At 34.8% G+C, this 72,089-nt stretch overlaps 2 protein-coding genes across 7 annotated transcripts; one reads left to right on the top strand and one right to left on the bottom strand.

Moving 5' to 3' along the window:
* Window positions 1–16,603: 16,603 nt before the first annotated feature.
* LOC126693261 (glucan endo-1,3-beta-glucosidase, basic isoform-like) lies at window positions 16,604–19,548 on the top strand. Its single transcript, XM_050389178.1, has 2 exons — window positions 16,604–16,771; window positions 18,351–19,548. The coding sequence occupies exons 1-2, from the start codon at window positions 16,678–16,680 to the stop codon at window positions 19,295–19,297; spliced, it is 1,041 nt and encodes a 346-aa protein (XP_050245135.1). The 5' UTR covers window positions 16,604–16,677; the 3' UTR covers window positions 19,298–19,548.
* A 9,678-nt stretch (window positions 19,549–29,226) lies between these two features.
* LOC126693262 (mediator of RNA polymerase II transcription subunit 15a-like) lies at window positions 29,227–44,918 on the bottom strand. 6 transcript variants are annotated; one of them, XM_050389183.1, is made up of 12 exons: window positions 44,755–44,918; window positions 44,474–44,593; window positions 43,450–43,561; window positions 41,095–41,179; window positions 37,230–37,997; window positions 35,596–35,657; window positions 32,704–32,778; window positions 31,575–32,555; window positions 30,990–31,310; window positions 30,186–30,371; window positions 30,015–30,103; window positions 29,227–29,691 (listed from the first exon to the last, which is right to left on the bottom strand). In XM_050389183.1, exons 2-12 carry the CDS (start codon window positions 44,587–44,589, stop codon window positions 29,478–29,480), a joined length of 3,009 nt encoding a protein of 1,002 aa, XP_050245140.1. In that variant the 5' UTR covers window positions 44,590–44,593; window positions 44,755–44,918; the 3' UTR covers window positions 29,227–29,477. The 6 variants fall into 6 exon arrangements, with proteins under 6 accessions (XP_050245140.1, XP_050245136.1, XP_050245138.1 ...); XM_050389179.1 differs by having other exon boundaries at window positions 35,596–35,666; XM_050389181.1 differs by having other exon boundaries at window positions 35,596–35,666; window positions 44,474–44,643.
* Window positions 44,919–72,089: the final 27,171 nt, after the last annotated feature.

The raw sequence follows: 72,089 nt of genomic DNA on the forward strand, positions 1-72,089 counted from the left end.
TAAGCCGAGGTGGAATATCTATTTGTAATTCTTAGGTTGCAACAGTACCCTTTGAAGGCCTTGCTATCAAATTGAAGTCTATTGTCTGAGATGAGTGTATGAGGGATCCCAAACCGAGTGACAATGTTTTTCCAAACAAATCTCTTGGCATCCACGTCCCTGATATTTGCTAGTGGTTCAACTTCAACCCACTTGGTGAAGTAATCCGTCCGACTAATAAATATCTCTTATTCCCTGCTGCCTTAGGGAAAGGTCGAATAATGTCCATGCCCCATTGAGCAAAAGGACAAGGATTGAACAGAGGATTGAGGACCCCTCCTGGTTAATGAATATTTGGGGCAAATTTTTGGCATTGGTCACACTTCTTCACATATTTTTGAGCCTCCTTCTGCATGTTCGACCACCAATGTCCCTACACTTGTCTGCTGACCGAGAGATGAATCGATTTAAGATGACAGTTATTCCTGTTAACTTCTGGACTTCTTTGGGATTCCGAGGTGGTTACAAGCTGTTAATTGCCTTAATTTGGTCAGGATTGACTTCAATTTCATGGTGGGTAACCATGTATCCCAAGAACTTCCTCGATCCGACACCAAAAGAGCATTTAGAAGAATTAAGTCGCAGCTTGTGCCTCCTAAAAATCTCAAAGATATCCCTAAGGTCATTAACATGCTCGGATTCTGACTTACTCTTGACTACCATGTCGTCTATATAAATCTCGAAGTTTTTTTCCTAGTTGTGGCTCGAACATCCTGGTCATCATCCTCTAGTAAATAGCCCTCGCATTCTTTAAACCAAAAAGCATCATTTTATAGTGGTAATTTCCAGTGGGTTATGACAAAAGCTGTCTTTTCTTGGTCACTCAAAGCTAGTGGTATTTGGTGGTACCCCTGGAAGGCATCTAAAAAACTCATCCGAGAATGCCCTACAGTTGCGTCTGATAGCTGATTAATCCGAGGCATGGGGAAGGGGTCCTTTGGACAGGCCCTGTTCAAGTTTGTGAAATCCATGGATACTCGCCATTTTCCACTTTTCTTCTTTACTACCACCTTATTGGCCAACCATTCAGGGTAGAATACTTCCTTAATAGCCCCATCTTGCTTAAGTTTGTTCACCTCCTCCTTGACAACATTAGAATGTTCTTTAGATGAGCGCCGAGGTGATTGCTTCTTAAGGAGGATAGCTGGGTTGACGTTCAAATGATGGCAGATGAAGTCTGGATCCACTCTAGGAGCTTCGTATGCATTCAATGCAAACACGTCAAGGTTCCTTCTAAGAAACTCTATCAGCTTTCCCTTCTCTTGAGGAGGTAGCTGAGTTCCGACTTAAAAAAACTTCTCTGAATCATCACCTACCGCAATTTTTTCTAAGTCCTCACATTTCACCCTCTCGAATGTCTCTTCCATGAGTAACATCGGAGTCTTTGACTACTATAAACTCCTCTCAACAGAGGCCGAGGTCTCCATTCATGGCTAATGCGTTATTACAGCGATCAAGTATTGCTTCGCCACAGACTGGCTCCCAACCAGCTCCCCAATTCGGTCCCTAAACAGATATTTTACTTTCAAATGCAGTGTGGAGGAAACGGTCCCCAGGGTGTGAAGCCAGGGTCTTGCCACAATGGCCATGTAGGGGGAATAGGCATCCACTACAATGAAATTTACCTCCACCACCTCTGATCCTGCTTGTACTGGAAGTTGAATCTAGCCCTTAGGAATAACAACTTTCCCATCGAAGCTTTCCAAAGGCGAATCATAAGATGTCAGGTCCTTAGGCTTCAAGCCCAGCCCATTGTATAAATCGGGGTACATAATTTCTGTCCCACTGCCTTGATCCACAATCACCCTCTTAACATCATATCCCCCTCTCCTAAGGGTGACTACTAGGGCATCAACATGCGGCTATATAATTCCCACCTTGTCCTCTTTAGAGAAACTCATCACTAGCTGGTTCTCCACTCTAGCCCTTTTCGGTTTAGTTTTGAGTCTTTAGCAGGTAGCTGAGCTACAGAGATTACCCTAGAGGGGTGAAAGCTGGTTTTCCCCGGGGTCATAAAGATGACATTAATCGTGCCCAAAGAGGACCTTGAAGAAGCGTTCCCCTAAGCCCTCAACCCGGCTTGGTCTTCTTGCACATTGGGTCGATACAAAAACGGTTGTAGCCTCCCATCTCTGACCAATTGCTTCAAATGGTTCCACAGTGTTCTACAGTCCTCGGTGGTGTGTCCTCGTTCCTAATGGTACTGGCAATAAAGACTTTGGTTGCAACTCATGGAGTTTCCTCCCATTTTGTTTGGTCATTTGAAGTACGGCTCATTCTTGATTTTCTCCAAGACTTGATGTACTAGTTCTCGAAACACCGTATTAATCATCTGAGGAGCCGTAGGCCCAGATTGCCTAGCAAAATCCCTTCAGGGTCTGTTATTATTGTAGCAGTCCGACTTGAAATCCCTCTTCTCCTGAGTGATAACCTTACCATTCCCCTTGCCTTGTTGTTGGTTTTCCTCGACTTGCTTATACTTATCAATCCGGTCCATGAGCTGACGTACACTAGTAGCAAGTTTCCCAGTCAAAGACTTCCTTCAGCCATGCTCGGCAGGCAAGCCGACCTTGAAAGTTCTTATGGCCACATTGTCAAAGTCACTGCCTATCTCATTGAACATCTCCCAATATCTGTCTGAGTACATTTTCAAGGACTCCCCTTCTCGTATGGCCATAGACAGTAAGGAGTCTAAAGGCCGAGGAACCCTGCTACATGTAATGAAGCGAGATCCAAAGGCTTGAGTGAGTTCCTTAAAGGAATCAATGGAGCTTGCTCCCAAGCCATCAAATCACCTCATTGTCACAGGCCCCAAACTGGAGGGGAATACTTTACACATTAGAGTCTCGTTCTTGGAGTGTACTGCCATCCTCTAGTTAAACTGACTCACATTTTCCACAGGTCTGTTTGACCATTATACATGGTGAATGTGGGATGCGTGAACTGCAGAGGAAGTCTCACTCCCTCAATTCTACGCATGAAAGGTGATCTAGAAATTTGGTTGAGCGCTCTACTCATCGCATCATTTCCCAAGCCTTTGGAAGATGAATTCCTATTTCTGCACTCATGGTGGTAGTCCTCAACATACGAGAAAGACTCACTAGGAGGTGTTCTTGATCTGCGTCTATAACTACCATCCTCTTCATTATCTAAAAAAAAGTCAAAATTAGAGGGAGTTCACTTTCGTTGTTCGTGGTGTAGCTTCCTTTTCAACTGGTCAATCTCTAGTTGCAGAGCTCTGGTATCCTCTTCATGGGAAAGGTGGCTCTCATTTTAGGACTAGCTCCTGCTAGTATGGATGGTATGCACACTAACCTTCCGATCCCTTCTTCGTTCAAGGTTGATGAAATGATCTTCACGTTGGGATCTCATGGATTCTGCCTGGTTTAGACCTAAACTTACCATAGTTGAACGTTCGACTCACTAAAACACAAGAATTTTCCATAGACAGCACCAATCGTAAGGGCGCAGTTTGGGTCCCTTGCCTAAGTGGTGGATGAACTTAGGCCCAAAAAGCCCAATATAATGAATATTTAGAGAGTGGGTTAGAAAAACTAGGTTTTAATGAGTTGGACAATAAGTAAGTGGATTCAGGTGATAAGAAAATGAAGATAGACAAATTTAGACTTAAAAAAATCGTCCTCGGCACAATCTGAGGAGATTAGTCCTTATATATTGATTCTTAAATTTGGTTACAAGTTCAGTTCTTGATTGCTACATTGTTTCTCTCTCTAATTCTCGATCCCTTCTCCATGGAGGGTTTCTTACCTTATATGGTTCTCTTTAGATGATCTTGGCCCTCCACTTATTGATCATCTAAGCCACCACTTGAGTGCTTATCCCATTGGACACCCTCATAGGCCCTCTGTAAGTTAGGACGACCAAGGCAGCACTGTTCAGGGATCTTCTCCACATAAATGCAGCCAGAAAGTTAGCTCAAAGCATTCAATGTGGCGGTAGTAGCTTTTTCTTAGATATTTCTTAGCTCCCATTTTGTCCGTACATTCACAGTGCATATCCTTATCAACAGAACTCCCTAGAACGTCACTCTGGATAATAAAACTCATTTTCTGACCCCTCCTTTGTTTAACTGAGAAAATACTCCTCCTCGACCTACCTCTCTCTGACTTTACAGCCATAGCTTGCTCATGAAGCTCAAAGTCTTACTCCTTCCTCACTGTTGATCTATTCTCAAACCACTATGCCTCCTCGGACAAGGCCTAAGGCCCAATATGTATTTGGGCTTACGTCCCCATAGGTAAGGAAGGTAATTTTTTCCAACACACACCTTCCCCCTTTTCTCTCCAATTTTCTCCCATTTTGGGAATATTGAATTTTGGTGAGCTCATTAAGAAAACAGTCGAACCCCACCACTTTTCTCTCCCCCTCCCCCTCACAACCAAATAGCCTTCCCACTCATTTTCTCACCTATTTTTCACTCTCTTTTTTCCATCTTTTCCAAAATCCACCCAACTAAACATAACGCCAGCGTCTTGCGTTTGGATACAGCTTATAATGCCAACGTCTTGCGTCTGGCCTTTTTTTTTTTTTTTTTTTTTTTTTTTTTTTTGTGTGTGTGTGTTAAGAAGCGCATTCTGTGGCTGTCCAATGGGTCTCGTGCACTACAGTGTTTTCAGTTTTCAGCAAAATAAGCAGTATTCAAACGGACCCTAAGTCTCGTATTATTGAGAGTGATGTACGTTTTTTTTATTATTACATGGAGAAATCTCATGGGATGGCCCCAAGATGCTTGCAAGAGATTTTGAACTTAAGATCTCATGGATATCATAAGGCTTTAGGAACTATTAAGTCAATCCTTTGAAGATAGATAGATATTAAATTACACAATATATGAAACAAAAAGTAAATTCCATCTAATGGCTTAATAAAGAATATATAAACAAAATTAGAAGAAGAAGCCTTTAATAAGGGGAGTTAAATAGAATTCATTAGGTATTATTTTCAATCTCACCTCTACACATTATTAAAAACTAGTAAGTTGCCTGTGCGATGCACGGATAATGTTATAATATTGGGTAAACTACAAATTTAGTCCCTAACATTTTTGTTGTTTTTCAATTTAATCCTTAATGTTTCAAATGTGTCAATTTAGTCCCTAACTTTTTGATATTGTGTCAATTTAGTCCCTAACTTTTTGATATTGTGTCAAATTAGTCCCAATCATTAAGTGATGGATGAAAAATATTGATGTGGCTAACGACCAAAATAAAAAATAATTTTTATGTCAACTTAGATGCCACGTGTACTACTGACATGGATTAAACTTAAAAATTAAAAATAAAACCTAGCTTAATGAAGACACCAAATCGATCAAGTAAAGAAAAGATTATAATTAGGTACAAGTAAGCTTTTTGGATCTGGAACTAGAATCAACATTATTGCTGTTGAAGCACCTGCCCTGCCTCATAAATCATAACTGATTTTATATTACCCGGCCAAAATTGGCCATTAACCCCAATTTCCCAACTATATAGTTAGTAGGCACTGTTTCGAAATTATATTTTTTATTAACATCTTGAGTTTCTAAAACTTGATTTAGGAGTTATAAATTGAGTCTCAAAGACTCGATTTTAGTGTTCTGATCACATCTGATTTGGCTTATTTTCCATATGGCGTCCACTTGAAAATCGAGTCTTTAAGACTCGATTTATAAGCCAATTTTGTTTTTTTGTTTTTTTTTTTTTTTTTTTTTTTTTTTTTTTTGTGTCTAAGTCTATACACACCATTCCTAGGAATACCCAAAACAAAAAAAAAAAAAAATTTAAGAAATCACCACCAACCATTCCTTCTCTCACCCACCATTCCATCTCTCCCAAAACCCATCGGTGCCGCCCATCAGCGACACTACCCACAGATCGATGCCACCCACCAACGACGCCACCCACAAACTCCACACCTCCTCCTTCCTCTCATCTCTCTCACAAAATCCATCGGGATCTAGATGCTGAGCAGGGGCTTGGGTTTTGGGTGGCTACTCTGATCTTACTGGTGACTGTTCTGACCTTGCCGCTACTAGATTTGCTAGGTTGTTGGATTTTTATATTAGATTCTTTGTTCGTGGGTTTTCTTTTCAGGTTTTTGATCTAGTTTTGTGGGTAATTTTGCCTTTCTAATATGGATTTTTGGGTTGTCGGTGGTTGGTGGTTTTTTGAATCTTTGGTGGTGGCTGGTGGTGGTTTTGATGGCTGTCTTTTGAATGGTTGGTGGTGATTTCTTAAATTTATTTTTGGGTATTTCTTGGAGTGGCGTGTACAGAATTAGACCTAAATTTCTTTTGGCTTATAAATCGAGTCTTAGAGACTCGATTTCCAAGTGGACGCCACATGGAAAATACACCAAATCAGATGTGATCAGAACACTGAAATCGAGTCTTTGAGACTCAATTTATAACCCCTAAATCAAGTTTTAGAAACTCGAGATGTTAGTAAAAAATATAGTTTCGAAACAGTGCCTACTAATTATATTGTTTGGCAAACAGGGTTAATTCCCAATTTTGGCCATATTACCCCTTCTAAGTTTGTCTCCATTAACATCCCTTATCACAATGAAAGAACCACTAGCTTGGAGATATACTATTCATCGTCGTTGTGCTTTGTTGTCACAATCACCTTATCAACAAGAAGGTAAACTAAGTAAAACCCAGCACCGAATTGACCAAATCATCCTAACATCCACTTTAGCTTGTAAGGTGAATTCATTCATCCTAGACCTTGCAAAACCAAATTGTTCACCAATTCCATAACCAAATAATAATAATCCCAAAATTTTCCTCACGTGCAAGAGGTAAACATTATCTAGTTTTGTTTTTAATCAGTGAAGTGCTTGATTTAAATTCCAAGAGATCGGAGCTCTCAAGTCTGAAATCTCAATGGAGCCAAATCCAGCAAGTGTGGCCAAATCCAACCCCATCCAACCTAAACCCGATGAAACCAGTCTTGAATTCCTCCAATTCTGCTAGAAAATCCGGCGGCTCATGACCATATCACTAGAAGACGCGAGCTGCTTCACGGTGACTCAAGCCATATAGCTCCTCCACTCGCTCCAACGAAGGACCTCACTCTGGCGATGACTACAAACCATATGTCCCCTTCCCCATCGGCAATTTAACCTTAGCAACAAATACCCCCCACATAGATTTTGGGATCGTGATTCTTTAGGATTTTATCATAATTTGCCGTCTTCCTTAAGCTGGGTTTTGTTTGTTTGTTTGTTTGTTTTTTTTTTTTTTTTTTTTTTTTTTTTTTTTTTTTTTTTTAAGTTTAATCCATGTTAGAAGTGCACATGGTATCTGAGTTGATATACAAATTATTTTTTTATTTTAGCCGTTAGCGACATCAACATTTTTCATCCATCACTTAACGGTTAGGACTAATTTGATACAATACCAAAATGTTAGGGACTAAATTGACACTTTTGAAATGTTAAGGACTAAATGGAAATACATCGAAAAGGTCAAGGACTAAATCCGTAGTTTACCCTATAATGTTTTATGTAATATAGTTTTAGAAAATGTAGTACATATATTATAGTATAGTTGTTATATAATTTTGTTAATAATGAATTCATCATAAGAAGCAACAATTACAAATTGCATGGCCAAACCACATAAACTATCATATCTTTGCTCTCTCTTTTTCCCTCCCATTATCACAAAATAAGAAAAGAACAAAGTTGCCAATAACTACAACTCTATTCAAAATCTTTTTATTGGAAATGAATTTTGACAAATCTACCATTATTTTATATTTTCTTCTTATATCTTCCATACTTATAAAATTTTCAAAAGAACAAAGAACAATAGTTATCTCATCAATCAAATGTTAAAATTTCAAATTTTTGCAATTTAAAATTATACATAAAAAATTAATTTATGGATTAAATAGTAAATAATATCCGATTGATATGAAATTTGACATGTATTTTAAGAACATAAATATCATGCAATCAATCAGTTAGATATTCAAAATATGTACTTATGTTAACTTTTTTAGTAAGAGTTGTAGTTATTATCTATAACCAAGTTTGCAACTAATCTTTGTTTGGAATATCTTTGAATACACAAGTTCATATTTAGGAAGAGGCTAGAATATAATAACCGAATTAGTCCCATCAATTTTTGGAGGTGGCTCCCTTCTTCCCCTAGTCACCGCATGAATTTGCGGTTGTCACCTATTGACCTATTGAGCACACCGAGTCCAGCAGCCAGAAGTCAAGGTTTACTAATCTTGATAAAATCAGCTACATCGCACGCCTCTAAGGAAAGAGGTCATGTTGTTTGGAGTTTGGACACAAACAACTATTGAAATCTCGATTTTCCACATTACAGTACATTAAGGATTACTAACTTCCAATGCTCTTTACAGATAAGATACGGACCTCTTTTTCTGATATTTTGGGTCACGAGCATTCTCAATGGTGATTGTTACTTGTCAGTATTAGCACCATTTGTTTTGAAATGTCAATGAGAAAATTTGGCAGGTCTAGAGTCTAGTCCCATGCGGGTTGGTCTCCACTTCTTAGCCACCTCCTTCAATTCTGTAGCACATATTCAATGTCTTTATTTTTTAATTATATATTTTGTGCACATTGAAATGCCTCATCATTTTGCCTTACAGATAAGGACCTCTTTTTCTGATATTTTAGGTCACTAGCATTCTCTTTGGTGATTGTCACTTGTCAGTATTAGCATAATTTGTTTTGAAATGTCAATGAGAAAATTTGGTCTCCACTTCTTAGCCACCTCCTTCAATTCTGTAGCACATATTCAATGTCTTTATTTTTTAATTATATATTTTGTGCACATTGAAATGCCTCATCATTTTGCCTTACAGATAAGGACCTCTTTTTCTGATATTTTAGGTCACTAGCATTCTCTTTGGTGATTGTCACTTGTCAGTATTAGCATAATTTGTTTTGAAATGTCAATGAGAAAATTTGGCAGGTCTAGAGTCTCGTCTCATGTGGGTTGGTCTCCACTTCTTAGCCACCTCCTTCAATTCTGTGCTGCCTCATGGAAATACTTTTCCATTGTATTTTACAATATTAACAACTTGGGCCAGGAATTTGTAGTTGAACTGATTAGCACATTTTGATATTTTTAACGGAAATATATAGAGTTCAAATCGCTTCACTCTCAACTATTGAATTATCCCAAAAAAAAAAAAAAAAAACTTAGGTAATCTGAATCCTATGCAATTACCAAATTGCAAGCAACGACACCAGAAGTAAATTTGTAAACACCAGTATAGGACTTTTTGTGCGCTTGGTTAGTTTATTGGTTTAAAAGCGTTACAAATATTGACTTTATTCCAAATTGCAAGCAATGACACCATAAGTAACTTTGTAAACACCATTGGTGTAGGATTTTATGTGCGTTTGGACAGTTTATTTGCTTAGAAATGTGACAAATATTGACTTTATTCCAAATTGCAAGCAATGACACCATAAATAACTTTGTAAATGCACAAGGTGTAGGATTCTATGTGCATTTGGTCAGATTATTTGTAATTAGTTTATTTGCTTAAATGTGTGACAAAAAATCGATTTTAAACAAGAAATAAAGTAATCAATTTTTATCTCACATTTTAGAAAAATAAGTTGACAATAAATAAGCTAGTGAAATGCACTACTCCAACTTATTTACTTAAAGGTGAGAAAAAAATGTTTCATCAAATAACAACTTATATTATTGTTTAAAGTTATTTTTTGACACACCTTTAAGAAAATAAGATAACCAAGTGCGATGATGCATCAAATAATTTTCACACCCTTTATGGTCATTTCACTTCTACTTTTCCATGATTTTATTCAAATTTCTAGAAGTGTATCTTACTATTGAGAGTGATGTACGTTTCAATGTATTTTTTTCTACCAAAAACAAAAAAAAGGAAGAAGATATTTTTATTGTTACAAAATTACTAAAATTTAGTCTATTGACTTTTACTTCAATTGTCAAATGACAAATGAGCCCTTCTAGTTTAATTTTTGCCAATTTAATCACATACATTTTCAAAATGAGTCAATAAAGCCTAGTCCTATGATCTATCCAAATATGTTAGTAAATTAAGTTGTGGGGTGTGAGGAGGCAACATTCAGGGTTCAAATCTCCAAGTAGGAGCTTCACACGATTATATACATTTAAATTATATTAGAGTAGAATTTTTATTTTGTACCAAAAAAAAAATCTATTAAATTAGGAATCTCATAAATGCTTTCAACTAGATTTTTAATTTAAAAAAAAATGTTTGAATGATATCATCTATTAATTACAAATTTGGACAAAATGATCATATTGACTAATTTCCAATTTACAATTCTTGGTCATTGGATATTGAATTTCAGTGGTAGACTTATCAAATACAAGAAAAAGGAAATTTGAATTTTCTTCATATATGAAGACTAAAAAGTATTCACAACAAATAAAATTGTATTCAACAAAATCCTGCTAACCATCACAAAACCAAAATGTTCTTTGTCAGATTTCTCCAATCCCACTTGCCAAATACCACCATAGGAAAGATTTTGTGTAGCAACATTAGACAGCTCATCCCCAAATTCCCTTACAAACTTTTCAATAATCTTTTGCAGCCACCAAATTAAGTTACTAAATGATATCAACGAAACAACAAACTTAGGGACTAAATTGACAAAAATTAAACTTTAGAGAGTAATTTAACAATTGAAGTATTAGTTAAAGGAACTAAATTATATTTAACCATTATATAACTAATTGTACAATTGAAGTAAAAGTCAAGGAACTAAATTAAATTTTAACCATTATACTGCTAAGGACTTCAAGAGCCCGTAGCCAGAACTCCCATCGAACTTGATATAAGTGTAGAAGAAAAATCTACACGTCAAATTGACATTTAATACTCTAACCTTCGACCACTCCTTCTGCATTAAATCCACCATACAACCTTGGGACAAGCACCTTACAAATCCTTCCTTTTAATCAACTGGAGGGGAAGTGGACACCAACCCTAAAAAAATAATAGTAATAAATAAATAAACTTATATATACACCCCATTGCTTAAGGAAGAGGGAGGCATGTTCATCACCACTATTCAACTCATGTCCTTATTAAAAGTATAATAATCCCAAGCTGGCTCAAAGGAGATTGAGGCAATTGCCTAAGACCCCCAAATGAAAGAAGGTCCCCTCTATTAAGGCCTTTTTGCTTAGAAACCAAAAAAAAAAGAAAAAGATTTGTCTCAAAAAATTTAATCAATAAAATTCAAAATTAATATTAGTTTTATGGACAAGTAAATTAATGAAATCCAAAGTTCGGTACTTAATCATAATTTTGTCAAGAGAGAGACTAACGGGGTGTTTAGTTCGTGTTTTTAAACAACAATTTTCAGCTTTTAAACAACATTACACGTATTTTTATACACTTTTTCACTCATACATATTTCCACATATGTTTTTAAATAACAATTTTCAGTTTTTAAACACATTCACCAAACGGACCCTAAATATCTCTAAAATTAAATAAATAAACTTTCTATTTATCTTCATTCTTGAAGGAATCTACCCATCTTCTCTGCTTACCTTGCTGCTCTCCATCTTAATTATCATTTTAGCATTTTTTTTTTTTTTTAGTTACTCATAAATCTGTTGTATGTTAATCGCTCTCTTTTCAACTTCATTTCAAGTTGACTTTTATTTACTCTGCTCTTTTTTATCTTCTTCTTCATGTTTTATTTTATCCTTGCAAAGTTTTATCCCTTTTGTTGTTCTTGGTAGTGAATGGAAGAGTAACTTTATCTCTATATTTTTATTATTATTTATTGCTGAGTATGAGGTCCTCTAAAACTCATTGGCTTAATGTTATCTACTCAATGCTTATCCTAATCAGAAGTGGCTCCAAAAAGTTTCTTCAGGGTGGTCATTAAAAATACTTAATTTTAAAAAGTTTATTAATAATAAAACTTGAATATATTAACACCACAAAATAAAAATATATTCAAATACATAAAGTTTTAAAATTTTCTTTTACAAGTTTTCATATTTTAAAATTGTTGTGTGATATGATAGTTTCACTATTAATATTATCAACTACATCTTTTTCAATATACACAATTAAGAAATTATTAATCTATTTATCTCCTATTCAATTACTAACATATTGCCTAAATAATACTAATGTAAACAAAATACATTATCTTTTTGAAAAAATATATCACATAAATCCAACAAATTTGGCTAAAGACTAAAGTAAATACTAACAGACTAGCTATTTGAAAAGTGTGCATATTTTTATATTAAAAAAAAATAGCAATTTTAAAATATGCCAATCGAAACACAATTTAAAAAAACACAATTAAACGTTTGATTTGAGATTTTAGGCTAATTTGTTTGTTTGAGTAATTTTTTAGAAGTGTTATGTTCACAGCATTTTTGCAACACTTTCACAACAAAAACTAGGTTGTAAGTTTTACTGGTTCTAATTTGAAGTTACCACTGAAATTATTTTCTATTCATTAATAACAACCTGTTATTTAGGATTTGTTACAAAAATATCGTGAAAATGTTGGGAACATAGCATTTCTTGCAATTTTTTTTTCAACATTCAACGAACAAAAATTTTGGAGATGTTGAATTTTATTTTTAATGGGCTCAATTGTTATTAAGGGTGTTCAAGTGTTTTTTTTAGGGTGGTCAAGTTTTTTTTTTTTTTGTTTTTTCTAGAGTGGTCAAAAGACCCATATTAATTTAAAAGTCAAAATTTTTTAAGTTATATTTTAAATAATAAAAAAAAAATCAGGATGGTCCTGTGACCACCCTGATTAACACTTGGCACCGCCAATGATCCTAATCTATCAATATTTTTTATTTAGATTTAGGTTTTCTCTTTTTCACACATGTTACGTGTATAGAAGCCTCTCTCTCTCTCTCTCTCTCTCTCTCTCTCTCTCTCTCTCTCTCTCTCTCTCTCTCTCTCTCTCTCTCTCTCTATATATATATATATATATATATAAGTTAGTCTTGGCTTCCTCACGCGTATTGTACAACTAGCTTTCTAAGTTTTTCTCTTTTACACGTGTTACTTGTGTACTAATCTTTAAAGAAAAATTAGTAAGTTGCCCGTGTGATACACAGATAATTTTGTGATATTTTACGTAAGAAGGTTTTGAATGATATTGTACATATTATATAAAGAAAAAGTAAACTACATTGGAGTAAAGAAACATATACATTTTGAGATATTAAAAATTAGTTTAATAGCTTCACTGGATATTTGTAGCCTTCTTAAGGTAAGATTATTTTTATTTTATTTTTAAATCATGAAACCAAAAATAAATACAAAAGAGTAACAAGACCAAGAAAATCAACTAATTTGTGTGGTGTTCACATATTTCATACCATGAAATGAAAGTATACTCAACTCTCTAGCTATCTTCCACTTATCGATAGTGCGACATTAAGACATGGTGTGCGCAAGTGTGTATACATGTGTCTTACAGATGATTTAAAATTAAATTATGGTAGAATATGACTTTACATTGTGCACCAAATATTCTTTCTACTTATATACCCAAAACAAAAACTATCCAACCAAATTACTTAAACCTAAATCATATTTAAACCCCTAATTTAAAAAGAAAAAGGAAAAAAAAATTACCCATAGGGGTTTCAGTATCTTGATGGTGGTGGGAGGCCAGTATAACAAAGGTAGTGACCCTTCAGATTCCTCTTTCTCTCTCTTTAAAATGTTTTGTTAATCTTAAGTCTTTTATTTTGGTAATATATAGTGAAATAGTGACCAATCCACAACATTTTTGTGTTTCTCTATCTCTTTCAAGGGTTTTATCTTGTTAGTTATTACTATTAGTCCTTACTTATTTTATTTTATTATTATTATTATTTTTTTTAAATACTAAAACAATGGGTATGCTTTTTTTTTTTTTTTTTTTTTTTACAAGATAGAATTCTACTCTAGCCTAATCTAAGTGTAAATGTGTGTGAAACTCATTTTTGGAAACTTGAATCCCAGCCCTTACCCCCCACACTCCACAAGCATAAGTTCTTGTGGAGTGATCATTATACTAAGGGTGTACAAACAGTGGGTATGTTAAAAGACATGAAAAATAGAGAAAGATGTGGTGTAAGCTTAGACAATTAATGAGATAACAGTAAAATAAGTTAATGTGAACTTTTGGGTAATAGTAAAAAACACTTAATGAAAGAGGTAAAAAGAGACTAAATGCAAAATTAGAGCACCACTTGACAAGATCTCATGCACTCCTGTATGAGGTCTCTGCTTTTATATATATATATATATATATATTGATGATTGATTGATTGATTAGATATGCTGCTAGGCCGGATGTGATTACAGTAAAATGTAAAAGATCTTTTTCATTTATCACATCAAAAACTAAATCATTAAATTTATATGTCAAAAGAAGCAGAAAAATAGTTTAATTATTAATAATAATATCAAAAATTAAATTAATATTTGAATATAAAAACCAGGGAGTTTGCTATCAATCTTGGTTGGTCTTTCATTCCGAATCTTTTTTAAAAAGCACGGAGTTTGCTATGAATCCAAGCCAAGACCTTGTGGGACAGAGATTGTTTAATTATCTTTTGTAGAAAGACTCGTTTCGTCGTCTAGCTGACCGACAGAAACTTGAAATACCAAATTGTAGGATATGGAATAATGCTTTTCTCTGATTCTTCTTGTGTTTAAACCTACCAAAATCAAAGATTAATCGTATGTAGCTCTGTTACTTTCAAGTTTTCTCCTTTAATTTGATAGGGAGAACTGAACAAAAGTTCGAAGGATATAAAAATGAAGAAGAAAAAATAGATTGCTGTGTTTATCTTAAATATTTGATAGGAAAAAGGCAAAAGTGAAAGAAAGATGAATGAATATGACATTTATTTGTTTAGTAGAGAAGAAAAATGAAAGGAAAAATCATTTGACTATGTTGCCATAATATGAAAATGATGTGTATATATTTTTCATATTTTTTCTTTAATATTAGTCGATGCAAGAAAAATAGGATTTTTTTTAATAAACAGTAATATTTATTAAAACACACAAAAATAATAATAATAATATAGAGAATATGAAATGTATGAAATAGTAATGTATGAAATGCTCAGTCATTGATTTAACTTGGAAACTCAAAATTCGAATATAATATAAGAAATATTGTACGGATCTCCCTTTAAGTTTTCCATTATTACATTTACCTCTCTTCTAGTTTAGAATAAGATATTCATCTCCTCTAAAAATGTCAACTATTTATGCTAACGTTCATTCGATAATTGAAAAAAGAGTTTAAAAATTTTGAATTTTCTATTTTACCCTCCACTTGCATACCCCCTCTAATAGGAAATTTGAGATTTGTTTTTTAAAAATATTTTATACCAAGATTTTTAAAATATATATTTCAATTATTTAGGGAGGCTAGTGTCAATAGTTTGTAATTTGAGGGAGGTGAGTGTCTAATTAAAAATTAGAGGAAAGGTGAATAAAAAATAAAAAATAAAAAACCTCAAGGAAGGTCAATGAAAATTTTCCATAATGCATATTAAATAAATCTAATTACTATTTGGTTTTCAGCCCATATGACTGTAGTAGACCTGGTGGAAATTAGTATCCATTCTCTTTGCTTTCCCACTTATTTTCTACTCATTTAAACAATAGAAAAACTTTTAATCTTGACATGGTTCTCTCCCTCTCTTCTCTCCTACCAAATAAAGCGTAATACAAAATATATAAAATTTACTAACAATGTGTTACTATCCTTTTGTTAAATTGAGGGGTGGAAACTCTAGATCCCAAATGTTGCTATTGGGAATGTAGAGGTGTGCCAATTGTCAAATGGTCTTTGATAAGAGAAATTATTCACTTCTATGGGAGAAGTACTCCCTTGATAACAATGAGTCCTTGTAGAAGCAATGTTCTTTTACATCTAATAGCACTACAAGTGATCCAAACTTTGCACGTGATACAAATAAAATTGGAAAATGATTGGTTGTAGAAATGAAAGACACAATCCATCCATTAAATGTTGCATGGATGTAAGACATGGGAACAAGATCATCTCTATTTATTTGATATACTTTCATGTATATTTCACGGTTAAGATTTTATTTCTTGAATTTATTAATGTACAATTTTCATACCATAATACTAGATATATTTTTAGATTTATAATATTTAATATGAACCATAAATTAAATGAATCAATTTCAAATACCATCCAATTGGAAAGCCCTATGCATCCTTCATAAACATGTAAATTTCCTAGGAAGGCAACCAATAATTAAGAGTGGTTGTTTCAAATAAAACAAAACACAGTGGGACATTGAAAAATTGAAGACAATTCAAAGGTGGGGAGAAATTTCCACAATTATTAATGAGCAGTTAGACTTAGATGTGCCTTGAATGATGCAAGTTGCATCGTGTACAGCTTGGTTCACGTAGAGTGCTTGACCAACGAAAATTTTAGAATGTGGATATAGTCACTCAAAAAAATATATAGTACAAGCATCCATCTATATCTCTCACTCTATAAAAGGGCAGCTAAACAATGGTATAAGTCATAGTTGGCTATCTTAGCTTTTTGTTTCCTATTCCTTCCATAGTTTTCTCAATGGCTAAATCTGGTCATGCTGGTAAAAGCCCATCCATGATTTCCACAATAATGCTGGTGCTTGGGCTGCTAATGGCTACCCTAGGCACAACAGGTCCCTCTCTCTCTCTCTCTCTCTCTCTAATACATGATTTTAAAGTCTTTTACAGCCCAAATCAAATGCTTTTGTGTCTTAACCCAAGGTTGAGGAGCTGTGATATTGTCACACACCCACAATGTACTGCCTGACCTCTTGCACCCACATGTGGATTCCATGTTGTTGTGAGAGGGTCAGGATGTATGGAACAGTAACTATACTTATTAAGACACCACATAGTACTATCCCTAGAACTATAGAAGTAGAAAGTAGAAACTGCCAATGTTAAAGGGCTTCCAACTCAATTAATGTTGCCCTCTAGGCTCTAGATTTTCCTTTGAGCTAAGTTTGATTGAACCAACCTTAGCCCAATCTCCACAAATCTGTCTTGGTCGCCATTTCATTTTTGGAATTGAAGCACATTCACGTTGCATGCTCGCCAAAAGTAATAGCCTATAGAATGTACTAATAAGCATTTAATTTAAGCGCCACTCTATAGTTGCAGTTAGAGTAGGCACCTAAATAAAAAGATAACAACGAACTACTTCTCTTTAAATGAGCCACAACAACTAGCCACTCTATAGTTGTATTTAGCTGGGAGAATGGGGGGCGCTTCTTTCTTCATTATATTTGTTTTGTTTGGTTATGGTTCTCTCTCTCTCTCTCTCTCAATAATGGGATGAGAAAGAAGGGAGAGGATGTATATATAGAATCATGTATATATAGAATTAGGAATTTTTACTAAATGATATAGGACAAGATATGTGGTTTAATTTTTATCGTTTCTTAGTTTTTGAATTTCTATGTAATTTTCACTATTTTAGTATAAAGGATTTTATTTTCTTGATTTTAGGTGTTTTTAAGAGATTGTTAATCAAAATAGAATCATATTATAATATTTATTAATTAGGATATGTTTAAGAATATTTTTACTTTTAAAAAAACATGTTTTCTTGAACCTTTAAATAGGCTTGTAATATGTAATATGTAAACAAAAATTCAGGTCAGAATTTCATGAATAAAAATTTCAAAAGGGTTAGTCTCCTTTCTTTCGGTTGAATTCTAGTTAGTCCTTATGGATTCATGGAATATTCCATTCTGCGTCACTAAGAGACTTAACAAAGTGCATAACAACTTTACATGCTTGTAGTCATAGCCTTTACAAGGTCAACTGTGAAGTTAGAAGACAAAATAGCCAATTCATGGTGGTGGAAACAATTAGCTGAAAAAATGTTAATTTCCATGATTACTTAATCCTATAGTATATCTTGCAAAAAATGTTAAGCTACTCCATATTTCACTACATCATGATTAGTGGATTTTAACAACTAAATTAAAGAATATTTAAATTACTTTTTTTTTAATTTGTGACACATTAGTTTGTAAGTCTTATAGGTAATATGATAATATCACTAACATCAGTCTTATTATCCAATGAATCTTTCACTTTTAATATAATATGTGCCAACCTACAAATCCAATGAATCTTTCACTTCCAACACATTTATAACATTCCTGCCTTGAGTCCCTGACTAAGATCAAGCATAATCATATTTATGTATGTAAAACCATTGACTTATTGTCTAATCTAATGCAGGTGCCCAAGTTGGTGTTTGTTATGGAATGCTGGGTAACAATCTACCACCACCAACAGAAGTTGTAGCTCTTTATAGACAAAACAACATCCAAAGAATGAGGCTCTATGATCCAAACCAAAATGCTCTCCGAGCCCTTGGAGGCTCCAACATTGAGCTTATGCTAGGCCTTCCAAATGATAAGCTTCAAGAGATTGCTTCAAGCCAAAACAATGCAAATGCTTGGGTCCAAAACAATGTGAGAAACTTTGGTAATGTCAGATTCAAATACATTGCAGTAGGAAACGAAGTAAAGCCTTCAGATTCATTTGCACGATTCCTTGTCCCTGCTATGCAAAACATTCAAAACGCAATTTCTGGGGCTGGACTAGGGAACAAAATCAAAGTTTCCACTGCCATTGACACTAGAGTCCTTTCATCAGAATCTTTCCCTCCATCAAAAGGCTCATTTAGAGCCGATTATAGGCCAATTCTTGATCCTGTCATTCGCTTCTTAGTGAACAATGGGTCCCCATTGCTTGTTAACTTGTACCCTTATTTTAGTTACATTGGTAACACCAAAGACATTCGTCTTGATTATGCTCTTTTCACAGCTCCTTCACCTGTTGTGAGTGATCCGCCACTAAGTTATCGCAACCTTTTCGATGCCATTCTTGACACTGTTTACTCAGCTTTAGAGAAGGCCGGCGGGAGATCGTTGGTGATTGTTATATCAGAGACTGGTTGGCCTTCAGCTGGTGGAACAGCAACAACACTTAATAATGAAAGAACTTACATTACAAATTTGGTTCAACATGTGAAGGGAGGGACACCAAAGAAGCCCGGAAGGCCTATTGAAACTTATGTGTTTGCCATGTTTGATGAGAACAACAAGACTCCAGAGTATGAGAAACACTGGGGGCTCTTTTCTCCAAACAAACAGCCCAAGTTCCAAGTCAATTTCAGTTAAGAAGAGGGCTTTATTAAGTGCATCAAGGAATAAGAGCAAATTATTATGGTGCATAACAATTATTATCATAATAATTAAGAGTTTTTGCTAACTCACAATAAATAAGAAGCAATCATCTCGCAGACAATAAATAAGAGTGGCAATATCTCTGATGTAATATTATTAAGAATCATTTTCATCTAATGTAATGTTTAGGCATGTTTCATTGATGTATTGGATATCTATAAAATATTATTTCATTGCTTGTTGGATTGGCTAGTGTTTTTTTTTTTGGTTGGGGCTGGAAATATAAGTATTTTCATAACATAAGATGAACTATTTGCGTACCTTAGTTAATATCATAGCATATGCAAGTTGAAAATCTCAAAATCAAAATGCTAGTGATACGCAAATTCTAACAATGAACTCAATTAGTAAAATCTCTTATTATTGTATAAGGGATTTGAATTTCTACATATGTTAAAAAGAAACTTGTTGGCTTCTTGACTTGATGAGAATGAACAATCACCATAGAGTAAATGCTGTAAATTTCAAATCCTATTGCAACTATCACACAAGAACTAATATTAGAGCTTCTATTACCCATAATGACCTCATAGAAAGGCAACTAGTTATGATGAGATAGGTCATTTCAGTATATAAACATTCTCAAATAGCAAGGTAGAGAAGCCTAACATTTTCTAGAGGAAAGACAAAGTCCAAAATAACAACTAGTTAGACGAGCTTTAAGTGATGCATTTGATTGCCATAGATAATTTTGTGTTACTTAATTTCCATGGAGTGCTTGACTAGCTATAGTCACTCAAAAATCTCAATCTCAAGCACAAAGCATCTCTCTCTATAAAAATAGTATTGGAAGCATAATTGCTTTCAATCCAAGCTCTTAGTCTACGTTTCTCTTCTATATTTTTGTCAGTGGCTAAGTCTTATTCAACTGGGAACAGCCCTTAAGCGATGTCCTTAATGCTAATGTTTGTGATGCGGATGGCTAGCCTAGACATAATAGGTCCCTCTTTCTCTCTCCCTCTCTCTCTCACTTCTTTTGCACATTATACATTAGGCTCCTAAATCAAAATTAGTCAAAGTAAATAATTCTTCTGAAAGCACACCATTTGCCACAATTTGATGTGTGGTCGACTATGAGTGGTAATAAATCCACCACCTTTTCTTTACAAGTATAGTCAACCGCTCAAGAGTTGTGGCAAAAATTGTCCCTAAACTTTTTTACAAAGTAAAACCTCTATAAGATCACTTTATAAATTCTCATAAACCATACATATTCCATGTATTGCTTGAACAATTTTGATAAGCGGAGATCATAAAAAATTTCACAATAGTTTAAGTGATAGGTAACGATTAATGTACAATAAAGTAAAGCCAATTATGTTTCTATATGAAATTATATTAATCATAACCTATCACCTCAAAAGTTGTAAAAAAAATTGTGAAATTAGTTGGGTATGCAACATCATTGGAACATTTAACATGTATGACATGAGAGATAATTCTAGAAAACCAAAAAATAGGTAACATGGACTCTCTATTCTTGTGTATTGTATATCCAATTCTAGTCATGTTTTTAGTTTGTTTATAAAGCATAATAAAACCATGATTACGAATATTTTAAAAACTTATAGAGAAAATAATTTTTAATCATCTTGATATTTGTTTAGCATGATAATGACAAATATGTCAGCAATATATATTATCTATTATAATTATTCAGTTCTAGTAATGAGAAATAAATATTAAAAAAAAAAAAACAACTTTAGAGGAATATTGTAAATAAAAGTTTATATAAAATGTGTCTTCCTCTTTTTCCTTAATTCTAAAGCAAAATACACATCTCAAACACCCACAGTCAATCACAGTCTTTACAAAACCCACAAGTCCATAACGTCCAATCTTAACATTAAAATCATAATCGTTGTTGTCACGCAATATAAAATGCGTGCCCTCTTCTTTGGTTGTAGTCAACTCATACAGGTTAGGATTAGATAGGACAGTAATGTTGGAGGTAGGTAAGTGTTGTTGAAAGATTGAAGGTAAATGACATTGTTTTTGGCTTCTTTGTAACTGTGTATTTGACATGAGATGACATGAAGGGCTATGGGTAGGTATATATAAAGGAGTAGATGTGCAAGAGGTGAAAATGGTGAATTGAAATGCAAAGAGTATTGAAACATTGAACTAAAAGAAATAAATAATATTTATTTTTTAATTAAAAAATATCTTGAAATACTAAACTAAATGAAATAAAAAGTCAATATTTAATTTCTTCTTATCTCTGATGTGGCACTTAAGGGTATTTTAATTATCTTTGCAAAGAATGTGTCATATGACAGAATCTCATACTCTCTCAAATGTGGTCTTTTATTAAAAAAAACTTGAAAAGTGAGGGTTATTGACAAAACCCACTTGCGGGTTACATCAAGTTCACTCAAGTCCCAATAACCCCACATTTGGCCAAAAATACATAGTATTTTGTGCCTGTCCTAAATACTAGTCATACAAAAGTCATTTCGACTCTATTGGGGCAATAGAGAAATATAGTATATATATTATTAAAATTATTTGTTTTATTTATGTAAGTGAAAAAGAAAAAGAAAAAACTATTGTTACATTTATATATATATATATATATATATAGAGAGAGAGAGAGAGAGAGAGAGAGAGAGAGAGAGGTAACTCTCATATTAATCGACACTGAAATGTATTATTTCTTTGACCAGACCAAAAATGACATCATCTAAAATAAACAATAATAAAAAATTGAAATGGCCTTCAGTACAAAATTAACTTGCTTGGTTTGAATAAAGGTGTTCATTTTGTATTTGGTTCCCAAGAAAGTGAAATAAAATAAAAGGAGAAACAGGGTTTTTTAAAATTCATTTTATTTATTATTTCTTTCATCAACTTTTCATTTTATTTATTAATTGTTTCTGTGGCTTTGTTTTTTATAGCAATTAATTATTTTTTAATTGTGTCAAATGAGCATTTTGTCAACCAAGTAAGCATTTTTTTGCCACTAAGATGACAATTAGGGGTGAAAATTCATGTTCGCGTGTCGGGTTCGTGTCATGTCAAATCATGAGTATTAAACTATATGGGTCAATACTAACCCGACATGTTTATTAAACGGGTCAAAATTCCTTAACCCTAACACAACCCATTTATTAAATGGGTTAGTTGTATCGACCTGTTTATTATATATTATCAAAATGAAAAGAAAAAAATTATGAAAAAACAAACAAAAAAAATTTTATATAAAATTCATAACTAACGAATAATTGCATTACAAATAATCATTCAAAACTAAAGAATATCTCAATATCACAAATAATCAATCACAAAATGTCAAAGAAAATAAACCATAACAACTAATAAGTTTATATATCTAGGGTTTGAAAGGTATATTAGTAAAATATCATTTAATTAAACAGGTCAAATGAGTCTCATATGTTGAATACTAACCCAACCCATTTATTAAACGAGTCAGTCGTGTCAACCCAAATATGACACGAACCCATTAAGACCCAACCTATAACCTGCTAATTTTGTGTCATGTCATGTCGGATTTACAGGTTGTGTCTAATTTTGTCACCCCTAATGACAATAAGGATCAAAGTAGCAGCAATTTCAAAAGTTAAGGACCAAAATTGTTGCAAAAAAATAAAAGTATATAAAGAACCAAATTGATAATAACTACTAAATATAAAAACCAAAAAGATGTTTTTGGAGATTGGCAAACTCAAAAGTATCACTTGACAGACGCATATTGGGAAAATAAAAAATTCTCATATTAAAAAAAAATTGTTGTAAAACTTCCTTTGAACTCTTCTCAACATTCTAGACACATTTAATAACAAAAAACCGAATGTTTTTTATTTTTAGAAAATGTTAGAAGAATACATATAGTTAACTCTAATTAATATATTAATGATTCATATCCGATTCTAAAATTTTGGGACTAAGACTTTGTCATCATTGCTATTATAGAAGAAAAAGGTTAGAATGTAAGTGTATTTTTAGTATTCTACAAACTTGAAAAGAGACATTTATTTTTTAGAGTTTAGCTTATTTTCAGTAGTTTTTAAACTAGACATTGCATTAATTTTTCCTTAATATAAAATGATATGATATTGGATTTTAATCTCAATCAAAAGTTTAGTTAGTGGATAATATAATAGTTTCTCATTAAAAAAAAAAAAAAAAAAAAAAAAAACCAAATTAAAAAACTACAGGAAGTAAGTTAAATCCTTTGTTGATAAGAGAGAGAGAGAGAGAGAGGGAGAGAGGGAGAGAGATTTATAATTGGGCCGTAAAGCTCTTCTTTTTTTTTCTTTTCTTTTTTTGACTGAAGAAGGTAGGGCCGTAAAGCTTGAACGTTGGATAAATGAGAAACAGTGGCCTAATCTAAAAAGCTTGAACCTTTCTTCTCAAAAAATAAAGCTTGAACTTTCGTCCACCGATGTCTCGACCTGCAAAGAATCCAATGCTGTTGTCTGAGGGTCTCCCTTACGACATTATATTCGACATCTTGACTCGGCTGCCAGTGAAATCCTTAATACGATTTTGTCGCGTTTCTAAATCATGGTACTCCACAATCACCAGTCCCATTTTCCTTACCAAGCACTTAGACCGAGCAAATTCATTATCCAACACCAACAACAATTACAATGGTTATTTGTTGTTTACAGTAAAAAAATATCGAGATCGTTCTTGCGAAGAATGGACTAAGTTTGTGTACAACACCGACCGCACATTGACACAGATATCGAGGGTTGAAATCCCCTATACTGATGATCTTAAACACATATTATATGTGTGGAAAACCAAGAATTAGAAAGTTTAAGTGCCGATACATGGAGAAAGGCTGTAATTTCAGTGGAGTCGCTTAGTGGGTTTGGACCCCAATGGATTAGTTGATTATTTAGATGGATCACCTGTTTTTTTTTTTTTTTTTTTTTTTTTTTAAATGGAGCTTTGCACTTCATAGCATTTTTCGGAGACTACAACTTCATTTGGTCTTTTGTCATTTATGTACTTGTGATTAAATAAGGCACTATTCTGTGTTTTCTTTCTGGTTTGTATTAGGCATGAAAGTATTGCTTTTGATGTACAAAACTAAATTCTAGTACTAAGGAGGAAAGGTTTCCTTTGAGGGGACAATGGCTATCGTTTATAAACTGGATTTTTGTGTGAGAAATGGTGTGCACATTCTAGAACATGGCATGTCATGGGGAAACATACATGTTTAGCCAACATTGTCTTGTTTTATTGGTATAACATAATGATTACTAGTTTTGGAATCAAGTTAACAATTAAAATTTGTTTTTCCTGTAAACTATTGATACTTGGTGGCACCTTTAATTTTGATTTTTCTAAACACACCTTATTGGATTTTATTATTTAATCCCAGTCAACAGAAGAAAGTTTTCTATGGACTACGCTCATTAGTCTTGATAAGAGTAATAAGCTTTCAATTTTGTGTCATTTGCATTTCACTACCAAGAAAGCCATGATCCAGAAGAAATTCAATTGATTGTGTGGGATTGTTAACAGCTCCAAGAATTATTATAATCAAAGTTGTTCTCAATTTCTTATTGGATCTTTAATTAAGGATGGGTTGTCTACCTGGGAAAAGGCTTATCCGTTGGGAGTATAATGTTGATGTCCTTTTTGTTTTCTGTAGAAATCAAGTAGAGAATAGGGACCATTTTTTCTTTCAATTCCTTTTCTCTAATAGAATTTGGGTTCATGTCACACATTTGTGCCAAGTATATAAACCCTTGCTGCTGCTGTGGGAATGATGTGATCCAGTGGTATATAAATGATATGAAGGGTGGGAGATTTAAGGTCAATGGTTCTATTAAATCTGCAGAATTGATCTTGAAGTCGATCGAGTTTCCTGTGTTGAGTTCTGCAAAACAATGAAGGCTCTGCCATTTAGGATGTGTTTGTTTGGAGGTGAAATAAAATGGATAGAAAACTTTTGAGAAAAAATAAGAAAAAAAACTTTTTAGAGTGTGTTTGATTGGGTGGGGAAGAAAAAAAATAAATGATAGGGCTGGAATTTTTTGACGCACACGCACAGGCCACGGGTTCAACGCCACGGATTCCTCGGGTTAGATGGTCACCGCCTCCAGTGGGTTTTTATAAAGTAAATTTTGATGCGGCTTTGTTTGAGGAGAGCAATTTCACCAGGATAGGAGTGGTCATCAGAGACTGTTATGGTGAAGTAATTGGCGCACTAAGTCAAAAGATCTTACTACCTCAGTCTGTTGAGCAAGCAGAAGCTATAGCAGCGAGCCGAGCGGTGAAGTTTGCAACAGAGCTCTGCCTTTTTGAAGTGATCTTTGAAGGAGATAGTTTACGGGTTATTGTTGCTATAAATTCTTCCGGAGCATGCCACGCCATGTTTGGTCATATTGTTGAGGAGATTCGTAGCCTTAGCTCCTCTTTAGCCAGCTGTCAATTCAAACATATTTGAAGGGAGAGTAATGCCTTGGCTCATGTCTTGGCTAGAAGAGCAGTTTTAACTGCAGATACTGATATTTGGGTGGAAGAGCTACCTACAGACTTGGATGTTGTATTCCAATGTGATTTAAGTCAATAAAAACTCGCTTACCTCTTCCTCAAAAAAAAAAAAAAAAAAAAAAAAAATTCTCTCCAAATTGAAGAGAAAACTGAAAAGAGAAAATGAGACTACTTAATGGACAAAAATGCCCATATGCAACCAATTCCTCTTCTTTTTTTACTTTTTTTTTTTTTGGTGCTGTCTTGGGGACGTTGCCTCCCTTTTTTTCTTTTTTTCTTTTTTTTTGATTTCCTAGGCGTTGCCTTCCTCTTCTCCCCCCCCCCCCCCCACCTTTTTTTTTCTTTGTTTAACTAGACATGATTTTTTTTTTTAATGAATTGGGTGATTTTTTTTTTTTTTTTTTTTTGGGTTGTTTGTCATTTATTTGTTTTAATTTGTCATCATTTTTTTAACAAGAATATATAAGTAAATTTATACAAACTCATATTTTCTATCCCCCCACTTTTTCACTATCAACCAAACAAGAATGAGAAAAATTAAAATCTTTTCTATTTTCCCACTTTTCCATCATTTCACCATTTTCTATCATTTCACTTTTCCACTCTTCCAACCAAACAAACCCTTAATAAGTCCCTTTGTGCTAATTGGAGTGTCTCTGCCATTGCATTTGGTCCTTGTTAGTCCTATGAAAGTTTAACTAGGTTTTGCTCTGTTCCTGTTTAGTTGAGATCTTTGGTAGTTGTTTCTTCCTCCGTTTCTTTGTTTGGAGTGTGGTTGACTGGGTGGTGAGGTTGTATTTTGCTCTCTGTTTGAGCTTGTTTTCTGCATTGTTAGTGTGCATTCTGTACAGCTCTTCTGAATATAATATGATTAGCAAGTTGCAGTGTCTAGCAAGGCAGTCATCTTTTTTGAAATTCATGTTGACAAGTCCTTAAGCTGTTTAAGGAATTTTTGTTATTTATGTATTTCTGATTAAATGAATCCAATAAGTTGTGTTTTCGTTCTGTTTGTTCTAGGCGTGAAAGTATTGATTTTGACATAGAAAACTAAACTTCATTAAGCCAAAAAGGATCCATTTGGGGACAATGGCTGTTAGTTATAAACGGAAATTTTGTGTGAAAAATGCTGTGGACATTCATGAACTTATTTTATTAGCCATAACATAATCAGTATTAGTGAGCATTTTAAAACAACGACCCTAATACTCTGCTAAGTATTGAAGTTTATCTGCCTTGTGTTGGGAAATTGCCTCAAATTCCAATTATGACCTAGAAAGTCAATTAGGTTTCCTAGTTGAAGAAAAAAAAATTTAATTTGGGTTTCCTTGTTATAGAAGAAAAGACTATTCCTTGGTGTGGAAGAAAGTTTATTCCTTGTTAAAGAGGTAATATATTCCTAGTCTAAGAGGGAATAGACTCTTTGTTAAAAAGGTAATGTATTTCTAGTCCAAGAGAGAATAGCAAAAGCGTCTTATAAATAGATAATGCTACAAAAAATTTGATGGCTTTGGCTTTGGCCTGGGCCCAAGATTCCTCCCTATGGGTAGAGGGAATATAGAGCGTGAAAAAAAAAAGGATTTTTGCTTGGGAGGAACGCAAGAAGGACAAGAGTTTCCGCCTTTGAAAAGATACAAAGAGTATGTGCAAGAGTAAAGAAAGAGGAAGCCGCACAAGAAAGAAAAACAAGAGAGATTTTTCTTTAACTGTGGGACATACATAAGAATTATTATAATTGATTTGATAATAGTGAAATTATTCAAAATTTGTCCCATAATTTTTTTTCCCTTCAAAGAGAAATGGTTTTCCACATAAATATTTATGTTCTTACATGTAATTGTTATTTCAGATTGCTAATATTGTTGATAATATTATTTGGGACCCAACAACTTGTACCACTCACAGGATTGGGATAACAATTATCCCACCCAATTTCATTTAATCTTAATGAAATCCAACCTAGGCAATCTAATCCAGTAAATCAAACGCAGCATTCCATACTCAATTCAAATAGGAGGAAAATCAAAAAACTTTCACCGATGCCCACACTTATTAGAGTGGGCACGAAATGTTAAATTGTCAAAACATTTATGTCCACTTTTAGACTTCCTGTCATATTCACAAATAACTGCACTTTATGGTGCCAACTGCCAAAGAAAGGGTTGCAACACAGAACTTCCAGGTCCGCTTAGTCTCTTACGATCAACAGTGATGTCTGTTCTATTATGGTTCCACTTCAGTTGATGGTAGATGTATAATTAAAATCATAGTTGTGAAAACGTGAATCGTATCATGAATCGATTTTGATTTTTTATGTTGTTTATTGTATCATATCAGATATTGTAAGATACGCAAACACTTAATAAAATTTATAAAAAATTATAGAAATACATATATATATATATATATGATATATTCATTATAAATTTGAATACACGTGTTTATAACATAGACATTCAAATTTATTATACCCAAAAGTGATAATATATTACAAATGACCCAAAATAATAATTTCTTTTTACCATATTCATCATCTTGCCTAATTAATTCCATCTAAGTCAATGTTATTATCATATTTATCATTTTGTAAACTTACTTTTTCATTAAAAATTTCATCATCATCATCAACCATTACTATCTCTTCTTGTTCTTTTATTTTAATAATTTTTTTTTTAATTTCTTCTTCACATTTTGGTTTTTTAAACTTATAACAATAATGAGAAAAATAAAAAATAATTATATTGTCAATTAATACCTTATTCATAGTATAGTAAAGAAATTTGTAAATATGAAAGTGAAATGTAAATGTGTACAAATTTTGTACCAAAAACAAAAAAAAACCTTATAGACATGTTATTTTATTATGATAAATTAAGTAACTTAATAATTTTGTGTTAAAAAAAGTTTAACAACTTGTTAAATTCAAATAACAAACACAATTTAAAACATATGTCTATGTATTATACGATATGATACAATTCCCACAATACGCACGCTATATCGTATGATGCAATAGTACTTCTGATATGTCTTTACAATACGAAACTTTTTATACACAATAAGATATGTATCGTACAATACATATTACTGACAACTACATATGAAACAAAAGTTAAACTCCCTCTAACAAATTAGCAAGGGTTCTTTTTTTCTTTTTTTTTTCTTTTTTTTTTTTTTTTTCAGAAAAAGGATAACGGGGCATTCCATGGATATCAGCAGCCAAACCAAAATATTTAAGAGCCGAGGGCTTGAGGCATTACAAAAGCTGATGGCAATCGCTGAGTTAACGAGAATTTCATTAGATGTTATTTTCAATCCCACCTAAAGACCATTTTAAAAATAAGCAAATAACTAAACTGAAACAGTTACCAAAATAATAACTTTACAACAAATTTCTTATTCAACCATAAAAAACTTTTTTATTTAAAAATTAAAAAAAAAAAAAAAAAAAAGTAGATACATAAAACCTTGTTATTGGCTTTGCCTATAAACTTACACATTTAACATTATAAATTATACTATAAACCACAGGATGCTAAGTAACAGGAAAATGGCATGGTAATCTAATTTACAAGGCAAAACTATACAGAATAAAGCTCTTTACAAACGTTCTTAGTTTTGCATATTTAGTAGGCAACAAAGATCAACCAGTAATGCAGTTCTCCCACCGACCATATCTTGAACTAAAGCACTCTCCTCCAATATGCTGAGCATTCTCAAGAAATACTTCACGGGCACAGAATTCCCAAGCTCTCGCCATCTCTCCAAGAGATATGGGCTCTGAAAGGATGCGCAGAACAACGCTGAACTTTAACTTTGCATTTTCCGATAGTTCTTTAGACTCCTTATTGTCATGGCTGTGTTTAAAAAGAAAACATTTTTAGTAAATCCAGCAATTCATTTATTTTAGTTTGAACCTGAACCTAGCATACTAGCTATAAAAAAAGGAATTCAAAATTTAGGTTTCAATTATTTTTAACAAACCACTGGATCTTAGTCAAGAAAATTCATTAAGGTTATATAACACTTAAAAACATTGGATACCACATTAAAATGTGTATGTTGTAGATCCATGTGTGGGTGCTTATGCTCAGATATGCACCAGATTAAATCACAACTCATCCAACCTCAATCAGATACCAAAATGTCTAGTGAAATAGAGAAGTTTCTAATCTCTCACCTCCAGCGGACAGTCATCCCATCAAAGATTGTAGGAGAAGAATTTGGGTAATCAGCAGGAACAAGCAACCATAAAGAAAGCACTGGCAGCTGTAATCAGAAAGGGAAGAGCAAATAAACATTCTAGTAAAGAATTCAAATAATATGTTCTCAGAGAATTTACAGTACTTACCATATGGGATGAAGCATACAGCAACTTCAAATTTTGACTCAGAGCCACAGCGCTATAGGAGCATCTGATAACAGTTCCTTCACCAGTTTCAATAGAAGCAAGATCTTCAGTTGAATCTAAATCTATCATGGTTTCTACTAACTGCTGGTTTATGCATTTGATTTCATTCCGGAGTTCATTTTTTGGCTGCAACATTTTGTGAAGAATAAATCCATGTCAAAGATTTTAAGGACATGCACATCTCAATGAAAAACGAAAAGGATGAGAATAGTGGATTTAACCATAATTCAATTTCTAAGTACAACAAAAGAAGTTGATAGTCTTGAGTTAAAAGTGCACTGACATGGATAGGGGAAGAGCCAAAATAAAGTCATATGGCCAATAAACTGAAGAACTAATTCACCAATTTGAATGACTAATACAACTGATAATTTGTTCTGGTGATCGTAAAAACTAAATCATGAATAGCATAAACAAGGTGGAGACCTGAAAATAGTAAACAAAATATGCCTAAGTCAACTTACCATGTATCAATTGCATAGACCAAACATGTACCACATTGCAAGTAACTTTGCCTTTAATATCATAACAGGAAAGTATTTTACCTTTCCAATCATTTTCAAAATGTTAGGCTATTCATGCATAATATATACAGCATATGTTAACATAGGAAAAAATTGCAGACCAGCCAATCTACCATAGGTATGGAAGGGGAATGGTTCTAACAGGGCATGCAACACATTAAAGTCCAATTATCAACAACAATCCATTAAATAGCAAATGATTTAGGAGCAGAATGCATACCTCAATCCTGGGCCGCTTGATCTGATATCTTGCAGTTGAATCTAGGTCACTTAAATCATCAGCTAACCGCTTAAAACTACAAATTTCATTGGCAGATAACAAAGTTGCATTATGGGCCATGTAACTGATCCGGTGCTTCATCTTGTCCACAAAAACATGTCCATTTTGCAACCTGTAGTTCTTTGCTTGTATTTGACATCTCATTCTACACGCCAAACCCCCACCAACAGAACCTTTGGATACATTATCAATTGTGGTTCCAGCTATCATATCAATTTCTTGAACAGAGGCACTCAGTGCTTTTTGTGAAACTGATTCAACCTGAAAAATTGTTTGATTTCTCAAAATCCACTATATAACATCTAATTGAGAAGTGATAAAAACTGCAGTGAAGATTCTCTTATGAGTAATGGGCGGACCAAGACACGAATGTTAAAAAGTCTTTCTTCAAAAAGAATGAAGAAACTTTAAAAAAAAATTGTCTCAATAACAGTGATAACAGGTAATTTATATCCATTATTATTAAAACTTTGTTGGACAATGTATATTTTTTCTTAGAGCAATGAAGGGAGAGGATATACTTACCGCTTTAAGTAAGCGCTCAAGTGGCTGCTTTGGAGCAGCTGTTTGCTGATTGCAATCTGAGTTTGAAAGTACAGAAACAGAAGAGGGGCATTTCTCAAGGTCTACTGGTGTTGCAGATGGAAACACTGTACCAGCTTTTGAAAGAGGTGACCCTAGATTTCGTTGGCTAACTTGAAGAGAAGAACTCTGATATATTTGAGAGGTGGAATGAAATTGGACAGGATTTCTTGGTGGTTGAGTTCGATCAGGATGTTCCAAGTCAATTGAGTGACAACACTGAAGAAATCCTGAACTAATACTGGGTTGGGCATCTTCTGTAAACACTTGTTGCTTCCTCTGCTGAATCGACTGAAGTTGATTTTCTTGCTTTAGGTTCTGTGGCTGCATCGTTTGATGTATTTTGTGTTGCTTCTGTTGCTGGAAAGTGATGATAGTAGAACTCTTCTGAAACGAATTTATAGTGGAATCAAGTGTATTCAGACTGGAATTATGAGAAAATTTTGTCTGTTTTGATGAACCGGTGATTGCTTGGTGCACAGGCGTGGGATAATCATGCTGCAATGGACTAAAAACATTTCTTTTTTCCAATCTCGTTTGAGACCCAGACTGAAGTGAATTTATCATTGTTGGTTGTGAATTAGGAAACCCTTGCTCTATTTCTGAAAGTGGAGATATACCAATTGGAGTGCTTCTTGAGGGTAACTTCACTGGATGAAAGTGGGGTCTCACATTTTTGTTATGCTGCAGCTGAGATGGTTGGGATTGGCAACCAGAAAGTTGAAGTTGCTGTGCATGTTGTTGTACAGGCACAGAATTTTTATTCTTCATGTTACTATGATATACAAATAAAACAATTGCCTGTAAATAACCCTGAAATTTCTGCTCAGAGAACCGTTCAATGTCACTTCTGGGAAGTTTTAAAAAAGTTATCATTTTCCCAATTGAAATAATTGATTTCTTGAAATTTTCAGGATTTTGTGCCTGCAGAAGGAAGCAGATAGTTTAAATTCAGACAGATAGAAAACAGGATGCCAGATCAAATCTGGTAGTGACATATCAACAACAAAATCAATTAGTTGGATCTGGCATCAATGAAAAATGACAGTAAAAGGTAGAATGAATGAGATACCTGCTGAAACATGTCAACTGCTGTCTTCTGTAGTCTTTCCAAATCTTCTAAGCAATTCTCCCTCACAGATTGTAGCTGAAAAGCACACTCAAATGCGTTAACAAGCAAGAAAAAGCACCAAATCTTATATTAAATTAAAACAATACATAAGGAGTCCATAGCTCATGAATATGCTGACGCTTTCAGCACAAGCTATAAGAAGTCTCAACTCCCATCCCACCATGAGAATTAGTATTACAAGCCTAACACTCATATACTCCCAATGTCCCATTTCATTAGGCTTGATTAGAAAATCCAACCTTTTAAGGGAATATCTTTTAATGTATTGTCTCTCCAAAGAGGACTTCATATTGGGACATTCCAAAATGAAATAGACATCTAACAAATTGGGACGAAAGGAGTAATAAGAAGTGCCCAAAAATAGGGGCAGGAGAACATGCTACTTTGTCATTGAGGGTTTTTTTTACATTTTGAGCAAATCATAAAATCCTCAAAACTTTAAGATACTATCAAGTATCAACCTATATATTAGTCAAAAATAGCCTAGCCTATAGCAGATATGTTTTTGTGTGTGTTTATACATACACAAGGACATACAGACATGTTTGTATGTAAATATTTAATAACATGCACAAGTCCTAATCCACAAGTTCCCTACTGTTTGGAATCCTATATTGGAGAAAATTGAGCGTAAGTTGGCTGGTTGGAAGAAGATGTATTTGTCAAAAGGTGGAAGACTGACGTTGCTTAAGAGTACATTATCTAGTCTTTTGACTTTCTTTTTATCTCTTTTTACTATCCCTACACATGTTGCCAATAAAATTGAGAGGTTGCAAAGGAATTTTTTATGGGAGGTCTCCAAGACACATATGGTGGGATGGGATAAGGTGCGTGCACCTCTGGAAAATGGTGGGTTAGGAGTAAGGAAATTAACTACTTTCAATAAAGCCTTACTAGGGAAATGGTTATGGCAGTTTGGGGTTGAGGAGACAAGGCTTTGGAGAAGGGTTGTAGCTCTAAAGTTTGGTGAAGAATGGGGGGGTTAGACTTCCAAGCTAGATAGAGGGGTACATGGGTGTGGTTTGTGAAGAAGCATTCGAATGGGCTGGGAAGGTTTTAGTAAAAATATTCAGTTTGAGGTAGGGGTGGGGGATTGAGTGAAGTTTTGGACAGATCAATGGTGTGGGGATTATCCACTTCAATTGACCTTTCCGGTTGTGTATGGGATTGCCTCCAGTAAAGGGGCATTAGTGGCCTCTTCTCTTGAATGGTTAGGGATAAAGGAACAGAGAAGCTGGGATGTTCATTTCATTCAGAGACCAAATGATTGGGAAAAGGGTGGTGTGGATGAATTTCTCCGTACTTCGGGCCCTAATTTACCTCTAATTGAGAATGGAGATCATATGCGATGGAAGCTGACGAAGACTAGGGATTTTGATATCCGATTGTTTTATAATAAGTTAAGAGGACCCTTGCCTATTATATTTCCTTAGAAAGGTGTTTGGAAGATTAAGGCCCCTCGGCATGTTTCTTTCTTTGCATGGACTGCTGTATGGGATAAAATCCTTACAGGTGACCATTTGAGGGGTAGAGGGATGGACTTTGTAAACTGGTGCATTATGTGTCGTTGTAAAGGAGAGACGGTGGATCATTTGCCACTGCATTGTGGTAAGGCTTACCAGTTGTGGAGTTTGGTGTTTAGATCTTTTGGGATTTCTTGGGTCTTGCCAAGATCAGTTGCGGATACTCTCTTTGGTTGGTGGAATTAGCTTGGAAAGCATTTGTCTAGCATTTGGAATTTAGCTCCGCTGTGCTTAATGTGGTGTTTGTGGAGGGAGCGAAATTGGAGGATGCTTGAGGACATGGAAAGTTTTGATGACCAGTTATTGGCTTCTTTCAGTGGCTCCCTTTTTGATTGGTTTAGGGCTTGGGGACTCACCTCTAGTGATTCTCTCCCTATGTTCCTTAGCTCCCTTCTTTGTAATTAGTATCTTTTCTTTCTGTTTTTTATCTTCTTTTTCTGTAATTTTTATCTCTACCTTATGATTTTCTGCATGAGGTAGTATTTTTTTTTAATATACATCTTTATTACTTATCAAAAAAAAAAAAAGGTTGGAGATTATCAAGCTATGAAGCACAGACATGGAATAAAGGCATTAATATCAGTGTTAGACACATGTTGAACATAAGTATGCTTGAGACATGGCCTAATGCAATTCCATGGGGCATCTAACAAAAAAATATATTATTTATTTTGGATTTGATTAAGACATGGCAAAGACACAGCCAGAGACAAAATTTGAAATACAAAGAACAAATTGAAAAAGGATGGAGATTAAATTACTAATATGCCTCTAGAATAGAAGTGAAAGGATAAATAAGTGGAGGTGCAATTTTGTGATTTCCTTCAATTATGCCCTTATTATGGGACAAGTGGAATATTATCATGGTAGCAAAACTAGTGATCTTAGGTTCGAACCTTGTCCCACTCTACCTCCTATTTAAAAGTTATAATTCCCAAGTGTCCCACTTATCGAAGGTAAATGATTAGATCAACTATTTCCTAACAACTAATTTTTTTTCGAAAAATGATAGTTTATCAATATTTTTGATAGGTATGATAGTTTATCAATATTAATTAATTAATTAATTGTCCCTACCATGGTGTGTCCTAGCTTTTCAAGAATCATCATGTCACTGTATCCAGTGTAATGTTTGTGTTCATGCTTCTTTAGTTATCAAAAAGTCCACAATCGTAAGTCTATATTACCCAAAAAAAAAAAAAAAAGACAATATATGTTGCAAAAGCATTGTAGTTAGATAATCCATAACACTAAAACAATTTTTTTTGGATATGTAACACAAACTATTATTTAAAAAGAACAAAAATACCTTTTGATATGCCCAGTCATACCAATTAGCCACATTTGTGAGTTCGTTTGGAGCAGAGGAACCTAATGATGCTTCAAGAGAAAAAGAGAATTTATTGAAAGTAGGACTTGATATATTCCAAACCAAAACACTGCCCCAGTAAAGAAACTTCAAGAAGAGAACTAAGTAATGAATAATAACACTACAAGAACATGAGGTTTACTAGCTAAAAAAACACCAACATTCATCTGTCAAAATTTTTTAACAGAAGTAAAAGAATGACAATAAAATCAGCAAATGAATGAATCTTCTCATACAGTTAATACGTAATACACACACACAACGAAAGGTGCAAAATGTAAGGGCTAAATGGAAGGGCAACAAAAGACTATTGCTTTTTTTTTTTTTTTTTTTTGTCTCTTTGGAAAGTAACATTTCATTTAAAGAGAAAACAAGAGGGGTGAGGCACCTCTTATATAAGATGCACTGGCCAGCAAAAGTTAATCACCAATGGAAAGAAGATGCAGCCAGAATAAGGTAGCAATAGTTTGCCAAAAACATAAAATAACCTTAATAGGAAGAAAATGAAGTAATCCCAGAAAAATTATAAGTTTCTATCAAACATAGCATGCTTTCTTCATATTTTCATTGAAACTTTATAAGGGATTACAAAGATTGACTAATCAAAGACACATAATAAAAATGGTTTGCAAGAAAAATTATTAAGTAGTCTAAGACATTCCCAAGACACAACTTACTAAACAATATTAAATCTAGACATACTTGGATACTCCACACCTTATTAGATAGTCAAATACAATTTTGAAAACAAAATTTAAAAGAAACACTAATATCCCAAAGAACTAACATATTTATAAAAATTCCAAGCATCAAAATTCTCAATTTATTCAAAGATCTTAGTTAGCACCAAAAGCAGATTGCAAAACATATAACAGATCGTTTGCAGTAGATGCACCTTCTTATACTTACACTCTGGTTTTTAGTTTTCACAGATATTGTATGAAATTCAATTAATTTACAGAAGTGTTCTTAGTCCAGCAGAATTTTGTGTAATTAATATGCACAGAGAACTGGTTTCAGTGTAATCATCACTTTTCTATCTGCTGAAGATATTTGAGCAGCTGATAACTGCAATAATTAAAACCTTTTGTTTTAAGAGCATCCCAATTTGATCCATATACACAAACTATTTGGTGTAGAAATCTTTCAATTTATACTTCATTCCCTAACTTTTTCTTTCATCTCTTGGGTCCAATATATGAATTATCAATTTATTTGCAAAAAAAATTCTTCTGGATTTAGATTGGCCAATCTAGTCAGCCAATGTATAAGAATCAAAATATAATTTCTTGTTATTTTACATTTTCAGCAATCAAGTCAACCAAAATAAAATAAAATTTTAAGAGTACCAAAAACAAATGAACAGAAAAGGTTTACAGAGTAATTCCAAAATTTAAGATTACCATAACAAATGAACAGCAGGTTATGCTGCAATTAAAGAGCATACAAATGAACAGAAAAGGTTTACAGAGTAATTCCAAAATTTAAGATTACCATAAACAAACGAACAGCAGGTTATGCTGCAATTAAAGAGCATTCAACAAGGTTTAATTTCATCAAGAATACAAATATACCTGTTGACTCTTCATGGAGCACTCTCTGTGATTGAATTTGCTTCTGCTGATCAATTACATTCTGAGACTGAAGCAAGACAGCTGATGTCTGAAGCATTTGCTGCATAGTTTCCTCTGATAGATTAAGTTTCATTGGAGAACCTTGTAGCTGATGAAACTGAGTTGACTGTGAAGTTTGTGGGACCTCATGTTGTGCGGCAGTGACCTCCACAGGTCGACGCATGGGTGTCAGAGGCTGATGTGACTGTAGTTTCAAGACGTTTGACTGAGGTGCAACCACCTTTTGCAGTTGCAACACTCCAGAAACATTACTTGGCAAGCCAAATGGCTGCTGGAATGTATTTGATTTGTACCATTGACTCAAGGAATTTTGCTGCTGCTCTGAAGTATTTATTTGCTGCATAAATTGCTGATTCCAATTAAACAGTGTAGCACTTGACTGCTGCTCTGGCAGCTGTTGATGCAACTGTTGTGATGAAATTTTCTGCTGCATGTGTTGTTGCTGAATATTTTGTGATCCAGTCTGCTGCTTCTGTGGAAGGCGATTATTGTACAGCCTTTGCAACTGGTGATTTTGCAACTGCTGAGGTTGGTCTGGCTGGGAAACCACCAGTTGCAAAGGCTGGCTTGCAGACATCTCACTCTTGGTAGTGGCAATAATTGGTTGCAGCTGATCTACTGAATTTCCCATTATGTTATGAGCAAATCCAGGCACATTCCGCAACCTTGAGCTGTCCCCAGTTGCATCTGCCTCAGAAAACTCTGTACCTGTAATAGATCATGGATGGCAAACACAGCATTATATTGGTAGACATAAAGCAATGGCATATGCAGTTTATCAGAATTGTGAGGTTCAATGACTATTAAGCTGCTTAATATCAGGTAAAATGCTTCTTTTTTTGCAAGATGTAAACTACAATTCCTTGTAGTTGCTTATATAACCCATATCAACCTAATACATGCTTGCTACTCAACATACACCAGCACAACACACACTTATATACAGAGCAATACAAATCCAAACAATTCAGGGTATCAAACCAACCCCAGGTGTTAATTCCTTAAGTGTTTCTATCTCGCTTGGAACTATATCCCAGGTACGACTTTACGTTGAGCTCAATGTGTTCATATGAACACCCTCACTTGCCAAAAAAAAAAAAAAAAATTACATACATAATTATTTTTAAACTAATCTGTTTTGTCTACCCTAAAAACAATATTGAACACTTTGACTTGAGAATTGTAAGAATTTGGGTTCAACAAAAATAATCTTGGCCCCCAAACATAATCCTTAACCTCTTAAACAAAAATAGCAGCAAAAATATTAGGCCTAACAACAACAACATTAGCTCATATAGCAGCAAAAATAGCTCAAACAACAACAATATTAGGCCTAACAACAACAAATGAACAAAAAGCCCATTCAAAACCAAAATATAAGAAACCTTAATCATTCAAATTCATTATTCATTCAACCCATTTCATTAAAATAATCCCTAATTTCATTTTTCCTAAAAATGATACCAAGAGAGATATTGTGGCTATGAGTTCTTCTTGGCGGCACCAACAGCTCTACTCTACTCAATAGCTTTGCTCACAGTCAGTGTAGGTGTCATCTCTCTCTCTCTCTCTCTCTCTCTCTCTCTTCTCTATAATCATTTTAGACTCTCTCTCACTTTATTACTTTCATCTCAACATTCTCAGTTTTTACTTTATCTCTCATTAGTCCTTTTTGCCTTTTTATTTTTCTAGTAAAACTTCATGTAATTTTTTTTTTTTGGATAGATAACATAAAAAGTAAAAGTTCATGTATTTGCATGTTTTTTTATTTTTTATTTTTAAATCAATATATTCATGTTTTTTTTCGTTAGACTTTATATTTTTTAATGACTATCTTAGAAAAAATTCCTAGGGTCACCCTGCTAATTCCTAATTCTGTATCTTGCTTGGTGTTAATTCCTAGGTTTAATTTTATTTTTCGGTTCTTGTTGATTCTCAATCCCCTTTAAGAAGTTTTCGTGCATCACTAAGTCTCTTGTTTTCTTTCCCTTGTCAAATGTCCCAAGTTCATAAATATATCCCTCTCTCCGTCCTTCACTTGCTATATAATTTGTCATAATTCTAAAATCTAATCATATAATTTGTCATATGTCTAAAATCTAATCTTTTGCAACCACCTTTTGGTTTCCTTTCTTGCTCCCTTGCATTTTCATATGCCCCCAAATTCTATATTTATGTAGACTTCATAACTATTGATCTTTAACAAACTACAGTGTGAACTTCTTCATTTTACCACCAAACCTATTTGGACGATGACCCACATCCTCTACATTCTCCAAGTACCTTTTTAGACAAAATTATTATAATACAACTAGCCCTTTCCTCCCACATCCTATCAACATATTTATCTATCTATCATTTTTATTTAACCATTCAATCTCTAAACAAAACTTGCTCTTCCCTCCTATTAAATTCCACCACATAATTTTTATGTTTCCCCTTCCTCCATCGTTTCTTCTCCATCTTCCAACACAAACATCTAGTGTCATCAACATATATTGTGTTATTATACTCTACTAGTATCTCTTTACAATCTTTATGACATCCTTTATCAACCTTTCAAGTAAAGATAAAATAATTTAGTATGATTCCCACTTCTTGAACCAAGTGTTAGAGCACTCACATCAATAGGTTTAAAATAGAAAAATGTGTAAAATCTACACAGTTTTGCCTGAAAATGACTCACATCATTTTTACACTTTGTAAAATTGCTACAGTAATTGTGTAAATTTAAACTAACACTATTCATTTTGTATTTATTTTTTTATTCTTTTTTTATCTATCCCGAGGACAAGGAAGAGAGTGGATGGTGGTGTTGTGTGTGAAGAAAGAGAAAGAATCAAAAATAATCAAGAAATTTTGATATTTTAATGAAATGTAGTGTAAAATATATAATCTGATTTGGGGTTTTTTGTAAGGCAAGTATGTAAAATAGAATAAGTAGGTTCTTAGGCTAAAATTGATGCAAATGATCTTAACCAATATTAAATCATAAGTCACTATGTAATTAGGATAGCATCCTTGACTTGCTTCTTAATGCATATCTCTACCCTCCATTTTCCTCTCAAAACTGAACTACCTTTCCCAACATGATTATTCAAGTCTCCCCCAACAGAAATTTTTTCTTCATTGGTATCCTTTGAAACAATTCATTCATATCCTCCTATAAATGTTGCTTAATGGATACTTCTAAACTTATTTGAGGATCATATATGCTAACTATGTTAAATGTTTATTCCCCTAAAACAAGCTCTATTAACAAATTTCTCTCCTATCCTCTTAACCTTGACATCATCCTCTTTAAAGCTTTTATGTACAATTACCCCTATCCTTCTCTATTATTGCTTGTTAAATAACAGCAACAACTAAAAAACACTTCAGCTCCACAAAAGAAGAGCAAGAAAAGTGTATTCATTACAATGAAAAAGGACAGGATACCTCTTAAGACATTCTATAAATAAACAGTATGTTACAGCAAACCTTAGCAAGGTTTTTTTTATTATGATTATTATTAGTAACTAGTAAGTTACACACACATCCAGTGGGTCTTGAACCCATGACCTCACGCTCTATCCCATTACTATGGGAAGATGACGTATCAGTTGAGTTATAGGCTCATTGGAGCAAAACATGGCATGGCTAACAACTTCAAGTATGAGACAAATAAATAAAAGACATATGAGTAAAAAAAATTAACAGCCACTGAACTTTTCTTTTTTTTAATGTTTCCTTGCATGTTGAGTTGAGGTTGAAGGAGGAAAGGAAAGATAAACTGTGCAATTTATAGTGTCTAAAATCCTGTTACCTTGGCTGGATGAGGAAGGAACAATGCTGCTGCTTGAGTTATCCATCAATGCCATCTTCTTACATATTCCTTTTAGATAAACATCCTGAGTACAGAGAACATGGATATGTCCAATTAAAACTGAAGGTCAACTTCACAGCCTGTGCATAGTCTTAATGAAAACAATAAACCAAAGTTACGCATAAATGAAGATTGAAGAGGTACTTATTGTTATTAATTTTTCTGTTTAAAATACATCACACAATTCCGCAGGAAAAGAATTGCTGCAATTTCATCATAAGTTTTCAACTGATAGATTGATCCATGTAGCAGACAAGAGAGATACCAACACATATTGTGAAAAGCAAGCAGAAAACAGGCCAGAACCACATTGATCAGAGTTCTCCCATCTGCCAATCCTTCCATAATTTTTTTATTTGTGTTCCATTTTTGGGTTATTTTTTAAAAAGCTTTATCAAGAAGTCAACATGAGGAACAAAATGAAAATTTTTTAAAAATATGCTGCAAGTATGTCCCAAACCTAATCCAGAACAAAATTGACACAATTTGAGTAGAATGTCAAATGAGCACCCAAACCTAAAAAATTTGAACATAACATATCCTTGCCCCCAACGAGCTTCTCCATAAACAAACTACTTATATTTGCTAATCATTGTCGATGAAGCCATCAAATAAGAGTCAAGTTGCTGTCTTTAGTGTGATTTTCAGTTTCAACATCTTTTCATAAATAGCTCCAGAATGGAGGGTCCAATCAAAGCAAGAGTCATATAGTTTTAAATTTCTAGTTTCTTGATGATTAAGTAGGTTTTTTTAAAAAATAAATAAATAAAAATGGTGAGTTACACACACACCTGATGGGTCTTGAACCCACAACCTCACTCACCACCTAGAACTTATAAGGGGTGGAGGTGGCAATTGAGATAGACATCTTTAGATTTAAATCAGGTTTTATTTTAGGTTTTTGTTTTGCAAGTAATGGTTTCATTTGTAATGAGGATCAGATCAGTAATTTTTTGCAACTCCTACAAATTGAGGAAATTTCAGTAATAGAGTCAAGTCAAGAATTTTTTTTGAAGATTCTAAGTTTCTTGAGTTTATTTGTTTTCTTTTAGTCTGAGTTAGCCTTTATTTAGGCTTATTAGGTCTTTAGTTCACTAGTCAAATAGGACTCCTATTGCCACTAACAGAAGAAAGAGTCCTAGTGCTCAATGTATTCAAAGAAATCAAAGATTTTGATTAATTGATATTTGAGTTATCTCTTTTCTTCTGTACTATAAAAAGAAAAAGAAAAAAAAAGTAAAAAATAAAACAGCACAGAAATTTAATTATCCCTGTATTTTGACTAGAATAATATAGGCACTTTAAGTCCAACAGAGACATAACTGCCATCCTCACTCCATAACCGTGTGCAATTTTTCATATTGCTATGAGAATCAATGTACAATCTAATATGCAATAAATGTGCAATTTCTAAGTTTAAATAGAAATTGGGAGATCCACTAAGAATAAAGAAAAACATATAAACAGTTGCTTACCTCCTTGAGTATATTAAACTGTAAAAGCCCTACCAAGACCCACCAACTTTTTTGAAATCAAGAAAGGTTTCAAGGGCTCAATTAAACAAGATTGCACATTGTTATACACCAGATAGATCATTGCTGAAACATATTGCATTATTCAAAATCTATTAATAACTGGGTTTAATAGTAATTGTTGAGCTACAGTGAGACCAAATCTACCCAACCTTGGCCATCTCAAACTCAAGCATCCATTTTGCTTCACAAGTTCATTAAGTAAATGTGAGCACCAAAGTCAAAAAGACTTGACATCACAAAAATATTAAATGGTATTTGCAATAAATGGAACTTCCTCTTCCCATAAACAATTGGTGGAGGATGAGATTCATGGGTCCTAGACAGCTGCATAAGTAGTATTTAACAAGCAATAAATCACATAAATCATTAGAAAGACTACTTTAAGTATACAACTTCAAATCTAAAAAGAAAAATGAAACAAAAATAAAAAGAACCATAAATCATAGTTGAATGGTAGAAGAGTGAGATTTATGCAAAATCACGTTTCATATTTTGTTATTGACAAGTCACACACATTCTGTGGATGCATCCACAACCTTATGGGAGAAGGAAGTGTCATTAAAGCTAGACTTCATTGGCAATACACATTTGGTCTAAGTAAATAAAAAATTACTACTTATACTAATTACTTTTTGTTCTTTTAACAAAAGATGGTAAGCATACAAGTAATTGTTAAAAGCCAAGAGAACTAGCACTGTGAATTAAAAAATAAATAAAAACAAACAAGGAAGTTGCTGAAAACTGTGATTGACCAGTGTACCTTGGTTGTGGCGTAGCGGAAGATCTTTTCCTCAACTTGTGCCGCAATATTAGTAAATCGATTGAGACTATTAGGATCAGAAGAAGACACCCTACTCATCAATTTTAACAATCTGCCCATACAACAGTTACACTTTAATAAAATCCAGTTACAACATCGTCATGAAGCTATAGGCAATTGAAAATTAGAAAAAATAATAATTAATATATAAATATATGATATCACAAATTAACCTAGGAATATTAAATCTGCCACATAAAACTAAAATATTCATGAAATATTAAATCTGACAGACAAACTATCAAATACAAAGACAAGTAATTAAGCACGAAAGCAGCAAGTAGAGCATAAATCATGAAAGCCAAAACTCACATAAAATGTTCAGACAAATAAAAGCTCAATGCAGATTCACTTATCCAAATTTGTTCTTTTAAAAGTAATAATTAATAGTATGTTACTGTTTTAAGTCTTAAGTTACACCTAAAACATCACTTTTTCATGAGTAATAAACTTATTAATAATATAGATTATTAATAACTAAACGAAATACAAAAGATTACGGATGAAATGGAAGTGATTCCATAAAATCTATAAAGAGTGTTGCTATTTGTAAGACCCCACACAATGGGACCTATATTATGAACCATACAGATATGACACAGACACAACTATTCATCAATTCTTAAAACACACATGTTTTATCAATTAATGGCTTAAATACATGATTAGTCCACAAAGTTTAGGGCGATCATGTTTAAGCCCTTCAATGATGTGGCCAAACTAAAAACGCTCCGTAAGGACTAAAAACAAGTCGTGACTAAAAAAGATAGCTTTAAACTTCAGAGAAGTACTAAAATCGCTTTGGCCTAAATAAAAAGATACGTTTAAAAGTATAAAGAAAAACAAATAAACCTTAGGCAATCACACTCTTATTGAAGACAATAAATTTGAATTTTGAATTAAACAAAAAAGAATGAGAAAAAAGATTAAAAATAATAAATTTAGCGTGAAGGAAGAAAATTACAATTTATTGACAATTTTGTGTCTAATAGTAGGCGTAAGTTGAGCTCTCCAATCATCGTTCGATGGTGCAGTGGGTTCAGTTTTGATAGTTTGTTTGCACCCAATATTCTCCTCCATCTTTCTAAAAGACCAAAAATAACAGTAACTGTTTTAAACTTTTAAAGAAAGAACCTTCAAAACAGAAAAAAGAAAATCAAGAATAGTAATAAAGACCTAACGTGTTATATAAGAATCCAAAAAAAAAAAAAAAAAAGCCAGGGAATACACAGAAACCTTGCTTACAGCTTTCTTTGATTTTTCGCCCTGTAATTTTCTTCTGTTCTTCTTCTTCTTCTTCTTGTTCGGCCGGGGAAGAGACAGAGAGTGAGAGAGGAAGTCGAAGAGTTCGCGGTACTGAAATAAGACTATGAAAACGCTAGTTGAATGCTTTGAGGTTTGGCCCTTTGCTTTTGTGTCCAGACTGGAAACGTGTGCTTTGCTTTTATAACATTAATTATTGGGATTCGGATATTCTAAACTTCTTAAGTAAATCCACTAAATAAATTTCCTTAAATTTTAATTATTTTTTAATGATTTAATGATATGAAACTCACCTTACTCTTGTCCCAAAAATTAAAAAGCCAAAGAAGAAAACAGATTATAGGCCTATTAGTTTGTGCAATATTGTTTATAAAATTGCTTCTAAAGCTATTGCAAATATGTTGAAAAAGTTTTTACCTTCGATTATTAGTGATACACATAGTGCTTTTGTCCATGGGAGATTGATTATTGATAATGTGTTGGTGACTTTTGAAACTATGCATCATATTAGCCAAAAGAAAGGAGGCAAGGTTGGGGAAATGGCTCTTAAGTTAGACATGAGTAAGGTTTATGATAGGGTTAAATGGGTTTGGCTTGAAAAAGTTATGGAGAAATTGGGTTTTACTAACTGGTTTAGGGATTTGATCATGAGATGTGTTTCTACAGTTACCTATTCAATTAAAATTAGGGCAAAACTTAAGTACAGTACCTTAAGTGCAGTACCTTAGGTTCCCCTCTTAGATTTAAGCCATGTGTATAAAAAATATAGCTAAGCAAACAGGCGTTAAAATATAAGCGCTCCGTCACTTTGCTTTTTTTTTTTTTTTTTTTTTTTTTGACTGGCCTGCTACGGAGAACCATCAGTTTCAATCTTTTAGATTTCAAATCTGCCCCCACCAAACTTCTGCAGCTAAGTCTCCTCCTTCAAAGACATGATCAGGTTTATAATATTTCTTTGGCTTTTTATTCTTTGACTTTTAAGATTTCAGATCTGTCCCACCAATTGAAGATTAATATTTCTTTGGCTTTTTATTCAAACCCTCTCCTCTTTATTACTTACCCAGCAATGGCAATCCACACTTCCTCTCTCAAAAAAAGTTTCTTCTCATTATTGATCAACTAATCATAGGAAATAAGGGGCAAGGCCATTAACCAAAAATTCAGGCCATGTATTTATAAAGTGAACCCAAATCAACGGAAACACGATAGAGAGAGTGATTGAAACCTGTTCCTTTCGACTGACCACCACGAACCCCTCCACAGCCGCCATGCCCCGCCGTTTTCTTCATTCTCTTTGCCTGGTTCTCTATAAAAGCATGGGGTTTCATGTGGGTGAAAAGTAAAACCACTCTACCTCCACACATGGTGGCCGAAATCAAGGCAAGGCATGGTTGTGAAGGGGTCTTGCCAGAAATTTGCTAAGTTTTAGCCAAAATTTTTGTTTGAAATCTGTTTGTTTCTTGGGAAAATAAGGGTGAAAGTGTTTGAAGTTATCTAGTTTTCACGCATGTGAGGGAAAAGATGAGAAAAAGTAGGGAAAAAGAAAATGATAAAAAAAAGAGACGGCAATTCCTTGTAACGTCGTTTGCTTAGCTGTATTTTTTTATACACATGGCTTAAATCTAAGAGGGGAACCTAAGATACTGCACCTAAGGTACTGTACATAAGTTTTGCCCTTAAAATTAATGGGACTCCGAGAGGACATGTTACTCCATCTAGGGAATCCGTCAAGGAGACCGTTTGTCACCCTACCTCTTTCTTTTATGTGCAGAAGGTTTGTCTGTTTTGATTCAATTATCAGTGAATAAGGGTCAAATGGAGGGTTTTAAAATTAGTAGGAGTGGTCCTAGATTGTCTCATTTGTTTTTTGCAGATGATAGCTTGATTTTTTGCAAGGCAACGCTAAAGGAGTGAGATGAACTACAACGATTGCTTGCTTTGTATGAGAAATCTTCCGGTCAAAGTTTAAACCGTGCAAAAACATCTTTGTTCTTTAGTAGTAACACTTCAAGGGATGTTCAAGAGGAAATAAAAACTCGGTTTGGTGCCCAAATAATTAAGCAACATGAGAAATATCTTGGCTTACCTTCTTTGGTGGGGAAAAATAAAAAACTCACTTTCAATGCCATCAAGGAGAAATTGGGGAAAGTGTTGGCGGGTTGGAAAGAAAAATTGTTGTCCAAGGCGGGAAAAGAAGTTTTGATTAAAGCCGTGACTCAAGCAATTCCAACTTACACTATGAGTTGTTTTAAACTTCCGGATTCGCTTTGTGAGGAAATGATGGGGATGATTAGGAATTTTTGGTGGGGCCAAAAAAAGGAGGAAAGGAAGATTGCATGGCTTAGTTGGAAAAAAATGTGTGAGCCTAAATGTAATAAAGGATTGGGTTTTAAGACTTTAAAGTTGTTTAATATGGCTTTACTCGCAAAGCAAGGTTGGCATCTTCAAATGGGAGGTGAGTCTCTTGTTTATAGGGTACTTAAAGCTAAATATTTTCCAACAACTGATTTTGTTCATGCTTCGATTGGACACAACCCTTCTTATACATGGAGTTTAATTTCTGCCCAAAGCTTAGTCATTGAAGGCATGCGATGGAGAGTTGGTAATGGAGCAAATATCAAGATTTGGCAAGATAAGTGGCTGCCAGGGGTATCATCTCATAAAGTACTTTCTCCAAGCTTGTTTTTGAGTGCTGATATGAGTGTTGCTAACTTGATTGACTCACAAATAGCAAGGTGGAAAACTGAAGTGCTTGATAACATCTTTATTCCTCATGAAGTCAACTTGATCAAGAGTATTCCTTTGAGTGTTACTCTACCAGCGGATAAACTGGTTTGGGCTGAAACTTTTACTAGAAATTTCATTGTTAGGAGTGCTTATAAATTAGCGGTTAATTTGTTTACAACTGCAACATGTGGAACTACTTCTGATGGTAGTTTAATGAGGAAGTTTTGGAAGAAAATTTGGTCTTTGCCCATTCCCCATAAGGTGTGACACTTTTGTTGGCGTGCTTGTCATGACACTTTACCAACCAAAGTCATATTAAGGAGGCGTAATGTGATTGCAGAAGATATGTGTGTTTGCTGTCATGAAGAAGTTGAAACAAATGGACACATTTTTTGGGGCTGTTCGAAAGCACAAGAAACTTGGGTTGCTTCAAAATTACAACTACTGAATTTGGATGTTCATCTTGGCTCTTTTATGGATCTGTTATGGCTTGTTATGATGACTAATGAGTCAGGAGAGGAAAAATGTTCACAGGTAGTCACAACGGCTTGGGTACTTTGGAGTAACAGAAATGAAATCCTCTATGGTGGAGAAGACAAAACAGGTCCGACCATGGCTCTTTGGACAACACATTACTTTCAGGAGTACTGGTCTGCTACGGATTCATTCTTTCAAGCTACATCAGAATCGGTTCAGCACATACCTGCTGCACAACAACAGCCTCTGCTTTCGACCTGGCTTCCTCCTTCAGTGGGTTTATTAAAAATCAATGTAGATGGGGCTCTTTTTTCATCAAAGAAGCTAGCTGGTATTGGTGTTGTGATTAGAGAGGTGGAAGGCATATTAAAGGCCGCTTTTTATGTAGAAAAATTAAAGCTCCATTGGGATCACTCGAAGTTGAAGCTAAGGCCTATAAGGCTGGTCTGTTTCTGGCAAGGCATTTGGGGCTGCGAGATGTTGTGCTGGAAGGTGATTCCTTGATAATCTCCAATGCTCTCAAGCGACTTACACTACCACCCTTTTCTGTTGGTGCTATTATGGAAGGCATTCATGAGTTAGGTGCTGAAATTGGTGTTATTCATTTCTCTCATGTACGCAGGACTGGCAATAAGCTAGCCCATATTCTAGCAAGACAAGTTCAAAACCTTGTCAATGATGTAATTTGGATTGAAGAGATTCCTTGCTGTATTCAGCAAGCTCTTATCCAGGATGTATTTGTACTGTGATGTTGTTATAATAATAGTTTCGGTGTGTTTTCTATCCAAAAAAAAATGATATGAATTTTGCCATGTCAACATTCCACTAATAATAATTTTAATTGTTTTATTTGTAACATTATTTTATTATTTTAAGGGTACATTTGGTATACTGAATGAAGATTACGACATGAATTGTAATCTTTATTATTAGTAATAAAGTGCGTTGTAATGTAATAACTAAATATATTCATTAGTTTGGTTGTGAGTTATAACATTATAATAAGAGAAATGATATGTCTACAACATTTTTACAATAAATTCTACGTGGCAGGTTGTTACCGGTTGTTATTGTTAGGACAAAAAAGTAATCTTAGTCTTAGTTTCAAATTTGAACCAATAACAACTAACCACTTGTGATTTGTTGTAAAAATGTTGTGGACGTAGCATCTCTCAATAATAAAACTTAACATTTAGTTTAGAAAATATCCTACTCATACAATTATATCTCCTTAAAAATTGTTATTTTTAAATTTAAGAGAGATATGTGTTATTTTTTATAATTTTTTCTTTTATAATTGTTAGATGTATATGGAAAGTTTATTTATTTGGAAATATATTAAGTTTTGAAATTATTGCACTTACTAAATAATAGCTAATACAACCTTTTAAAGAGAAATAGTTATTCCTCATTTTGAAAAATAGCTATTCATAAGGAATGAATATTCCTTGTAATAAAAACATAACAAAACTAAATCATAGGAATAACTATTACATTACAACACCTATTACAATCTACCAAACATGCTCTAAGAGTATTGTTAGTGAAATGTTGACATGGGAAAATTTAGACCCTTAAATCATAAAAGAGTGCTTAAGACTTAAAGAAATCTATTTGATAGAGTACCCAAAAAAGTCTAGAGAATTTGAATCCTATTTATTGTTGCACAAGTTCAATCGCACACGGCCTATGTTTTGTGCACTAATGCACTCCATATAGGCAATGTCCTAATTTTTAAAACTTAGTACATAATCCGTGTATACTTATACTATTTATAAGATGATTCTCTTCTTAAGACTGAACTTTTATTTGGTTTAAAAATACCCCTAGATCCTACGTTTAATAGGGACAAAACTCAAGGACAAGCTAGTAAAAATATATCTCTAACTCCACATAAAATGCCTACAAAATAGGACACTCTCCTACTAATCCATGTTTTCAAACAAACTTATCCAAAAATTAAATTTAAAAAAAAAAAAAAAAAAGTTCTCAGTCCACTTTGATATTTCCCTCAAGACCATGTTTTTTTTTTTTTTACTTTATCAAGACTCACTAGTTTCTTTTATTTAATTTTTCTGTTTTTTTTATAAAAGATTTTCCAATTTCCTTAATTCCTAATCTCACGTACACTAGACAAAAAAGAAAAAGAAAAAAGAGCAGCATGTGATGAGGCTAGTATACTTGAAGAGAGTCCTCCAGGTCAATTCTAGTCTAGACTCTTGCAAATCATGACTCTTTGACTTATGTAAATAAATACCGCATATAATATATATTAATAATTCAATATTTGGAATGAAGAGATTTCAACTTTAGACATCTTCATTAAAATATGAAAAGGTTTTAGTTGAGCTATAACCTCTTGTCAAATGCTAAATATGTTTGGTCAGTACATACTTCACCACATGCCGACCCAACCGTCCTTACCCCTTCAGAATCTTAATCCTCCTAAGTTGCAACCTTCTTCTACAAGCACATCCTGTTCTTCACAAGCCAAGCCAAGCCTTCACATGGGGAACAGGGGAAATCTGCTTTTTTTTGCATTGACACATAGGCCTTCTTCTTGGCTTTGACGAAGGTCGTATGGATTCTTATTCCATTACTGAAAAAAGGGGCAGGTATCATGGTTCTATCCGGGTTGGTAGATCAAGTTTGGATTGGATCATTGCATGCTTGGTAGAGTTATGCCGTTGGGATTTTAGCAAGCAACATTTTATTAAATGGTTTCATGAGAATTATAAAATTTTGGAATGCTCTAGTAGGCTGAATAAGGGTGGTTTTTTTATGGAAATATCTGAGTATCATAATGGGGCTAGACGTGGTTGTTTGCATGTTCTAGAGGGTTTTCATAAGGGTGGCTAGGCTTTTCTTGAAAGGAAGTTAAGTGATTTCTTCTTGAGAGAACCTGTTTCTAGGCCGGGGAAGGAGGTGGCTGCAAGCGGTAGTAGGTTTGTAAAACCCATCGGTAATCCAAGGAACCATGTTTGGAAAGATATTAATGGTCACGTGAAATTAGGAAGTGATTTAGATTTGGAGAAGTAGTTTCCTAAACTTTCTGTCACTTAAATAAAAAGGAGGGATTTGGGGGATTTGATTTTATTCAAAAAACAAATATCTTAACCCACCTTGTATTTGGAAGGCCAATGCGTGCATCTTCTTTTAAGTGGACTCAGGCCCATTTTTCTTTAAATATATCTGTTGACCTTGATGGTAAGGGCTAACATGTGGTGAAGTGGGCCAATTTTGTTCAACCCAAGTCTGTTGAGGATGTTATAGCACCTACTGCACTCAGGCCTATTAAGCAAGCATATGGTGGGCCTATTAAGCAAGCATATGGTGGGCCTATTAAGCAGGCCCAAGATGACCTTTTGGCCAAAACTCAACAGATACAAATCGGTGACTCAAACCACTTGAAAACACAAGGCTTGTCACAATCTTGTGAGCGAAGTGAAGGATCGGGCTCCCACGACTTTACTGAGAAGTCAACGCTAGTGGCTCCTTGTACCAGCGAGATGGGAGGGGATTTTTCAACTTCCAATGAGGGTTCCGAGATGGCGGTGCAGACGGGTTTTGTTTTGATGGGTTATCCAAGCAGCAGCGCCGAGGTGGGGGTTCCTTCCACTGTCTCAGTTGTCGATGACCCAGCGATGGATTTTCCGATCAGTGGGGTTGTAGAGGTTTCGTGTATTTCGAACTCCGATGATCAACCCAACTTCATCGATACTGTGGATTCTTCCAAAGCGGGGTGTTCGACGGACGTCAGTGAAGATTGTTGAGGTGTCTTGCCATTAGTATTTATTGAACAAAACCATTTTTCTCCTATTTCTGAGTTGGTTTTAGATTCTTTTGAAGAAGAGACGATGTTGTTGAATTGGGTCAATCCCACGAGGTCTGATAAGAACGAGGAGGATCGGCAGTAAATGGAATTTGTACCTCTAGCTCAATGGGATCCTAATGGGGGTCTGGTTTTAATGACGGAGGAAGATGACCCAGTTGACATCTCTGTGGAGGATGATTTGGAACCTTTGGCTTGGGTAAGTAAGAAGGTTAAGGGGTTCGGTAAGTGGGTGGGTTTCCCCATCGATTCTTGTGAGAGGCAATGTGTTGAATTTTTTCAACGACTTGAGAAAGTGTGGGAGAAACAAGCTGTAGCAGGTAGTCTTCACCACACTACTTCATCCTTTACAAAAGGTAAGAGGGAATTACGGAATTTAATTTCTATAGTTAATTATGATAGGCAGGCTGGTAAACGAACTAGAGAAATTGTGAAGTTCAGTGGGTTGGGTTCTGATGGTTGTCCATGAATTTGAGACTTTTATCTTGGAATGTCAGAGAATTTAACAATCCTCAGAAGAGGGATACTGTGAAGAACTTGCTCAAGGAATGGAAGTGTGATGTAGTGTGTTTTCAAGAAACCAAATTGAATTGTACCAATTCTGTTGCTGTGAAAAGTCTTTAGGGCAGCTCTTTTGTAGATTGGGTGGCTTTAGATGCCATTCACATAGTGGGAGGTGTTCTTGTGACCTAGGACACAAGGGTGTATGAGAAAATTGATTGTGTGGTGGGTAGCTTTTCTGTTTCAGTCTTGTTGAAGGGAGTGGCAGATGGTTTTGTTTGGATATGTATGGGAGTTTATGGGCCCAATGATGCCGGTTTAAGGGATGCTTTATGGGTAGAGCTTGATAGTGTGAGAGCGAGATGGAGTTCAGCTTGGTGTGTTTTTGGTGATTTCAACATTATTAGATACCTGGCAGAGAGTCTTGGTTATAATTCGTTTAGTCCAGCCATGTTCAATTTTTCAGACTTTATCGAGAGGAATTTTTTGGTTGATCTTACTTTGGTCGGGAGTGAGTATACGTGATTTAGAGATTCAGTGAACCCTTCTATGTCTCGTATAGATAGAGTTTTGGTTTCAGCTGATTGGGAGGAACACTTCTCGGATGTGATTCAAAGGCCTTTCCTTTGTGTGGTTTCGAATCATGGTCCTATTCTAATGGAGGCAGGAGGCATGCTGAGGGGGAAAAGTCCCTTTAAATTTGAGAATATGTGGCTTAAAGTGGAGGGTTTTATGGATTGAGTTCGATGTTGGTGGAACGGTTATCATTTTGTGGGATCCCCTAGTTAAGTTCTAGCATGTAAATTGAAGGCTCTTAAAAAAGACTTGAAGTGTTGGAATAAACTTGTTTTTGGGGATGTGCATTTTAGAAAAAAAATGTTTGTTGTCTGAGTTGTTGGATCTTGATATGAGAGAAGGGATGCAAGTATTGTCTACGGCAGACAAAGCAAGAAAAATAGAGATTAAGGCAAAGATCAAGTTTTTAGCTTCTTTGGAGGAGATTTCTTAAAGGCAGAAATCAAGGGCTTTGTTCTTAAAAGAGGGGGACAATAACACTAAGTTTTTCCACAGGCTTGCTAATTCACATAGAAGAGCTAATGCCATGAGGGGTGTGGAGGTTGACGGCATTATGTATGAAGCTGAATCAGATATTCAAGATCAGGTGGTGGGGTTTTATAAGAGTCTATATTAGGAACCTGAAGCTTGGAGGCCCACTTTTGATGGGTTAGATTTTGCTAGTTTGGATGAGTTTGATAGGTTTTCTCTTGAAAAGGAGTTTGATAGGGAGGAGATCATTGCGGCTCTTCGGGAGGTCGAAGGTGATAAGGCTCCTGATCCTGATGGCTTTACCTTAGCTTTCTTTCAAAAGTGTTGGTGTGTGCTTAAAGTGGATGTTATGGCTTTTTTTGCAGACTTTCATAGCCAATTCATCTTTGAGAAATCTCAAAATGATACTTTTTTGTGCTTGATACCTAAGAAGATTAATGTTGTCAATTGAAAGTTCAAATATGTGTATAAACACCCTTGAACGTTTAGACCCCCAAATTACAACTTAACCAATTCAAGTATTATGTCAAACAACTAGTGTGCGGAAAATGAACATAAGCTACAATATAGAATTGGATAAACTATCTAAACCAAATTAAAATCACAACCCATAGCAGATAATAAAAAGGCAAAGATAAAGAGGAAGGAAGATGCAAACACAAAGACAACACGCGATGTGTTATCGAAGAGGAAACCGAAGCCCTCGGCGTAAAACCTCTCCGCCGCTCTCCAAGCGATAAACAATCCACTAGAAAATATAGTTGGGATACATGGACAACAATAGACCCTTCAAGCCTAATCTACCCAGTGCACCTAAGCTCTCCAAGCTTCTTGCTCCAACGAGGTTGCGCCGAACCTTTTTCTTTTCTAACTTCCCGGATTCCGCTACTAGACCGTAGCATCAACCAATGAAGATTGGTTCCTTCCTAACTGCTTCCCAGAAATCCAAACAGCTCTCTCACAGTAATGAAAATGGTGAGAACCAGGTTTGGTAAGATGCCTCTCAAGGATTTGACAATGGAGAGGAAGAGAGTTGAGGAATTTGAAGAGACTCTAATGTATAGATTGTTGGTGAATCAATCTTGTTTTTCTTTAGGGTTTCTCTCTCAAAATTCTCTCTGGAAGCTCTCTTACATTTGTGGGTAAAAGGGGTATTTATACTGGAGTGTGAGAGGAATGTGAAACGTTAGGTTTTACAAAAACAGGGGTGGCTCACAGCTTGACCTCGCGACTTGACTAAGTCGCGAGATCCAGTCGCGAGATAACCGTATGGCCAGTTGTCCTGTTTTGTCCTGTAGTGCTCCAGCTAGCATGACTGTTCACCTTCTGGCATGCTTGGCACGTGTGCTGCATTTGGCGGCTTGCAGCTGCGAGTCACCCGCGAGGCCAAGTCGCAAGTCTCTGTTTTCTTGCACACTCTTGAGCAAGCTTCACTCTATCTCACTCACTACCCTTACAACAAACCCACCTAAATACAAGGTTACTAAATGCTGAAATACAAGCAAATTTGGCACGGAATAAAGTTAATTAGATGGTTGAATAAATTCAACCTTACAATCTCCCCCTTTGGCTATTCCGTGACAAAACCCTAAAACAGACTCTAGACTTAACATGTGAGTTGGGAACAGTTGAACAAAACTCATTCACACCTAACTCTAGAAGCTGTGAAGCACTTGAATCATATGAACATAAGACTCCTGAAACACAACAATACACCATGATCATTATAAGCAGAAAATCGTGAAAATGCATATGAAACAGGCAATATGTGATCAAGTAAAGATGGAGTTAAGAAATAAATCATAGCTTGATCAACCAAGTAATCACTACAAGGTAGTGACCACAATGCTCATTCACACTTGGAATGAACACAAGGACATACAAGCTAACAGGCACAAGGCAAGATGCTTGTATGCTTAACACTCAACCAATGCATAATACACAAAGTATATGCATCTAGGAACAATCCTACAAGGGCACAAGAGTGACAGTACACAAATCAAAATGCAAGACATTTAGATTGAAGTACTGATTTCAACATAGCATAAAAGGTTGCATTAAGCAAGGTATATACCATAAAGCCTACAAAATATGCATAAAACATTAACCCTAAAACCTTACAAAAGCACATGGGTACAAACCACAATACATATGAATAATATCATCAAAATATATAAAAGATTAAACCAAGAGTATAAGTTATGAGTTAGAAACAACTATACACCAAAACCATAGTGTATTAAACCCATATAAACATTAAATACCCAAAACATAAGCATATATAAACAAAGTCTCTGATTTTGACAACTCCCCCTCAACACATTACTCCCCCTTAAGAGCCGCTTTTCTGTTTCTCATCAACAATGTCATCAACAACATAAAGAAACATCTCCCCTTTTTTGACCAGAATGGCCAAAGGGTCACTGTCCATGTTGGGTGGTGAAGCTGTCAAGTTTTGCAGACAAAATATCAATCTGGTCCTGCATGGCTCTCATCCTCTTAGAGTGCTCAGTCTGGACTCCTCTGATCCCATCAAGTCTTTCCAGAATGATTTGAAAAGCATCTGGAGGTGTATCTGAAGAAGTTGATGCTCTAGTCCTTTTGCCACTCCTCTTGGGTGTTGAGGTTGATGCATGCCCTGCTGCCTCTGCCTCAGTCTCCATTGGGACACCCTCTCCTTCATCACCTTCATCTTCTTCTCTTGGAAGACTAACACTTATCCTTTTGCAAGTAAGCTTGTTAATTGCAGAGGGTGTGGACATGGGACTGATGTCTTGAGGGATTGGAACACCCTTCTTTCTAAAGATCCTCATTAACAAACTAGGAAAGATCAATTTTGGCCTAGAGGTTGTTCTTGTCTCATCCATAATGGTATCATATATGTGTGAACTTATGTCAATGAAATTCTTTTCTTTGAGATCCATTAGAAAATTGCTCTTGCACAGTTGATTGTAGTCAACTTCTTTATGGGATAGAGGTTAAACATCATGATTATTGTTAGACACCTCATGTCCACTGGAAAAGCTGTGGTATTCAGACATTTTCCTTCTCTCTGTCCACCTATCCTTTGTTGAACAGTTTCAATAGATACACTCCTATCTTTGTAATTGACAAACTCCTGATCTTCTAATCCTTCAAGCCCTAGCATATCATCAATGACATGTGCATCCAAAATGAATTCTTTACCTCTAACCCAGCAGCTTAAATCATTCTCCCTTATCACAACATTTGAATAAAACTCCCTAATCAGGGGTTCACACACTACAGGGAGATCACTTAGAAGTTTTTCCCATCCTCTCCCTTCAAAACAGCTAGGGATAAAGGAGTTTCTTAAATCCTCCAAATCTACAAATCTTTCTTGAATAATTCCTGCTTTCAAGAAGAAATCCTTGTATCTCTCAAAGTGTTGAACCGACCTAAACAATTTAGAATCCATTTTCAATCTTTTGCCAGCCTTCTTTGCAGGAGTTTTCTTCTTTGGAGGTGAGGGAGCCATCTGTGAACAATCAGAAGAGGCCACAACAGCATAGAACAATATATGTGTAGAATTAGTCAGTACCATGTAATTAACAAAGAAATTGCAGCCACACAGATAAACTTGAACACTTAAACAATAAGCTACTTAGATCAACCACATGGATAAACAAGCCTAAACTAGGAAACACAAGAACAACAGGGAGAATGTAGGGGAGAATTAAATCAGCAGATATAGAAACTATCCTAAAGACAGATATATGTCAATGAGACATACAATGGAAAGAAAATGATATGACTCATAATCAGCATTGTGAAACTAACAGATGCTCCCAATGTATTCACACAATAGAACATGCACATTCAGCACAGTAAACAACACATCCACAATGGAACATTTTGAAACAACTCATCAGCACAAGTTTAAACAAAATGAGTAACCAAAAAATTCAGCTAAGCACATGATGAAGACCAAACACAACAAAAAAAAAAAATTCAAACTCAAGCAGCAGCAACCACAAGCTAAGCATGAACAAAGAGCTATAGCCGAAACATAAACCCATCTCAAAAACATAAACTAATGCGAAAAATCAAAGGGGAAAAACACAAAATCAAGTAGAAAGTAGTCCAAGAATGAAAACCCATATCTGTTACTTGAAGATTTTGAGCAGAAAATACGCAACAATGGAGTTTAGAGATGGGAGCACGAGTGTTTGGGAAGGAGATAGTTGAGAGAGAAGATGAACAGTCACAAAAGTTCGAGGGAAAACTAAAAAAGATTTAAAAACTGCTCCTATTTTCGCCAAACACGCGTTTTTCGCGATTTGAGTGAGTCGCCACAAAGTCGCCGGTTCAAGCCGCCAAAACACTCAAGGACAAAAATTTGAAAAATTTTTCTAAGTGTTTTTCACGACTGGAAGGTCTACCCTCGAGTGAGTCGCGAGCTGAGCCGCGAAAATCTCTGAGTAACCCTCGCGACTGGACCTTCCACTCGTGAACAAGTCGCCAAAAATGACCCACGAAGACGCGATTAAGGCACGCGACTTGACTTACCCGCGACTGAGCCGCCAAAACAGGGCAAAACTGGGTTTTTGAAATTTTCAGATTCTTTAAACAAAATACTTTCCAAAAACACCTAAAACACTCAAAAATCTTTTTGTGTTTGAATTAACAAAGATTGAGCATGTGAAAACACATTTCATCAAGTACAATCACACAAATGAATATGGCATTTATTGAACATAAACTTATGTGTTGTGTGTGGATATCAACAATGAGATAGTCCTTAGTCTAATGTGAAGCTTCAATGATCAATTCAACCAAGACATACACAATTAGCACTAGATCATGTGACTCATCTCAATTATAGAAATATGTATCTATGACCTCCCACAAAACTTGATAACATATCTTGGAGCTTAACATTTGACTCCACTTTCAAATATAACATTTGATCATTTTGATCTTTTGAGACAATCACCTCTCACTGTGAGAGTGATATTTGATATTTCACTTTAAAGAACTAGCCTTTGGCTTTTTGAATAAACATTCACTTTAATATAATGGTCGCTTACCCTTTTTCCTAGTCGAATACTAGAATGTGCGACAGGCTTTTGAAGCTCAATATCTCTTTTCATTTGGAGATTTACATTTGGTGAGCTCTTTTTAGCAAAAACAAAAATAAATAGTGGGAAGATATATAGACACAAGTCTATGCATGTCTCAAGATCAACATAACCATTCACTAATCATTCATAACAAGTTCGAAGATCTATTTACAACAATCACATAGATTTCAAGATTTCTCCCACAGAGATATGAGTGCAAAAAAACAAGCAATGCTCGAAAATGCACAAAGCCATTAGCACAAAAGTACAAGGCAAAACAAGTTTTGAGACAAAAGCTCAACAATGTCAATCAAACTTTTTGATTTTCAAATTTTTATGTGATTTTTGGATTTTTAACACAAAAAAAAATTGATCAAAAGCAAAATAAATTAAAAGTATGCACAAGAGGACAAGCAAACAACCAACAGGAAAAACAAAAAGCAAACAAGCAAACATCGTCGCAAAGCATAGAAAGTATTAATGCATGGACATGTTGTAATGCTTATGCATGAGTACCCTTTTTCACCCACACGTCACTTGCGTTTGGGGTGATTTCCTTATAGGATTGGGTACAGGAGTTAGGGCTTTCAAACCTTCGTGAGAAGCTTTCCAAGCAGTTGGTGAATGCACCAATCATCTTCATCACGTTCATCATTCCGGGATCACCATTCTGATCTCTAGATTGTTCACCTGCCCAATCTCTTCTATCATTTCTAGGTCCTCGTGACCTTTGAGGAGTTGCACTATTCTTTACTCTCAGCTTTTGGCAATTTGGTTGAGTATGCCCTTGAAGTCCGCAATGATGACACACATAGGTTGATCTAGGACCTCTTTGTGTTCGTGGACGAGACTTGGCACGAGATTTAGACCTGCCCACATACTGATTGCGGGGATTCAATACCCGTTGGTTCTCCACATTCTTCTTCTCCTCCATCTTGAGCTTCTCAGCAGTAAGGTCAACTACAACTGGATCTTTAGCCTTTACAAACTTCACTTCTTTAGTGACATTTCCAGATGAGCTACTTCCTCCGGTATATCCCAAACCGGATTTGTCTGAAAAACTCTTTTGAGATGAAATAACATCATCTAGCTTCTTGGTGGTGACCCTCTCTATTTTAGCGTTAGCTTGCACAACCTCTTGCTCAAGAAATCTCACTTTTGTGTAAGTTTCGGACAGCTCACCATTCAGTGTTTCTATCTCACATTTGGCCTCCCTATATCGGATTAGGAGACTTTTGTAATCCTCCTCTGCCTTCTTCATTTTTCTCACAGCAGCCTTGGCCACCCTTGTGTACTCACCCGACTTCTCCAGGAGTGAGTTATAATTCTCTTGAAGATTGGCTGTGCTTTCATCTTTTTCAGCATCTGATTCTTCAACAATTCCTAGTGATTCTTCATCACTATGTTCTCCAAGGTCTCGTACAAGCAGATTCAACTCTTCTGAAGACTCAACATGAGCAATAGTCATAAAAGCTGAGTAGTTCCCCTCTCCATCACAGCTTTCTTCAGATTTTGAGTCGGATGAATCTGAGTCACTCAATGTTGTGGCATACACTTTGCCTTTCGATTTCAAATAATTCGGACATTCCTTCTTAAAGTGTCCATGCCCGTTACATTCGAAACAAGTGACACCTTGTGTAGGTTGGGATTCTTTTCCATCTTTCTTTTTGAATTCCCTTTTCTCACTTCCAGAACTTTGGAATTTTCTTTTATCATCAAATTTGCCATTATTTTTGAATTTCAAGAACTTCCTGAAATTTTTAACAAGGTATGCAACAACTTTGTCAACTACATCTTCTCCCGATGAGTCTTGATCTTCCACCTTCTCATTAATGGTCTTAAGAGCAAGAGATTTACTCTTCCGTTGATTGGGCAGCGACATCTCATAAGTCTGAAGAGAACCAACCAACTCCTGGACTTTGATGTCATCCAGGTCCTTGCTCTCTTCAATCGCTGTCACTTTAGCACGAAAACTTTCCGGCAAGGATCGAAGGATCTTCCTTACAATTTTAGAATCCTCCGTTTTCTCCCCCAAATTGAACTTGCTGACAACCACCTCATTTAGCTTCCCACAGAAAGAGTCAAAGGACTCATCCTCACTCATTTTGAGCTCCTCAAACCGAGGGGTCAGCATTTGCAACTTGGTGTCTTTCACTTTCTTCGTGCCTTCATAGGTGGTTTCCAATATCTCTCATGCTTCTTTGGCAACAGTAATGTGAGAAATCCTGTGAAATTCATCTGGAGACATACCACAGAAAATAGCATTGAGTGCTTTACTGTTAGCATTAGATGCAGCAAGTGCTGCCTTATCCCATGTGGATTTTGCTTCCTCAGGCCTGGTCCAACCAATCTCAACAGCATCCCAAACAGATTCATCAATAGAATATAGAAAAGCTCTCATGCGAACCTTCCAAAAAGCATAATAATACCATCAAAATATGGAGGTGCATTTAGGGATTGAGATCGATCCATCTCAAAAGGGAGTCAAGGATCACACAATGGTAATGAAACCAATAACAGTGTACCCACTCTGATACCAATTGAAAGTTCAAATATGTGTATAAACACCCTTGAACGTTTAGACCCCCCAAATTACAACTTAACCAATTCAAGCATTATGTCAAACAACTAGTGTGCGGAAAATGAACATAAGCTACAATATAGAATTGGATAAACTATCTAAGCCAAATTAAAATCACAACCCACAGCAGATAATAAAAAGGCAAAGATAAAGAGGAAGGAAGATGCAAACACAAAGACAACACGCGATGTGTTATTGAAGAGGAAACCGAAGCCCTCGGCGTAAAACCTCTCCGCTGCCCTTCAAGCGGTAAACAATCCACTAGAAAATATAGTTGGGAGACATGGACAGCAATAGACCCTCTAAGCCTAATCTACCCAGTGCACCTAAGCCCTCCAAGCTTCTTGCTCCAACGAGGTTGCGCCGAACCTTTTTCTTTTCTAGATTCCCGGATTCCACTACTAGACTGTAGCATCAACCAATGAAGATTGGTTCCTTCCTAACTGCTTCCTAGAAATCCAAACAGCTCTCTCACAGTAATGAAAATGGTGAGAACCAGGTTTGGTAAGATGCCTCTCAAGGATTTGACAATGGAGAGGAAGAGAGTTGAGGAATTTGAAGAGACTCTAATGTATAGATTGTTGGTGAATCAATCTTGTTTTTCTTTAGGGTTTCTCTCTCAAAATTCTCTCTGGAAGCTCTCTTACATTTATGGGTAAAAGGGGTATTTATATTGGAGTGTGAGAGGAATGTGAAACGTTAGGTTTTACAAAAACAGGGGTGGCTCACGGCTTGACCTCGCGGCTTGACTAAGTTGCGAGATCCAGTCGCGAGATAACCGTATGGCTAGTTGTCCTGTTTTGTTCTGTAGTGCTCCAGCTAGCATGACTGTTCACCTTCCGGCATGCTTGGCACGTGTGCTACGTTTGGCGGCTTGCAGCCACGAGTCACCCGCGAGGCCAAGCCGCGAGTCTCTGTTTTCTTGCACACTCTTGAGCAAACTTCACTCTATCTCACTCACTACCCTTACAACAAACCCACCTAAATACAGGGTTACTAAATGCTGAAATACAAGCAAATTTGGCACGGAATAAAGCCAATTAGATGGTTAAATAAATTCAACCTTACATCAATATTAAAGATTTTCGACCTATTAGCCTTGTGGGAAGTTTGTACAAACTTTTGGCAAAGGTGTTGGCTTATAAGCTTCGAAGTGTATTGGACAAACTTATATCCAAATCCCAGAATGCCTTTGTTGGGGGAAGACAGATTCTTGACTTTATTCTCATAGCAAACGAATGTTTGGATGGTAGATTGAAGAGTGGTGTTCCGAGTGTGATTATTAAGTTGGATATAGAGAAGGCTTATGATCATGTAAATTGGAATGCTTTGTTTTACCTTATGGAGAGGATGGGTTTTGGGGAGAAGTGGGGGAGGTGGATGAAGGCTTGTATCACTACAGTTCATTTCTTAGTGCTTATTAATGGGTCCCCGGTTGGATTTTTTGGTAGCTCACATGGTCTTCATCAAGGAGATCCTTTATCTCCACTTTTGTTCTTGTTGGTGATGGAGGTGCTGAGTAGGTTGTTGAAGAGGACAGAAGAGGGTGACTTTCTTAGGGGGTTCTAGGCAAGCCCCAATGCACGAGGACGTTTGCATATTTCTCATTTTCTGTTTGCTGATGATACTATTCTTTTCTGTGATGCATCTAGGGAACAATTATTAAATATACGAATGATGTTGATCTTTTTTAAAGCTATTACATGCTTAAAAGTGATTGTTAGCAATAGTGAAATTGTGCCAGTTGGTGAGGTTGGGAATTTGGATGCTTTGGCTCGTATTTTATGTTATAAGGTTGGTTGTTTGCCTATGTCTTATTTGGGTATGCCTCTTGGGCTCATTTTAAGGATGCTTCGATTTGGAATCCTATTTTAGAAAGGGTGGAGAAAAAGCTCTCTGGTTGGAAGTGGTTGTATTTGTCAAAAGGAGGTAGGCTTACTTTATTGAAGAGTACTTTGTCGAGTCTCCCAACTTATTATCTATCGTTGTTTACAATTCCGCAACATATAGCAGACAGACTAGAGAGGATTCAGAGGAATTTCCTTTAGGGAAGTTCTAATGAAGTTTTCAGATATCCGCTTGTTGCTTGCGATAAGGTTGTTTGGCCGGTGGAGGTAGGGGGTTTGGGGATTCGAAAGATTGAGCATTTTAACCAAGCTCTACTTGGGAAGTGACTTTGGCGGTTTGGGAAGGAAGCTACCCATTTATGGCATCAGGTAATAGCCACCAAATATGGAGAGGGTAGTGGAGGTTGGTACACTAGAGTTGTGAAAGAGACTCATGGTTGTGGGTTATGGAAGAATATTAGGAAAGGTGCAGACAATTTTTTCAACCATGTGGTGTATGCAACGGGAGAGGGCAATCATATTCAGTTTTGGCACGACCCTTAGAGTGGTCCTATTTCTTTGAAAGAATTATACCCGGAATTGTTTGCTTGTACTGTGGTTCAGGAAGTTCTGATTTCTGACATGGTTATTTTTGCACCAGATAAGGGAGGTAAGAGATGGAACTTCCTTTTCCGTCGCAACTTTAATGAATGGGAGTTGCGGAGATTTTATTCTTTCTATGAGCATGTCTCTGCTAGGACACCTAGTGGGGAGGGTGAGGATATCTTGATTTGGCAGTTGAATTGCAGTGGTGTTTTTGATGTGCGATCCTTTTATATTGCTTTATTGAAAGCCCCTTCTGTTTCTTTCCCTTGGCAGAGCATTTGGTGTGTAAAGGTACCTAAAAGAGTATCTTTCTTTTTATGGACTGCTGCTAGGGGTAACCTTGTTAAGAAGAACTTGCCCCTTGTTAATTGGTGTTGTCTATGTAGGTGTGATGAGGAAACTGTGGATCACATTTTGCTTCATTGTAAGTTTGCATATGCTTTGTGAAGTGAGGTCCTTATTATGTTTGGGGTTCAGTGGGTGATGTCGGATATTATTGTTTCTCTTCTTTTTGCTTGGAGGAATTGGTTGGGAACTTACTCTTCAAATGTTTGGAATATGGTACCAGCATGCATTATGTGGTTAGTATGGAAGGAACGCAATGCCCGAACTTTTAAGGACATTGAGAGACCTATAGATATGTTGAAGAACTTGCTTGCTAGGACTTTGTTTGAGTGGTCTCATATTTGGGGTCTTATGCATTGTAGTTCCTTGTCTGAATTCCTTATCTCTATTAGACGTTCCTTATGATTTGATTGTATTTGTTTCAAGGGCAATGAGTTTACAATCGTAAACACATTGTTCTTTTTCATCAATAAAACTCTTATTATCTACCAAAAAAAAAAAAAAATGGATACTCAATTGCACTAGTTAAAGAATAATCAAATGCATGCCACTGTATTAGGAAGTAATAAAAGCTAATTAATAAATGCAAATTATTTAAATGAATTTTGTGCAACTCCCCAAAATAAATCAATCAATACTACATTACTTGGAAGAGTATAATGCTGCAATGGATGAACCTCAGCCCACGTCAACCCAAGAAGCAGTTGTGGCCTCTTGGATTCTTGGATTCCTCCTCCTGTAAATGGCTTCAAGGTTAATGTCGACAGAGCAATAGGCCAGCTCATCTTTTAGCTAAACATGCCAAGGGCATAGTTGATTTTTCTACTTGGATGGAAGAGAATCTTTGTTTCTTAGAACAAGCTTTTTTCCATGATGTAATTTCTTTTGAAAGTACTTAATAAAATTTTTGTGTTTCCCATAAAAAAAAAAAAAATATATATATATATATATAAAATTTGACCTTGACTAATGTCCTTCTATACTCACCAACAGGACCCCATAAATAATATAGTACAGAGTCTACAGACTAGAATGATATGACTCTTCGACTTATGTCTATAAATATTAGTACAGATTACACCTTCATGATTTATCACGACCCTAATAGTTCAACCTCCTTTTTTTTTTTTTTTTTTTTTTAAAGAAACAAACTAACTATTAAACACACACACTTAATCACACTCTCTCACCATGCTCAAACACATTACTTAACTCAAAATACCGCTACAAAAGGGCTTAATTGTTCAACTAATATCTCTTGATAATTCTTAATATTTTCAAAAAGTAGACATACATTATTCAAATTCCTGTCCTGTTATAATTCTTGAAGTATAAAATAATAATAACAATAATAATAATATAGGATTTTTTTAGTATCAAATATGGGCATAGTATCCTCATGCTTTTTAATGTCAAGAAAGTACTAGATATATGATTTTTAATTATGAAATATGGGCATAGCACCCTCGTGTTTTTCATGTTTTTGTCATATTATTTTTTGCGTTTATTTTTAGTTGCATCATCCAACGTGCATGCGCATACCCAGACCCACGCATCATGATATAAGTATTTGTTGATGATATATGATGATTATTTAAAAAATAAGCCTTTTAAAATTAAAGAAATTGTATATGTTTGATTTTATTAGGTTTTTTTTGAAGAAAAAATCTAATTTAATCATTATTATTTTTTTTTAACATTCTTTACACTTCAGAAAGTTAAATTAGAAAATAAATATTCAAATGATGATGTCAAAATTGGATTTCAAAAGCTTATATGCTAAACTTAAAAAATGTTAAAATATTTCTTTTTATATTGCATATTGATGTAGATATAAGCATACTGGAGTTCCACACACACCAAAAAAAAAAAAAAAAAAAAAAGATATAGGCATTAGGAATAAAAAATGAAAAATATAGCATAAATCCGATTTTCAATTTAGTAACATATTTATAGTGTCTTAAAATTTGGCTAGCCTTACCACTGCGCACCCTTGGTGCAATGATCATTATTCAAGTATAAGTGCTTGTAGGGTGCGAGAGACAAGAACCAGGGTTTAAGTCTCCAAGAGAAAGCTTCACACACATATAAACTTTTTTTTTTTTTTTTTTTAATCACACTCGTATACACTTAGATTATACTAGAGTAGAATTTTTATCTTATATAAAATAAATAAATAAAAATTGGCTAGCCTTATAACACACATTACCAAAGTTGTACATATTATACCAGAGGACATTTATTTAATTTTTCCAAAGGAATGAAATGTTCAATACTGATTAATAGCGATATATTATTTCATATACTATTTCAATTGAATCATGTGTAACTATGTGGTGTTAGACCTCCATAAATTTTCTTGTAATAGTATTTCAAAAAATCAACTATAAGATTTCATTATCTCCTTATACCCTCCAAAATTTCAAATCATCAGGATGATCAAATATTAATATTTATTCGTCATAAAAGATTAAATATCAAATTTTTAACTTAAAAATTATACAGAAATTTGTCCAAAAAAAAAAAAAATGTAATCCAACTATTAGATTTTCAAAAAAAATAATTCTATAAAAACTTGTGAATTTTAATATCATAGAGAGTCACGTTAGGTGTAATCAGATCTTAACCTTATGTGTTTTGTGTTTGTGTGTGTGTGAGAGAGAGACATAGGGAATATTTTCACCATCTCAAAATTTTGGCCAACACCCTATAGTCTTCAGGTACATTTGGCATTGTCAAACCTAATGGCATCGTCAGACACTAGAAGGAGCGTAACATCTTGGCTTAATAATAAAGGATTGTCAAGCCACATATGTATCGTTAGGTATCCCACTCATCTCCTATAGCAACGGTCAAAACTAACTCGTTTGACACTACATCATGTGACAGAAGATTCCATTCTGACAGGCGAGACTCCATACTTAGCTCCACCTCATTTACGCATCCTCCACTCAAGTATCTTTATATGAAAAGAACTTGCACACCACACCCAAAAATATTTTTACATATTCGTCTCCTCCAAACATGGGAAGTTAGGCTTGAGGATCTCAGAGCATTAACTCCATACTCTTCCTATAAGGAAAGAACCTACATTCACGAGATTTTGGTTAGCTCTATACCACTATATAAGCATCAAACCGCCTCTTCTTCAAGGTATGTAGAATTTCCTAACTCTCAAACTTTTAGAGTTGTTGGAAATCATTCAGTCACTGACTTAACCTTTAGATGGTCTTTGGTCAGCACCCCACCGGTACTCTTTATAGGTTCTTCACCATTTGTTCTTCAAGTACCTCCAGTTATTGCGCTTGTGGACGATCAACTCACTGATGATTGCATACATCATTAATAAATATATATATATATATATACACACACACAAAAGTTAAAATCCACATATTTATATGTCCAATATATTACCCCTAAATAGCATGTTTTACTAATAATATTAAATGAATGGATTGCGTGGGATGAGAAAATTGTCTTGCAACATACCCATAAATGAAAACTAGTAAAACCCTAAATGTGTTGGTACATGGGATGCATGTGGTGTATTAAAACTTGAAATCTTAAAACCAACCTTACTTTTTATGAAGTTATTATAGACATCTAAAATATGTCATTGAAGTTGTTTGTTTATTTAGACCCTTGTAAACATAGTTTGTTTAACCTAATTTAAAGCTAAGTTATTACTAAGTTCAATTAAATAGATCTAGGTTAAACAAATATCAATCATATCATAAATAGCGGAAAAGTAAGAAGATAAGCAATATGATGACCTAGGAAAACCAATGAAACAGTCCAGTTTCAAGGTAAAAAACCTGGAGATAATTTAACCTAAACAATCCACAAGGCAACAATTTGCTAATATAATGGAAGTTTTACAATAGATTCAACCCTAAATCTAATACTACCTCTTGTAGTACTTACTCATGTGACCATACGCAGCTCTAAATCCACAGACTCTCCTATCTTAATTTGTTGCACACAAACACTCCAATTAGTGACTCTAAGAACTCCACTCAAAGATTTTCATCATCAACACAAACTCTCCAGTTTGTAACTCCAAGACCACACTTGAAGGTTTAAATCTCTAGCACCTTTGATGACTAGTGGTGGCAGCAACTTTTACTACACCGGATCTTGAGTTTCTTCAAGGAATATTGCTGGTAGAAGATTTTAGAGAGCTTTAGGTATAGAAATCCTAGATCTACAATAGGAGGCACAAGAAGCACTCTTCTCTCTCTAAAAGAACCACTTTAAAACGTGTCTTAGGGTTTCCTTTAAATACTAGGAGAATTAGATCAGAAACCCTAATCACTTAATGGGCTTATTGAGCTATTGGGCTTTAATTAAATTTTGCTAATCTGTGTCTCAATTGGTTGAACCACAGTCTTGATCGGTCGAACCTGGCATGTTTTGAATTTCCTAAACCTATAGTTTCCTTATTCTTGTATTATGACTTGCAATACCTTGAGCATTGTCAAATCATATGTATAGACTATTTTTTTTTTTTTTTTTTTTTATAAGCTCATATGTATAGACTTAGTAATCTATATCTAGACAAATTTGTACTTACAATTTGCTAGTTTTTCTAAACTTTTAGAACCTAACAAAAGCCAAAAATCCTGTAACTCAACTAACACTTTCTGGTATTTTCTACAAAAATATCTAGGGTTCAAATCCTCCATCCTCTAGTGTAACTATCAAATAATAAAAAATAAAAGCATTAAAGAAGGATAATTAATAATTATATAAATGATAAATAAAAATGTCATAATAGGTAAACTTAAACATATTATGTCATGCCCCGCCCCCATGTGCACGATATTGTCTTCTTTAGGAGTGACACAAAGCCTTGTCCCTCATGGTTTTGCTCTTCCCACGTGACACCAAGCCTCGTGGGAAAAAGGCCTCATGCATATTAAGGGAGGGGACCCCTTATAAACTAGGCCTTGGACACTCACTTGAGTAATGTGGGACTTTTGGCACCAAGCTCACTCACACCCTTAGAAGAGAGCTGTCCTTGGCTCTTATACCATTTCTCAATTTATGTGTGTGGTCCTGGTTCATCGCTCAAGTGAGCGTCTAGAGCCTGGTTCATAAGGGGTGCCCTCCCTTAATGTGCATGAGGTCTTTTCCCACAAGGCTTGGTGTCACATGGGAAGAGCAAAACCTTGAGAGACGAGGGTTCATGTCACTCCCAGAAAGGACAATATTGTGCACATGGGTGTAGGGTATAACATAATATGCATACAAACAATCCAAGGTGGTGGTTTTGTGGTAGAGGGGTTGCTCCAATGTGTGTGTGTGTGTTTTTTTTTGGGGGGGGGGGGTGTTAAGCACATTGTCCTAGACACAATTTTTCCTTGCAAGTGCGCCTTAGTCGTGTGGGCCAAGAGGCGGTGGGTTGGGAGTCACTACTTAGTTTAGGTTTAGGAACCAAGTTGAACCCTACTCAAAGTGAGGTCTATGCACCAAACTTTGATTCTAGAGATAGGGTATGAGATGGGAAGGTGTTAGAAATCCAAGTCCGCCCGGTTGAATGAGATGGCTTCCACTAGTGTTGATAGGCCATGTTTAAATAAAGAAATTATTAAAGGAGCCCTATATCCTAATCACACACTTATTGCATTAAATACAATCCACAAAGAAATCACAATACAAAAGGAAATATATTTAAAATTCAAATTAAATAAGATATATTTAGATATGGAAGATCAAAAATAAATTTAAATCAAACATGCAAGGAAAGATTTTATTTTGGAAATAAATTAAAATTAGACCTACTATGACAATGTTTACAAAAGAAAATATAGCAATCAATTTGTTAATTAACCTAATCATAGAAATTAGAGTAAACAAATTCATAGAAAATATGGATGTGAGAGACCGGGACTTTTTGGGGAGCTCTCAATCAAAAGAGAAAGGTATTCGCACCTCTCTTTAGGAGTAATATGGAGTTGCCACTTATTTTTTATTATAAAAAATAAGAAAAACTATGTAAAGTACATAACTAAATAATTCCAAGTTTCATTAATAGACTAAATGAATACAATTTTAATAGAAGATCTTTACAAGGCTTTGGTCCTACATACAATCTATGTAAAAAATACAAAGCTTTGGTCCTAGATACAATCTACCAAAATATAAAATAAAGCACTATTTCTACGAACCAAAAACCTAAAGTTCGAGGGCAAGATTACAGAATGGGAAGATGTTAGGCACCCATTCTGTCCAGTCTTCTAGACTCTAAAATGATCATTTTAGTACCCTTGTATGATATTAACTAAATGTAACAAATGTCATGTTAAATTCTAGATCTAAGGTTAATCCACTATTTAAGAGTCCTAGATCTGCAATCTTATTTTGTATGAAAAAATAAAAAGTTTGATGAGATTGCTTGGTGAAAAATCTAGATTTGAGTTTCTGTGATGAAAAGAATGAACTTTTTTATAAAAAATTATGATCTAGTTTTTATATTTATAAATGGAAAGAAAACAAATTTTTATCACAGTGTAAATTTTTATGAAAAACATAGATTTGGTTTTGTTAAAAAAGTTCAGATCTGTATTTTAATGAAAAATACATATTTGGTTTTGTTGAAAAGGTTTAGATCTATATTTTAATGAAAAATACAGATTTGGTTATGTTAAAAGAAATTCAGATCTATATTTTAATGAGAAATGCAGATTTGGTTTTTGTTAAAAAAATTCATATCTGTATTTTAATGAAAAGTACAGATTTGGAAAAAAAATTCAGATATGTAATTTAATAAAAAATACAGATTTGGTTTTTGTTAAAAAATTCAAAAAATACAGTTTTGGTTTTTGTTAAAAAAAAAATCCAAATCTGTATTTTAATGAAAAGTACAGATTTGGTTTTTGTTAAAAAAATTCAAATCTGTATTTTAATGAAAAATACAAATTTGATTTTTATTAGAAAGAAAAAGAATGAAGCTTTCGTAATAAATTTCTTGCAGATCTAAAACCCTTAAAAAGAAATTTAACCCTAGATCTATGCATGTTAATCAATTAATGTATTAGAACCTAAACTAAGCATGTGAATTTGAAAGAAAGGATAGAGAGTGAGTATGCAAAAACAATTTAAGAACATGACCAAGCGAATAATGAAAGAAACCAAAACACACATTCATAGAAAAATCAAAAGAAACAAAAACATATTTATGAAAAGAAAACAAGAACAAGATAAAATTTTGTAAGAAAGAAACAAAGTAAGAAAATACCTACATGAATGTATTCTACAAGGGGGGAGTATTTTAGAGGCTAAAGAAGATGAACCTCTTTAAGATCTAAAATAGTATCACTTGAGGCAAAATGTCACCGGGTGAATTTAAGGTCACCACTCCCGAGAATCAACTATTATCAAAACAAGCGGTTACAAGAAAAATAAATCCTAGTATCTAATACCAACCTACAGTTGAACCCTTACCCCAATATCTAATTGGACTTGTAGTGTAGCGGCAATCCGTCCATTCAATGCCCAAATTCCAGTACATGACTAACCAATGTTGCACGGATCCTAATACGTGAATAACACACCAACTTGAGAAGGATTGTTGGCTGAAAAGTTCTTCAGTTCATCTATAATGAAGATCGGGAAGCTCCTTGGTCACAAAACCCTTGGCGTAAAGACGCAGTAGCTTCTACAGAAAGAAGGATGAATTAGGGCAATTTCTGTCTTTGGTTACAATATGCATGTAACAACAATTGCAACAACCTTGTGACGGCCTTTAAAAAAATCCTTATATATGTTTTGGGTTGTCAGAAAAGAAACCCTACACAAATACCCAAGGATATGCGTGTAATCAGATCTGGAAAACCTAATTTCGTAATTCTCGACAGATACAGCATGTGTCGAGCTTCTGTCGAGCTTCAGCAGTAATTCTCAATAGAAAGGATTCTATCAAGACTTCTGTCAAGCTTTAATGAGCAGCACATTCTTCACTTGTTTCTTGGTCAGATTTACAGGGTTTCAATACTAAACTTGAACACTTGTTTCTTGAAGTACTAAACCCATCCTAGATCTATCCAATTACATGTAAAGTTCATTTTTTCAAAGGATTAGCCAATTACATCAAATATGTCCCTAACAAGAATCATCTTGTAGACACCTTGTTTTGAAACCAGAGATCCTCATGAGATCAAAATCCTAAGTTTCCTTTAGGAAAGAGTAAATGTCATTCAAGCCTTTTCTAAAATGAATTACAAAAACATCAAATTTCACAACGATCAAAGTGATGCATTGGATGCAAAGATCAAAGAACCCCATCACAA

The sequence above is a fragment of the Quercus robur genome, chromosome 7, assembly GCF_932294415.1.
Source record: "Quercus robur chromosome 7, dhQueRobu3.1, whole genome shotgun sequence".
Taxonomy (NCBI): Eukaryota; Viridiplantae; Streptophyta; class Magnoliopsida; order Fagales; family Fagaceae; genus Quercus; species Quercus robur.

Bases quoted from the DNA above. Each gene is read 5' to 3' on its own strand.
- LOC126693262 (XM_050389179.1), bottom strand. From the start codon at position 44,589: ATGGAGGAGAATATTGGGTGCAAACAAACTATCAAAACTGAACCCACT. The intron at 43,562-44,473 runs GTAATTTTCTTC...TTGTATGGGCAG, and splicing joins CACAAAATTGTCAATAAATT to ATTGTTAAAATTGATGAGTA. The intron at 35,667-37,229 runs GTATATTTGTAT...TTTCTCTTGAAG, and splicing joins GCTCCATGAAGAGTCAACAG to CATCATTAGGTTCCTCTGCT.
- LOC126693261 (XM_050389178.1), top strand. From the start codon at position 16,678: ATGGCTAAATCTGGTCATGCTGGTAAAAGCCCATCCATGATTTCCACA. The intron at 16,772-18,350 runs GTCCCTCTCTCT...AATCTAATGCAG, and splicing joins GGCTACCCTAGGCACAACAG to GTGCCCAAGTTGGTGTTTGT.